The sequence below is a fragment of the Carya illinoinensis genome, chromosome 15, assembly GCF_018687715.1.
Source record: "Carya illinoinensis cultivar Pawnee chromosome 15, C.illinoinensisPawnee_v1, whole genome shotgun sequence".
NCBI classification, from domain to species: domain Eukaryota; kingdom Viridiplantae; phylum Streptophyta; class Magnoliopsida; order Fagales; family Juglandaceae; genus Carya; species Carya illinoinensis.
In genome coordinates, this window is record NC_056766.1 from 178,672 (window position 1) to 250,760 (window position 72,089).

At 36.3% G+C, this 72,089-nt stretch overlaps 3 protein-coding genes, 1 long non-coding RNA gene and 2 other non-coding genes across 8 annotated transcripts; 3 read left to right on the top strand and 3 right to left on the bottom strand.

Moving 5' to 3' along the window:
* The first annotated feature begins 1,391 nt into the window (after positions 1–1,391).
* LOC122295981 (protease 2) lies at positions 1,392–26,554 on the top strand. Of its 2 annotated transcripts, XR_006238344.1 has the most exons (11): positions 1,392–1,676; positions 1,778–2,256; positions 2,347–2,693; positions 3,852–4,143; positions 19,711–19,869; positions 20,525–20,890; positions 23,761–23,826; positions 23,981–24,029; positions 24,860–24,983; positions 26,198–26,368; positions 26,477–26,554. XR_006238344.1 is itself a non-coding variant. In XM_043105282.1 (10 exons), exons 1-10 carry the CDS (start codon positions 1,490–1,492, stop codon positions 26,286–26,288), a joined length of 2,160 nt encoding a protein of 719 aa, XP_042961216.1. In that variant the 5' UTR covers positions 1,392–1,489; the 3' UTR covers positions 26,289–26,554. The 2 variants fall into 2 exon arrangements, 1 of the variants encoding a protein (XP_042961216.1); XM_043105282.1 differs by having other exon boundaries at positions 26,198–26,554.
* On the bottom strand, positions 12,210–12,341 carry LOC122298047. The gene has a single exon (XR_006239103.1). It is a non-coding gene; the product is annotated as a small nucleolar RNA snoR111 (small nucleolar RNA).
* Positions 26,555–34,921: 8,367 nt separating the features above from the next.
* LOC122297240 lies at positions 34,922–36,620 on the top strand. The gene has a single exon (XM_043107233.1). The coding sequence runs from the start codon at positions 35,110–35,112 to the stop codon at positions 36,391–36,393; it is 1,284 nt and encodes a 427-aa protein (XP_042963167.1). The 5' UTR covers positions 34,922–35,109; the 3' UTR covers positions 36,394–36,620.
* Positions 36,621–40,983: 4,363 nt separating this feature from the next.
* On the bottom strand, positions 40,984–41,122 carry LOC122298039. The gene has a single exon (XR_006239097.1). It is a non-coding gene; the product is annotated as a small nucleolar RNA Z247 (small nucleolar RNA).
* Positions 41,123–53,814: 12,692 nt separating this feature from the next.
* On the top strand, positions 53,815–56,050 carry LOC122297575 (DNA damage-repair/toleration protein DRT100-like). The gene has a single exon (XM_043107684.1). The coding sequence runs from the start codon at positions 54,079–54,081 to the stop codon at positions 55,870–55,872; it is 1,794 nt and encodes a 597-aa protein (XP_042963618.1). The 5' UTR covers positions 53,815–54,078; the 3' UTR covers positions 55,873–56,050.
* A 177-nt stretch (positions 56,051–56,227) lies between these two features.
* Positions 56,228–57,799, bottom strand: LOC122297576. Of its 2 annotated transcripts, XR_006238836.1 has the most exons (4): positions 57,337–57,799; positions 57,168–57,224; positions 56,663–56,874; positions 56,228–56,575 (listed from the first exon to the last, which is right to left on the bottom strand). It is a non-coding gene; the product is annotated as an uncharacterized LOC122297576 (long non-coding RNA). The 2 variants fall into 2 exon arrangements; XR_006238835.1 differs by having other exon boundaries at positions 56,228–56,874.
* Positions 57,800–72,089: the final 14,290 nt, after the last annotated feature.

The window sequence follows — 72,089 nt, forward strand, 5'->3', positions numbered from 1 at the left end:
TAAATGCTCTCGAGCATACCTACTTGTTGAAACATCGTTCTGCCCTCTTCTTGTTGACAGCTGTTCTCACTTCTGCTTTAAGCCTGACCTCTTCCAACAAGTCAAGCTGCTCTTCTAGTCACTTATTATTGGAGTCTTGCTTGAAGTGCTGCACCCTATAGGTGTGAATATTGACTTCAACCTCGTCTCATGATTGTAAGTGGGCGTGAATGGAGTCTCTCGACATAGGAAAAAGATAAAAGAGTGAGTAGTTAAGATTGTAAATGAAAATAGGAGAAAAACATAATAAAGAAAGAATAGAGAAAAATTATTTTAATAGAATAGATACATTATAAAAAATGAGATGTAAGATGTTTTTAAAAAATTAGTAAAATTTAAGATAAAATTTGAATAATAGTATATTTTCACTCAAATTTAGGAAATTTTATTGGAATATGATACGATTGCTTAGAGCATCCTCATTGAATTATGCAAATATAAATCTAATGAGAAATTTAGCTAATAGAACTTGAAAATACTCTATATTGGATTATCTAATTTTAAAATTTTTTATTTTTAGCTACAGTAAAATTAAGGTTTACAACTAAATTTAATTGTTATTATTTCGCATTTAAATGAATAAAAATAATATCTTTACATATCTCTCTTCCTCTCTATTCTCTCTCTCCATTCTCATTCTTCCTCCTGCATTATTTCTCTATATTATTTAATAAAAAATAATAATATATTTCTATATAAGCTCTTAATTTAGAAAAACAATTAATAGAAAAAAACTTTTAAAAAATATTATTAAATTTATAATATTTTATTATTATTTTGATAAATAAATTGATAATTTAATGTAAAAATAAATATTAAATAGAATAATCAAATGTAAAATCATTTCATATTATATAAATTTTATTTTGCAATGCTCTTACTAGGGCTGAGCACTAACTTTTCGGAGTTAGTATTATCGTCCTCAGACTTCAACTCCCATCTTGATAGACTTCGCTTTGACTCCGACTTCAACTTGTCGAGCGGAGTCGGAATTAAGTTTTTTTATTGGACTTTTTTCTTTAATCTATTTGATATTTTAATTTTACAATTTTAGACTTTAATTGGATTGGCTTCCATATCAATATTTTTTTAAATATAATTTTTAATTCATAATTTCTAATTTGTAAAAAGAAATTATTCACATAAAGATCATTCATCATCATATCTTTTGAACTTAATACACATATTAAAATCTTAGATATTGTAAAATAAAATAAAATTCAAACTTACGAGAAGAAGTTTTTCAACTATAATACACACTACAAATATATAACCAAAATTACAAATTAAAATCATTTATACAAAATTAAAAATTAAAAATACATAACCAAAATTACAAATTAATTACCCATCATCATCGTTATTCAACCAACTCGGCAGTCTCCTTTACTGCCTCCCCGTCGTCCTCTCCTCCCCAACTCAACCTCAATTACACATCGCCCTCCGATCGATGCCCACGATGGGGACAACTCAAAGGCCTCAGCCTCCGGTGGCCAAGAAGGTGGAGCACCTCATGGAGATGTTCGGCGACGTGAGGGTTGACAACTTCTACTGGCTCCGCGATGACGCCCGCTCTGATCCCGACGTCCTCTCTTACCTTCAAAAGGAGAATGCCTATACTCATTCCCTCATGTCCGGTAAGAAGATATCATTTTCATTTTCACCCCTCTCTCTTTATTCCTTGTTTCTGATCGGTTAAAAAAAAGACTCCAATTTTCATCTTCTTTTTATATAAAAGGCACGCAAAATTTTCAAGATGAGCTCTACGCGGAGATAAGGGGCCGGATCAAGGAGGATGATGTGTCTGCGCCTGTGCGCAAAGGGGCTTACTACTACTACCGGAGGACTCTGGAGGGTAAGGAGTACGTTCAGCATTGTAGGTGTCTTGTACCCAATCCAGAGGTCCCACCTTCTGCAAACGACACGATGCCTACAGGACCTGATGCTCCTCCGGAGCATGTTATCTTGGATGAGAATGTTAAGGCTCAAGCTCACGATTATTATGTCATTGGTGCTTTCAAAGTTAGTCCGAACAACAAGCTCGTGGCCTATGCGGAGGATACAAAAGGGAACGAGATTTATACCGTTTATTTCATTGATGCCGATACTGGGGTTCCCTTGGGGAACCCTATAGTGGGTGTGTCTTCCTATCTCGAATGGGCAGGTGATGAGTCTTTAGTGTACATCACCATGGACGAGATTCTCCGCCCTGACAAGGTTATTCTACTTCCTTTTACCATGAAAAATAATGGCTCTTTTGTGGTTAGCTTGTTATCGTCATGCTCTATTTCTTTTCTTGCCCAATAGGCATGGTTACATAAATTGGGAACTGAACGATCAACGGATCGTTGTCTTTATCACGAAAAGGATGAGACGTTTTCTCTGGATCTTCAACCTTCTGAGAGCAAGAAGTTTTTGTTCGTTGCATCTGAAAGCAAAAATACAAGGTTCAACTTTTACCTCGATGTTTCAAGGCCTGAAGATGGGCTTAAAGTTCTTACACCTCGTCTGGATGGTATCGACACATCCGTCAGCCATCGTGGGGATCATTTCTTTATTAAGAGGAGAAGCGACCAGGTTTTCAATTCAGAGATAGCAGCTTGTCCGATGGACAATACATCTGCAACTAAGGTTCTTCTTCCGCACAGGGAAAGGTAATCGATTTCTACAGGCTTTTTTGTTTTTTTTTTCTTTTATGAGTAATATGAAATTTTATTGATATAAAGATAGGCGTAAGCCAGGTACACCGAAAGTATACATGTAAATACACCACTTTAAGGACTAGAAACTCTTACAAGGAAATCATAGAAGCTGAGACCATTAAAAGCTAAAGCAATAGCCCACATAAATAAAGTCTTCCATAAAAAACTCCTAAACTCTTCCACAGAGAGTTTCTGATCTTCAAAATATCTATCATTTCTATTGCTCCAAATACACCAAAGAATACAAATGGGAGTCATCTTCCACATAGCTGCAATCTGTGATGTCCCTGAGATCCCTCTACATGCTTGATTATGGCCTTTGCTATCCTTTTTGTTTGTTTGTGGGTGTCATCTTCTGAGTCATTTCTTGTGATGTATGTTAATTATGGTCTAAGTAATTGTATTGTTAACATTAGAGTGTAGATTTTATTGTGATTTACATTTCTCAAAAAATTAGACACCCTTCTGCTCGGATTTTGGTTTTTACTACAATGGGTTTGCGGTTCTAGTGAATCTGAATGCAGTAAGTTGTCTTTCAGTAGGCTCTGTCATTCGTCTCCAGTGTGTAAAATCTATGGAAGTGACTTGTGAATTCTTCTCTTTTGCATAGGGACCCTTGGATCGTGTCATAAAAAACAGTGCTTTTCTTAATTTTGATGCAATTTCAGAATAGCAGGTTCTAAATTGAAGAACTCAAAATGACCTAAGTCTTTCTTATTGCTTCTAAATTGAAGGATTCTCATATTTTCCGGAAATTACAAACTTCAATGTGTTTTTTTCTTATATAAAAAGGACATTGAAGTTTGTAATTTTTATGGGTTGACTACTTAATACTGGTGGTACAATTATGTTCAAATCATTTATCACCTGTTCGCGTTATTGCTGTAGTTGAATTGCTAACTGCTAATCTTTGTATGTACTTACAAATGAAAAATAGCTCGCTTTCAGAAATGTGTAATATTATGATGCAACAACCTGAATAATTGTGTGTACAATTGAAAAAGTTTGTGTAGAACATGTTATATCTTTTATAGTTACCATTCTCTCGATACCCTTTGAGTTCACGTGGTTCCCTAATCTAAAAGCTTATCATGTTTGGATTTTGTCCAGCATAAAAATTCAGGATATGCAACTCTTTAAGGATAATCTTGTTGTATATGAGCGTGAAGAGGGTCTACCAAGAGTAACTATCTATGGCCTTCCAAATGTTGGAGAACCGCTTAAGAGTCTTCAAGTTGGCCATAGAGTTGATTTTATTGATCCTATATACTCAGTGGAACCATCAGAGTCACAGTTTGTTTCCAGCATTTTACGCTTTGAGTATAGCTCAATGAAGACGCCACACTCGGTGTACGATTATGATATGAAAACAGGCATTTCTGTTTTGAAGAAGATTGAAGCAGTAAGTTTTATATGCAAATCCTTTTCGAATTATTGTGTTTTTCATTGACTTCTGATTTACAAGCTCAAAACAATAGGTATCGTAAAAAGGAAAAGATTTATGAGTTATTAAAATCCTTTTGATTGGTAGAATTATGAATTATGGTTTTTTAAAACAAGCAAGCATATAAACTATGAAGTCAAGTGTCACACCCACACAGAGCAGTTGGCTCGTTAACTCTGCAACCACGGGAAAGTGAAAAAAAATATAAGTTGGCAGAAATCATGCTCATTGATAAGATTGGATAAGATAATACTTGCTCAAACACTAATTAAGCCAAGAATCCTCACAATGGGAGGGATGGCAGAGAACAAATACCCAATCATTGAGGTTAGGCTTGAAAATGGTTATTTAACAGAGGATACAGGAACATTGCTGAATTGGTTTTATAGTTTGGGTTTTTGATATTGTGTAAAAAGATCTAGGCAACTTAGATTTATTAAAATCTTTTTGATGAATGAAAGTTCATCAAAATCTTTAATTATGACAAAATAAATTAAACTTTATGCATCTGATATTCACATATCTATCTATCTCAGAACAAGTTACAACATATGGATGAATAGATGTTTCAATATCTTTTTTCAAAGTATTATTTTAAAAAATTTCAAAGTATACTTCCTGCCCAAAACTAGCCAAATCTTTTGCAATGCCCTCGGTCCTCGCTTGTGGTTTGGCGGGTGGCCGCGACGTTGGGAGACATCCCTTACGTTCCGTGGAACATTGTGTGCTCGTATGCCCGACATACATGTTTAAAAATTTGTTTGATAAGTAAAAATATTATATATATCAAAAGGAGTAACCAAGTACATTAAATGTATATAAGAAAACACCTATCCCATATTAGAGAGCCCCTAATGACCCAAAAAAGCCCGTGAAAAACAACCCAAAATACCCAAAAAAGTACTGAACCTCAACCCCTTGTTTCCTGTAGAACTAACACCCAAGCCAAACCCCAACCCCAACCCCTTGTGTTTCCTATCTTCACACTGCCCTCCCTTTAGACTTCCCTCTACTTAGGGGTGGGCTCCGACTCCGACAGAGCCGGAATGGTCAACTCCGGAGAAAAATTTTCACTCCGACTTTGAACGGAGTCAGAGTTCGACTCCGAAATGATGTCGGAACTCCGATTGGAGTTCGGAACTCTGATCGGAGCATTGTTGGGCTTCGGCCCACCTCCAAATCCGAAGGCCCAGCTCCGAAGGCCCATGCGAAATTCAAGATCCAACAACCTAATTGACTTCTAATTTCAAAAAAATGATGTAAAAATAAATAAAAAAACTTAAATACAAATAACATTGATTAAATTCCATACAATCATACATTACAAAGCTAAAAAGTAGTAAATTAGTAATTGAACATTGATAAAGTCTTGATTCTTGAACATCAATAAAGGAACAAAGTCTTAATTCTTGGAGTTGAAGCCAGTAGCCACTACCATTCGGCCTTCGTTCTTATAAACTTTTATTTGCAAAATAATACATATGAAAATATTTTTAAAAAATATAGTATGAATTATGAAATGGTCAATAATTTTTTAAATGATTTAAAAATACTAATATAGTACCTGAATAGCATCACTACAATACATGAACACAACTCCTCATCCATGTAACTTGTAACTCATCCACAATTATCACTCATCCGCAACTATGCTAGGGTTCACAAGTATGTCTACAAAATCATAAAAATTAGAAGTTAATAATTAAAACATTACAAATATTTAAATTATCATTTAAAAGCATATAAACTATAAAGTTACTTGATTCAAGCCTATAACTCTCTGGATCAATGATATCTACTCCAATGGGCATTTCACATAGCCAGTTTTGTGTGCAAATGAGGGCCTCCACAATTGAAGCTGACAATGAACTCCGATAAGCATCCAACACACGACCTCCAGTGCTAAACGCCGACTCAGATGTAACCGTACTGATAGGAATAGCTAGCAGATCTCGGGCTATTTGGGAAAGAATAGGAAACTTGGTGGAATGAACCTTCCACCAAGTTAATAACTGAAATGCATCACTAGGTGCACCACTAACTAAAATGAACCTTCCTCTTGAACCACTCAATTGCAGTGTCATTGGCACTGGCATTGTCAACTGTGATACAAAGGACTTTTTTAATACCCCAGTCTTGAATACAATCATCCATCATTGCACCAATGGATGCACCCTTGTAATCAACAATCTCTTTAAATCCAATTATTCGTTTATGCAGTGTCCACTCACTGTCAATAAAGTGGGCTGTGATATACATGTAGCCCACATTTTGTATGGACGTCCATGTATCAGTTGTGAATGACACTCTCTGGCTAGTTCGACTAAACATCTCCTTCATTTCCGTCTTTTCCCTCACATGCCTCTTCATACAATCTCGCATAATCGTATACCGTGACGGCATGGGAAAACGTGGTTCAAGACAGCGCACAAATTTGTTGAAGCTTTTTTTGTCAACTGTGGTAAAAGGCATCTCATCAGTAATGATCATCTCTGCAAGTAATTCCCGCAACATCTTCTCACTATATTGAGGGATTATAAGCTTCTTAACATGTGAAGGGCGATTATTAGTTGCCATTTGAGTTTCATAACTGAGCTTTGTTTGATCAGTGCCAGTGGCCGCCAATCCCTTCGCGATCTTATACCGTTGGCAACCAGTAAGATGTGTTATTAATACACTGGTGTCTTGCTTCTTCGAATGGCAACCACAAAGTTACCCACAGTGGTTGCATCTTGCTTGAGGGTTCACATGATCACCAGGAATTTTAGTGAAATGTTCCCACGTCCACGATCGTTTTTTAGAAGGCTGTGGTGGTTGATCAGGCTCAATGGGCACATCTGCCATCTCCTCCTCTTCATTGAACATATCTTCATCTTCTCCTTTTATATCTACTGGGAGTCGACTACTTGTACAAGAAGTAGCTGCTCTAGATACTGCTCTAGATGCTGCCCTAGATGGGGCTCTAGGGGGGGAAGTATCTGCCGTCGTTGGGGTGGAAGCCCTCGCTAGTGTAGGAGGACTGGAATCGTCTCCACAATCTCTACTTCCGCTAGGTCTAGCATCCATACTATTTGAAATCAAAGAATCAGAAAAATTAAATTAAAAGTAGGGAGTTAATTGCTAAATAAAAAATTAGAAGTACTGTAAATAAAATAAAATTATAACAAAGCTGTAAATACAGTCGAATTTATTATTTAGAGAAACTTTTTCACATATTTACTTTCTCGTTTGTCTAGTTTCTTAATTTATCAAAAGAAGAGGCTCAATATATAATTCTCACAAATAGGGACAAATTAATGCTGTTTTGGCAGCATTGCATATATATACAATTCTCCATCTTTTACGTCTGGTAAAAGTTGGTAGAAAATAACAAGCAATATTAATTAAAAGCTGCTTTTTGTAAACCTGAATGAGGATCAAATTGATCAATGATATAGACATACATACATATATATATATATATATATAATCAGTTGGATAATATATAATAATATAATATAGTGATAATAATTTCAGCATTTATTCATGTCCGGACTTAGGGAAATCATAAAGAACCTACTTATACTTGGATGGAAAAAATGAATTAGCATCCCAAAGCATATTGGATGTAGCTTTTCTCGTGACTAAACTAAAGTGGCCTTTGTGTTTCAAAAAGGAGGGTGCACTTGTTTATCAATATGACATGGCCAGATATATACCAACATGTGTTTATTACATGCCATTATGAACCTAAATCCATATATATATATATTTAATATATGTATATAAAAGGATTATTTGAGTCTTTTATTATATACATAGAGAATTAATTTCAATCATGAACTGATCATTTTTTATCTGCATTGAGAGTCTTAAAGTTGAATTTAAAGCTAGATCCATACCTTGGCAATACACTATACAGTATGATTAGGATATAGAACTTCCTTGATTTGAATAAAAAAATAAAAGAGATCCAAATGTTGTTTTAAATACTTATGAGAGATGTTAGAAAAAATGATCTAATGTGTTGTTCACTTGTTCTCTTGTTCAGTGTTGCTACTTGATCTAATGATCTAATGTGATGTTAGATTTTTTTTAATTAAGTAAAAAAGATTAAACACTAGTAGGAGACTAGTGTTGTTCACTTGTTCTCATTCTTGATATTTCAAAAAACAAACTAATGGTTCACTGAGGCATTTTCACAAACAGTTTGCATGCAACCACATTTACATTCCTATAACAATGATTCTGTTACTGCATTTCCATCCTAATTACATACAAGGAACTAAATTCATAAACCAACAAATTAAATTACAGAAAAAGGAACCATTACATTACATTATTTGAAAAAAACTACAACCTAAAATTAGTAATTACCGATTGGGAACTGGGAACTGTAAGTGATGACCAGTCGGCACTCGGCAGTTGGCGGGATTCGTCTCAGGGACTCTCAGCTGTGAGCTGTGTATGGGCAAGACAAATGACGGCCGTCGTGTGAGGCTGAGGGCAGTCGTGTGACGGTGTGAGCCGTGAGGCTGTGCTGCTGTAAGCCTGTAAGGCTGTAAGTGTGAGGTCTCGGGGCGAGGAGGTGAGGCTGCACCGAGGGGGACTCAGGGAGGGCTAAATCAAGAAATGGCATTATGCAATGCCAACGGGCCATAGTGAACAACGCTGTTCCTATTTAAATGGAACGGCGTCGTTTAATAAAGAGGTTTATTTAAAAAAAATAAAAATAAAACAGATGCAAAACGAAGTCGTTTTGCATCTGTTTTAATTTTAAAAAATTCGGAAGTCGGAGTCGGAAATCGGAGCAACTCACCACTCCGACTCCGACTTCGACTTCCGAACATCAACTCGGAGCTACTCAGACTCCGATTCTGCTTTCCGAAAATTCCAATTGTGTTGGAGTGGGAATCGGAGTGGAATTCGGAAGGAATCGGAAATGTCGGAGTTTTGCACAGCCCTACCTCTACTTGAGCTACCACCCTTAGCGTCGTAGTTGATTGCCCAAGAAAGACCTTGTAACTTCTGTTTTTCTTGAAACTTTTGGTTTCAAGCGTGTGGCTTGCCTCGATCACGGTGGTTAGTTCTTTAAACTGGTTTTCGCATCCTTCATGTGAAATTCTCTCGAAATGCTGAATCTCGTTTACTTTAGGCAGAATCTAATCTGTTATCGGAGGAAGAGAGACCAGGGGAGTAACATTATCCCCAGACACATTAACCAACTGCATTCCTGATTCTAGACTTTTCTCCGCACAAGGCACCAACACGAAGTCTCGTACCTCCTCAACAACTCCATTGGTTCTTTCCAATTGTAGGGTCTCCATTAGAGGTTCTGGGACGATAGCAAGTCCCTTCACCTTTGGCGACCCTATATATGCAACTTCAGCAGATCCTATATCCTTCACCATTTTCCTTCAACTCCGACATGGGAGCCACAGTTTCTTCGGGCAAGGGTGTAGCACCGCCTATCGGTCTATCCTGTGTTACCTGAGGCGAATGACATTCCATTACCGAATTCTCTATGCCAACACCTGACGTAGAACCCACTTCAAATAACCTAGATTTCCTTTTGATCCACCACACTCTCTTGGATCTGGTTATCGGGACAAGGCTGAATCCAATTTTCTGTTTTCCTTTATTTGAATTTAAAGGATTTGGGCCTATCTTAGTCTTGTTTCTTACAACCCTGTTGCCTCCAACTGAAAGCGTGTCTATTTTCGTAGACAAGAAAGCTATCGTTGCCTTCAACTCGACAAGTTGGGTTTCCATATTCTTGAGAAAATTTTGCATCGTTTCAAGCTGGTTCTGAGCTTGCGTCATATGCAGACCACTTTCACTGTTCCCCTCACTCTGAGCCACCAAAGTATGACCCATCTTCAAGGCTGCCGCATATGATCACCTCGCCATCGTGGATGTGCTTGGGTCTTTATGATTCACCTCCAAATTGATGTTCTCATTCTTCTTTTGGTTTGACCCATCCTTAAAGAGCAAATCAGTGGCTCTGCGTAATTCCACAGCAAACTTCTCCCAACCCTAATCTTCATACCCTTCAGAAATTACTACAACACTCCGCCGGCCACCTTCACCATATTCGGTACCAGTTAGATACCAACCATGCTTGTTGGAGCATCGTTGAGCCATGAATGTTTTGTTACCTTAGTGCAAGTGTTTTGTGAAATCTGAATTTCTCCCCGCATTTAATACTGCTCCCATCATAGCTATTGGCCATTCTATACCACGACGACCCATCACTACAGATTTCCAAACCCTTATGCTCCTCTCCACTATTTTTAATGAAGACTTCTATGTTTCTGGCAAAAATTCAAAAGCCTTCTATTCCACCAAAAAACGCACCATCTGATCCATACTGATATTAACCTTCAACTTCAAATGCAAGGGCTTTCCACGCTGAATGGGTTCATTTTGTGGAGGCCTGATGGTTGCAGTAGATTTGGGCAGTGGTTGCGTCTATCACCATAGCCTTTTAGGATTCACAAAAAACACGAGCAGATTGTCGTTGGAGGGAATACTGTCGCCGGTGTGATCTTGAAGGGGATACTTGAAACCATCGTTTAAATCTGTGTTGGCCCCAACTTACAGATCTCAGAAAACACAAAAACCTAGAAAATGATATTGTTTGCTGGAGAGAATCGATGTCGGAGGGCCCTGGATGAGGACGTTGGCGCCTGTTGATCGTTTCTGTGTTGGTGTTGGAGCACATGAACAAACGGCTGATAAACCCCCGAGAAAGACAGTGCAGATCCTACGAAAACCTAGGTCGCCAGAGGGTGAACCTACGTTGCCCTTGGCGAGACCATTGAGGCCCGTCGACCTTGTTTGCGCTGGAGTGAGGTACCACTCGCCCGTTAGTGGCGGCTAAAGTCACTCGTCGACTTTGGTTCTCTCTCTCTCTCTCTCTGTAAGCACCCTTGAATCCTGTAATATTGTAATTACATGTTTAAAAATACTTGCAGCGGAAAGGAGTTAAGATACTTGTCATAACTAGAAACATGAGTACCAGAGAAATACATTTAGGCCTGGTTTGGATGGTGAGTTAAGATGATTTGTGAATAATATTGAAATGATTTGAGTTAAAATGTTTCATAGGGTTTTGGGTAAAAGAGAGAGTAAAAGTTGAAAAAATATTATAAAGTTAAAATATTGTTATAATATAATTTTTGTTTTGAAATTTGAAAAAGGTGATATTATTATTATTATTATTATTTTTTTTTTTTTTGTGTTTTGTTTGAAAGTTTGGAAAAATTGTAATAATTAGGTAATGATTAGATTAAAAAATTGAAAATTAGAAATTGAAAAATGTTTGTATTTGTGGTGTTTGGATATTGAGATGAGATGGAATAGGATGAGATGAGATGAGATGGAATAGGATGAGATGAGATGGGATGAGGTGGAAGTATCTCTCTATTCAAACCAAGCTTTAATTCTCCAAATGAAATATCCATAAGCGACATCAATACCACCATCATAGTTAAAATATTAAAACCGAAAAATTTGTTCATCCCCCACTTGAAATAATATCATTATAATACATAAATCAAAATCTTAAAAGGGGACAAACTCCCATGCTATTCCTCAGGTTGGGTAAGTTCTCACTTCTTATACTCGTCCTGATTGCCTAGATTTGCAACAAAGTCTATAGTTTTAAGGAGCAAAACTGTAGTGGGACTACCACAGTAAGATTTGGAGAAATCTCAGTAAGTAAGAACCACACGTATAGTTATAAAATTAAAGATGATAATAAATCATGCTGGAAAAATAATACTCAAGGGACTCTGGGCAACGAGACCTATTTATCGAGGAAAGGAAACAAGCATCTATTACTTTGCTTCGGGGAAAGCAACACCCCGAGTAGCAAAAAGAAATTTCACAATAAGGTGAGGAAACCGAATGATACTATTCACAAATTGTAAGCTTCAAGAACTTGAAAAGCAAGCATTGAATTTAATATCATCTTGAAAATTTCAAGCAATCTTAAGTAATATAGTTTTTTTGATAGGTAAAAGAAACAATGAAAGTAACAAATGTGGATAAACAACAATCAAATCGCTAGTAAAAAAGATGACGACTGAAACGATTTCTCAGCCATTGACTTTTTGCTATAATATAGTTTCAATGTAGTCAAGCCATCCGAGCATCCTGAGCTCAAACATAAATCCAAGTCCCATAAAATCTGAGAACCCTATTTTCTCTAGTCAACTGCAATTTCCTTGACCCCAGGCCCTTTTTACTCATCCATCATGAAAATAAACCTTTTTATGTATGCACCACGGTCTCTTCTATACTATTGTGCACACACATTGGCTCTCTTCGTCACATTGTTGGTAACAACCGCGCATGGGACTTTGTTACAAGCAATGCTTGGCTTCTTGTCCCAGTCCTTAACCACGTTGTTCTCTAGCATCCACCACCAAGAGGCAACGGCTATGGTACGAAAGTGCGAGAACATTACCATCCCATCCGAACCATGCGTCCAAGGGATGTCACTTCGTCATTACATGCTCCTAAGTGACCAGGGGAGCTCTACCAAGATAATGTCCCATCTTGACTTGGGGTCGTGAGGCACACACGCACTCACATGCACCTTAAACCAACAGAACAATCTACTTCTTGTAGAGAGTTAAACAAAATCACAAATACAACATTTTGGAGAAAATCCAAGTAAATAGCTTTCTCGTGGAAAATTATGAAAACACATAAATAGATCTTTGTATGAACGACACATGAATAGGATTGCATGCAAATAAGAGAGGTATGAGGGCTATCTAGGTAATGAGGACTCTTCTTAGCATACATGTAGGGCTTGCATACTATACTCATCAATTTTGTAACTATCGGTATGGTGAATACTTGTTTAGATTAACCTTTCCTAAGTTTGGTCGTTGTCAAGATGTCACAATCCTAGTGGTATCCGTCTAATGTCCAAGTGCATGCTTGATTTCCACTCTTTGGAAAATTAGGGCTCACTCATAGAGAGAGAGAGAGAGAGAGAGAGAGAGAGAGAGAGAGAGAGAGAGAGAGAGAGGTGATATCTATTGAGGAGAATAAAAAGGTAGGGAAATCTCTCACAAGTATGGTTGTGGGATTGGTCTGTTGGTTGGCGGTTCCCCAATTGTCTAGGTGTACGCCGGATTGGGATGGTAGCAGACTTCTGAAATGATTAGCTTTGCTGGAGTTCAGAAGCTCGGCCAGTGAGTGACCACTCACAGAGTCTTCTAATGGGGTTGGCCTCCCAGATTGCTGCAGGTGAATGTTATATGGCGATAAAGTCACTGCTCGTGGCCGGATGAATGTTGGATCCGTGACTCTTTCGCTACAATGTTGTTTAGATGGCATTGTGAGGGCTTCTAGTCGAGACGTCATTTTTGAGCACTCCCATGCTATTTCAGGGCACTTTAGTTCTCGGGGCCACTGACTAACCTCACACTGTGTTGTCTGGTGCTTGCCCTGAAACGCGTTTGTGCTACACTTTGCTTGCTCATTGTATTCCTTTTTGCCCATACCATAATACACTCGCCTATTCTTTGCTCGCTGGTGTCGCTGCTCACACAAAATGCAATATTGCTTATGTTTCCCACCTGCACAGCGCTTATTTCTCCTTTGTTCGCCCACACCCTTACTTGCCCAAATGACACATTAAATCTATTAGCCTAAGCCTATCCTCACCTCACACTATCTTTCCTTTACTTGTCCAAGGCTGTGCTTGCCTAAGGATTGTTTGCCAAAGGTTTTTGGTCGTCTTGACCGTTTGTCAGGGTTTTTCCTTTGCTCCCGAGATTTGTAAATGTTGGATTCAATCAGAATGTATTTTAGGAAATTTGTTGTAAATTTGTGAATATATTAGGAGAGTTCTTTAGGAGATTTATCTTTTCCTTTTTAGGAGTTATTTCTTTCCTTACCTATTTTTTTCCTTATCAATTGGTTATTTCTTTCCTTATCTATTTCAGTATTGTAATCTATAAATAAACCCTTGTAAATCTATTTTTTGTGTGAATGAGAAAAGTAAACTTCAGTTTTTTCTAGATGGTATCATAGCCGAACCTGGGTATCTCATTCTAATATATTTTACCCTCTAAACCTGCCAGCAGCCATAATTTTTAAACTCGTATTAATTTTTTTTCCACTTTGTTCACTTTCCTAATCCCTTTCTTTAATCATGTTTGATACATCCAAACCATTTTCCTTGATCAAGACAAACACTAATCACAAACCTACCCATACCGAGCCTTATTCTGTCCAGATTACAAATATTCGTCTCAATGAAGCCAATTACGTGCGGTGGTCACAGTCAGTGCGAATGTATATCCGTGGGAGGGGGAAAATTGGATACCTTACTAGTGAAATCAAGATGCCTGTCAAAACAGATGCGTCATATTCTACATGGGATGCTGAAAATTCTGTGATTATGTCATGGCTCGTGAACTCTATGGACGAAGAGATTAGTGCCAACTACATGTGCTACTCAACTGCTAAGGAACTCTGGGATAATGTTAGTTAGATGTATTCTGACATTAGAAATTATTCACAGATCTATGAGTTGCAGTAAAGAATTGGCAAGACCCAACAAGGGGACGATAGTATTACAAAATACTTTAATGTCCTTAAGCGGCTGTGGCAGGACTTAGATCTATTCAATGAGTATAATGGAAGAGCCCGGATGACTGCAACCATAACAAAAAAATGTGGAAAATGCAAGAATATTTAAATTCTTGGCTGGACTCAATGAGTTTGATGAAGTTCGAGGGAGAATTCTGAGCAGATAGCCTTTGCCTCCAATTGGAGAGGTATTTTCTAAAGTATGAGGTGAAGATTGTTGTCGGAATGTCATGCTAAAATGGAAGGGAACTGATGGAGTAGTGGAGAACTTGGCTTTGACTGCTACTAACTCCAATAATTTGAAAACGGTTGCTGCAGCTAATGCCTCTGCACAGGGGCCATGCTCTACTCAAAGGAAGTATGAACAAAAATCTCAAGTATAGTGTGATTATTGTAATAAGCTACGCCACACACGAGAAATTTGCAGGAAACTCCATGGAAAACCAGCAAATTGGAAGAGCAGCAAACCTGGAGGCAGTCACACCAACCCGAAAGCAAATGAAGCAAAGACCAACTTTCTCAGTTCAGATCAGGTGGATCATCTTCTTCAGCTGCTAAAATCTAATCCAATATCTGGTACTTCTATTGGTTCCTTGGCCCAAACAGGTAATCATCCTAGTGCTTATTCGACTTATTCAACTCCTGTACCATGGATAATTGATTCAGGTGCCTCTGATCATATGACTAGTCTTCCTCAATTATTTCTTTCTTATTGTCCTTTGTTGAGTAATAAACAAGTAAGCATTGCTGATGGAATTTTTTCACCCATAGCAGGCACAGGCTCTATTAAAATTTCCAAAAGAACAGATTTAAAAATCTGTTCTTCATGTTCCTAAGTTTACTTGCAATCTTTTGTCTGTCAGTAAATTATCCCGCGATTCTAACTGTCGAGTCATATTTTTTTATTCTCATTGTGAATTTCAGGACCAGAGCTCGGGAATGATGATTGGCAGTGCTAGGATGATTGATGGCCTTTATTATTTTGATGATACTCTATTCAACAATAAACAAGCTCATGGCCTGAGCTGTAGCTCTAGTTCTATTCCTATATGTGATCAAATAATGCTTTGGCATCTTAGACTAGGACACCCTAGTTTTCCTTATTTGAAAAATCTGTCTCCTAGTTTGTTTAAAGATTTGCATTGTAATTCCTTTCATTGTGAAACTTGTGTTTTAGCAAAAAGTCATCGAGTTTCCTATAAGTTGAAAGCATATCATGCATCGAAACCTTTTTATTTAATTCATAGTAATGTTTGGGGTCCTTCGAAGGTTACTACCTTGTCTGGAAAGAGATGGTTTATAACCTTTATAGATGACCACACTTGCCTTTGCTGGATATACCTACTGAGTGCAAAATCTGATGGTGCAAAATTATTAAAGGATTTTTATCATATGATTGAAAATCAATTTCAAACCAAAATAAGTATCCTTCGTACAGATAATGGTACTGAATACTTCAATCAATACTTGGGAATTTTTTTGAAAGAAAATGGTATTCAACATCAGTTTACTTGTCGGGATACGCCGCAACAAAATGGTATTGCATAAAGAAAAAACCGTCATTTACTTGAGGTTGCACGAGCTATAATGTTTTCGATGCATATTCAAAAATATTTGTAGGGAGATGCCATTTTAACTGCATGTTATCTGATTAATAGAATGCCTACCCACGTTTTAAAATTTGCTACACCTTTATCTTGCCTGAAAAATTCTTTTCCTGATACTAGAGTAGTCTCGGATCTACCCCTAAAAGTTTTTGGATGCACTGTTTTTGTTCATGTACCATCTCACCTTTGGTCTAAGCTTGACCCTCGGGCTGAAAAATGTGTTTTTCTTGGTTATGCACCTAATAAAAAAGGATACAAATGTTTGAATCCAAAAACAAACAAAATTCATATGAGTATGGATGTTGTTTTTGTTGAAACACAATCTTATTTTAACCCAACTGATCTTCGGGGGAGAAAGAGAGTGAAGATCATTTTTGGCAAACTTCCAGCCCTCTCCCTATTACATTTCTCGACATATCTCATCCATTAAATACTCAGGAAACTGAAATTTTAAGTAAAGAAAACTCAAGAGATTCTAATCTTCCTGTACAAAGTATAAGTGAATCACAAACAGGGGGAGAAAAGCTACAGAATGATCCTACTCCTTGAGCTCCGCATTTATACTAGAAGAAGGTATCATTACAATAATAAAGATCATCAGCCTACAATTCTAGAGCAAGGTCAATCATCATCTCCAAAGCATGGTCATCTGAAAGTCCAGCCTACCATTCCTGGTAATCCTTCTTCTACTATATCTCCTAGTGATAAACCTGCAGACTTTGATGAACCGATAGCCATTAGGAAAGGAATTAGAACATGTACCACACATCCTATTGCTAAATTTCTGTCCTATCATAGACTTTCTGATAATCATAAGGTCTTTACATCCAATATTTCTCACCTATTTGTTCCAAGGAGTATTCATGAAGCACTAGATTATCCAGATTGGAAATTAGCAGTCCTTGAAGAGATGAATGCACTCCGGAAGAATGGGACTTGGGAGATTGTTGATTTACCTAAGGAGAAGAAGTGTGTAGGATGTAAGTGGGTGTTCACTGTGAAATGCAAAGCTGATGGTAGTGTAGAAAGATACAAGGCGAGACTTGTAGCCAAGGGATTCACACAAATCTATGGAATTGACCACCAAGAAACTTTTGCTCCCGTGGCAAAGATAAACTCAATCTGAGTGTTATTATCTTTGGCTGTACATTTTAATTGGTCCTTACACCAGTTAGATGTAAAGAATGCCTTCTTAAATGGAGATCTAGAGGGGGAAATTTTTATGGAGTTACCACCAGGTTTTGAAGGTAAACTTGGTAGGGAAAAAGTGTGCAAATTGAAAAAGTCATTGTATGGACTCAAGCAATCCCCTAGAGCTTGGTTTGAACGCTTTGGGAGGGCTGTAAAGATTCACGGTTACATTCAAGGTCCAGCTGATCACACTATATTCTACAGGCACTCAAGTGAAGGGAAAGTTGCTGTTTTAATTGACTATGTTGATGACATTATTCTGACAGGAAATGACAGCAGTGAAATTGAAAGATTAAAGAAGGTGCTTGCTAATGACTTTGGGATCAAAGACTTGGGCAGCTTGAAGTATTTTTTTGGTATGGAATTTGCAAGGTCTAAGAGAGGTATTTTTGTTTCACAAAGGAAATACATACATACTTGACTTGCTTGGAGAAACAGGTTTATTAGAGTGTAAGGCTGCAGAGACATCCATAGAACTGAATCTCTATGGATCTAAAGTTACAACCTGCCAAGCCTGAAGAAGTCACTAATAAAGATCAGTTTCAAAGACTGGTTGGAAGACTGATTTATCTCTCACATACACGCCTTGACATAGCTTTTGCAGTAAGTATGGTAAGCCAATTTATGCACTCACCTGGAACTTACCACTCTGATGCAGTGTACAGAATTCTAAGTTACTTAAAGGGAACTCCGGGTAAAGGTTTATTGTTTGGAAACCATGGACATCTGCAAGTTGAGATATACACCGATGCGGATTGGGCTGGGAGTATAACAGACAGAAGATCAACATCTGGCTATTGTGCTTTTGTTGGAGGAAACCTGGTTACATGGCGCAGTAAAAAGCAGAATGTGGTGGCTAGGAGTAGTGCAGAAGCTGAATTTAGGGCTGTTGCCCATGGGATCTGTGAAGTGTTATGGATTAGAAGATTACTTGAAGAATTGAGGGTTGAAAATTCACTACCTATGAGATTATATTGTGATAATAAAGCTGCTATAGCCATTGCTCACAATCTGGTACTTCATGATAGAACAAAACATGTTGAGGTTGACAAACATTTCATAAAGGAGAAGATAGATAGTGGACTGATCTGTTTGCCTTATATTCCGACTATTGAACAAGTAGCCGATATATTTACCAAAGGATTGCCAAAGAAACAGTTTGAGAACTTGAACAGCAAGCTGGCCATTGAAGATATCTTCAATGGCCATTGAAGAACTTGAGGGGGAGCGTTGGATGATTCAATCAGAATGTATTTAGGAAATTTGTTGTAAATTTGTGAATATATTAGGAGAGTTCTTTAGGAGATTTATCTTTTCCTTTTTAGGAGCTATTTCTTTCCTTATCTATTTCTTTCCTTATCAATTAGTTATTTCTTGCCTTACCTATTTCAGCATTGTAATCTATAAATAAACCCTTGTAAATCTATTTTCTGTATGAATGAGAAAAGTAAACTTCAGTTTTTTCTTGAGTAAATCTGTTACTCAGTCTTGCTTAGCCCTATCCAGGGGGAGTTCCTTCAAAGGGCACAGTCCTCACATCTTTCTCATGGGTTTTCTCATTGTAATGGAGTGAAGAAACTTGGAGACTGAGACACAAGTCTAATTGATATCATCTTATGGGTCTTTGCAATTCAACTAAAAGTGATAGAGACATCCTTTTGCTTTGGATTCAAAGGCATATCCCTGTTTTTCTTTTGCTGATTTCTTTATTTTTGAGGTTTATGCAATTTAAGTTTAGGTAGATCTAGACTGAAACTTCATAAAGCTCACTTCATCTTCATCTTACATTGGTTTAAAAAGAGCATGCATTGTAAGTACATACCATTTACGTTTTCGAAATAGTAGTCTGATAAAATTATCTTGGACTTATGTCCTGTATTTGTAAATCCATTAATATTGAAACAATTGATGATGTCAATGAAGACTGGTAACATTACTATTTTCTATTACACATATGTAATATTTTTTTTTTCTCGTGCAATAGAGTTAAAAGAAGGAAATATCTAATTTTGTTACAGATATTTCGGCTATTCATTATTAATTCCATCTTCTGTGTGCTATTTTCTCATTGTTAGTCTAATTATGCTAAAATTTGAATGTCATAATTCAGTATCTTCCTCCACTATCATAGGTGTTCGGGGGTTTTGATGCTCTAAATTATGTCACTGAAAGGAAATGGGCAAATGCTCCTGATGGCACTCGGATTCCTTTATCAATTGTTTATCACAAGCATCGAGTGAAGCTTGATGGGTCGGACCCATTGCTACTTTATGGCTATGGTTCTTATGAGGTAATAAAAGTAACCCTGGATTAAATTGTAGATGCTTGCGCAAACAGTGATTCATAGGCTTTTGGTACCATATTGATGATGGTAAAAAGGCTACTGGTTTTCTTGAATTATATTTTGTAATGGTATGACTTTCGAAGATAAAATCTTCTTGTTGTAGACATTGTTTTGATATATTATTATTCTCTGTTGGCAGAATTTTGTACCCTGCTTTCTCATCCATAATTCTCTTGCACTTGTAACAATAATGCTGTACAACTCATTCAAGTTTGTCTCAATGGATTTATCCCTTCATTTCTTGAAAGCCTCCTCAGAAACTTCAGGGCTCTAATTGGAGGCCACTTTTCCTTGTTCCATTTATCTGGTCTAAGAAGTTGCTGTTGGCCAATCATGCAAATAATGCAACAGTCAATTGAAATGTTGCTAAGATGTTTAGGTTATGTAATTGAGCATTTTCTGTCATTGATCATATTATTCCTCAATTGGTTTTGCAATTGCAAATTGGTGTTTTTCACTTGCACTTGTTTTTTTTTTAAGTCAATCGACAATCCCAGTTTTCACTTGCAAATTGGTTTTTCTCTTGCTTCTTGTTATTCACTTGCACTTGATTGTTTCTTTTGAAGTCACTCAACAATCCAGAATCTCTTGTTCTGAATAGGTATGCATAGATCCCAGTTTCAAGCCATCAAGGCTATCTTTACTAGATCGAGGTTTTGTTTATGCAATAGCTCACATCCGAGGAGGTGGTGAAATGGGGAGGAAGTGGTATGAGGATGGGAAATTTCTTAAGAAAAAAAATACTTTCACGGATTTTATTGCTTGCGCTGAGTATTTAATAGAAAACAAATACTGTTCAATGGAAAAATTGTGCATGGATGGAAGAAGTGCCGGAGGATTGCTCATTGGTGCTGTTCTTAATATGAGGCCTGACTTGTTCAAGGCTGCTATTGCTGGAGTACCTTTTGTTGATGTTTTGACGACAATGCTGGATCCAACTATTCCCCTTACTACTTCAGAGTGGGAGGTATGCTTCTTTCCCTCGTGAGACAATTATTTTATTGCTATATCAACCTTCAAAAGGTTTACATATTGGGTGGTGGTACACAGATGGTGACCAGTGAATTAGGTCTTGAACTCTATTTTCTGTTATGCAGGGTAGTATAAACATATCCCTCGAGAGTACATTTCTGTACTAACATACTGTTTTATGAGACTATACCTGCAGCTATGCCGTTCAAATGCCAAATCTCTAGTTTAGTGGCCCATGTCTTGTTAAACCTGATTACATCACTAAGACATAAGATTCCCCAAACTTTGAGGTCCTGCATTTTCATACTTACTCCATACTGGTATCTTTTATTGAATTTTTTTTTGCTCAATTGGTTCTTTACATTGTTTGTGGTGCTAGAGATCTATTTTTTTCCCATCTTGTCTGTCTTTGAGATTTTAATTGACCCACTGGGAGCAGCATCTAGGTCTGCTGCAATTTTATTTTGGGGAAACATACACTTTGCGCCTCCAACTACAATTCAAGTTATACTTTGTGCCCCCACACTACCAAAATTAGCACATCCTACTCGAACTACTAAACACTAACAAATAGCACCTTCGGCCAATTTTGGCTGCTAAGATGGGCCGTGCACATTATAACTTTTTGGTGGTTAGAGGATGCAATGTATCAGTGTTAATAGTTTGATGTGCAGAGTGTAAAATTTTGCTAGTTGGAGGGTGCAATGTGTGATTTCGCCTTACTTTTAAGTGTTGTTTTGGATGATTATCTAAAACATGATCCTTTGGTGTCCGTCAAAGAAGGGAAAATTAAGTGTTCATTCATTCTACAAGTCCCTCCTCATCATACAAAATACAAGTCCATTCCCTTGGTAGAACATATGGAAGACTAAAGCCTCGTTTGGTTGTTCAGATGACGCACAAAAAATGTGAGATGCTTTCGTACGGCCAAACACCCTTAGGTATCCAAACGTGTTAAGATACACCCAGATATCTCATCCCATGCATTCTCTACTTTTCTCATCTCTATTCATTGAGAAGACCTATTACTGACAGTACAGTGAGCTGCCCCCAAGGCTGAGCCCGAAATTCATCCCGTGTTGCCCTTCCTCCTCCATTCCACAACACTGACAAACTCATCACCAAGAAACCCATTCCCTGGTTGATTTGGTGTACCTTACTAAATGAAGAAGTTCTGGGCATCAGCTTTGAAAACCAAAGAATTTTAGAGGGAAGAAAAGACTCCCAAATGAAATGCCCACACCACAGGAAACAGATGTTTTTCTTTTGGCTAACATCTCTCCTCAAGAAACCCCTTGAACTAAATCCAATGACTCCACGAGAGGAAGAGATAGAAAAAAAAAATATCCAAAATTGAAGGAAAAAATAAAGATCACAGGGAAAACTGTGAGTGAGATTGTATCAGCAAAATTACTGGTTGTATCCACCAAGAAAAAAGCAGTTGATCACGGTCGTGAGCCATGAACTGTTTTGCAGAACGACATCTATTGTGCTTCAGGTTTGGATGTCTTGAAGATCTGGTAGCTTGCTTTTATTGAGATTAGCGTGATGGGATAAGAAGGAAGAAAGAAGGAAAGGGGGAAAGGGGAAAAAACAAGAACAGAGAGAAAGTAAAAGGAGAAAAACACACACATAAATTCAGAAAATGAAAAGATGTATTGCTAAAATTATATTGTATTGCTGCTGAAAATGTTACACACACTATTGTATTGCTAAAATAGAATGCTAAAGAAGCACTACAAATATAACTTTTTTTTATGATTTATTTTTAATTTTATTTGAAAATGATGACAACAGTATAAAATTTAAATTTCAAATGAAAAATCTAATATATTTGATAAAATGATATTTTCTCGTTAATTAATTATAAAATAGATTGTAAATTAATTATATGCCAGTTTCATTATTTTATAGTAAATCTGGATGTTATTCTGGCATTATTTCATTATTTTATACCAGTTCCAAATTAAATAAATTTGGGGAAAAATAAACTTGGGAATTTTCCATTTAAATATGTTTGGGGGGTTTTTCATTTAATAATTGATAATTGGTAATAGAAAATATATTCATCAATATTAATCAATCATTAAAAGTACTTTACAATCATTGATGGGACCCACCATTTCTTCAAATCCTATAAAAAGTTAAAACCATCTTATCTTATTTTATACATCCAAGCATATCTTACAATGGGACCTACACAGTTTTACAAAACCTAAAAAGTTAAAACCGTCTTATCTTATTTTATTCATCCAAACATATCTTACAATGGGACCTACACAGTTTTACTAAACCAACTCAAACATCTTAACTGAAACCATCTCTCAAAAATTCTCACAATTTCTATCTCATCTCATTACCTAAGCATGCCCTAAGGCTCCTCTAAAAGCTCCATTGGAAGAACTTATTATTGCATTGTGAAGTGGCCATGAGCTTCTGGGATGATATCTTCACTAGAGTGGGGTTACTTTGGGTGATGCCGAGAAGGGGGGTGGATTTTCTAGCAAGTTGTAGAGGCATCCAAAGCTAATCCTCAAATTGTAGCTATATGGAAGATGGCCCCGATTTGCCTTTGGTGGTGCATATGGATGGAGAGAAATGAAAGGAGTTTCAATGATCGCAAATGGACAACAGACGATCTTAGAATGTTTTTTCTTAATACTTTATTCCATTGGTCGATTGTAATATACCTTGATGGCATGATTTCCTTGTATCTTTAGACAATCACACATAGGTGTTGCTCTTGTGAATGACGAGTACATGGGCTATTCTCATTAATAAAGTTCCTTTTTTACTGACCAAAACAAAATTATCTTTTAGTTGATTTTTTTTTTTTTTTTAAATTTTTTTTGTCCCCTACTGCAGGAATGGGGTGACCCGCGAAAGGAGGAGTTTTACTTCTACATGAAGTCATATTCCCCTGTTGATAATGTGAGAAGCTCGTCTTGTAAATTTGACCAGTATTCTCTGAACTGTGAAGCTACACAATTCATCATTCACCATTTGAACATGATACTAGTTTGGTTTTTTTACTAGATTCTTGATATCCTTCTTTATGATCTGACCTTTAACCTTATGCAAATAGGTTAAGGCACAAAATTATCCAGACATTCTTGTGACAGCTGGTTTAAATGGTGAGTCAAACATTTTTCCTATGGATTTCAATTTCTTCATCGTCAGCAGACGTAGTTTTTCCATGACTGCTATAACCAGCTTCTTCTCGTTAGTGTATATACGGGCAATCACCATGACAGCATGCACAAAGTTTCAAGTAGATTCAGTTCAATCGATATTCAAGTAGTCAGATGTTCAAGATGTTGGGTCACCAAGCTGGTTAAATACTCAAACAAGGGAGCCTGAATGGCACTTTTTTTTTTTTTTTTTTTTTTTTATCATACTTTATTACTCTGGGCTTCTTCTATTGTACTGAATGGCACTTCCTTCAATGATCTATACTCTGCTTTCCACAGCTCTTAGCTTTTATCTAAGCTCTTTTGTATACTCCCTGTGTACTTGGGCCTTGCCTATTTCCGATTTAATATATTTCTTCTTACTTATCAATAAAAAAAAATGTTTATCGGGATGGTAATATCCACGGGTCACATTTCCCAACCTAGGGTAGCCCAAGTGGTAAGGACGAACTTGTGTGCTGTGCCCCATGTCACAGGTTTGATTCTCCCTGGGATCAAACTGCAATTTAAGTGGGTGGCCTTGGCGGTGGGTTGCTGTGCTAGTCTTCCAGGGGTTTAGTTTCATGGGTGAGTCCTAAGGGCTCTGCCGTAGGGTGGTTCCCCGTCATCAAAAAAAGAAAAAAAATCCATGGGTCACATTGGACGCTTATTGCTGATCCACCAATGTGGCTCACTCGCATAGTTGACCAATGTAGGATTGATATTGTAATTTTGGATATGATGAATATGTTCCTTCTCCTGACATTGAATTGGAACCTCGTACACTATGACAGATCCACGTGTTATGTATTCGGAACCTGCTAAGTTTGTAGCAAAACTGAGGGATCTGAAGACTGATGATAACCTGCTGTTATTCAAGTGTGAATTTGGTGCTGGTCATTCTTCAAAGTCAGGAAGGTAATCTTTTTTCTATGTATTTTACCTACAACTTTTTTGATATCATACAACTATTTAAGTTTGTAGGTTTAGGTCTTCTTTTCTAACGTTTTTCCTTTTCTTTCTACTCTGTGTTTTTGTTATCTGCATTCTTCACTTTGATTCCATTTTTTCGATTTATCACAGTAGTTGTCCCTTGAGTTGGCCCACCTCCAAATAGAATAACCCCCCCACCCTCAATCCCCAAGACTTGAACGCCACAGAAAATGTGGCAATTTTGCCATAGCCATTGACCTCCTCCAAGTACCTAATTTGTATTTACTGTCTTTACATTTGCCATTTCACGTTGTTTTAGCAGTGACCTCTTTTTCTTGCGGTAGCATGACCTCCTGTCAATTTATTTTGCTACCTCCTGTTACATTTTGTTTCTTTTTCTTCTAGACTTCTGCCTCTCCTTTTTCAACTGTAACTACCTTTTTCATTCTAAAATTATATAATTCTAATTGAAACTCAGTTTTTCATCTGATCTTCTTTTATATTTGACCAATTTTTTAGAAAAATGGTTCTGACGGGTAAAATTTTGAAAGTTCAAGGGAAAAATACTTAGACAAATGCAGTATATAAATTTACTTAAATTTCTCATTTCAAAGCATATTTTAAACAAAAAAGAAGACATGTAAATATTTTCCAAAAAATTACATATTTATTTTATTTGTTTTATGTGCATTTTTGCTTAAATTTGATACAATTTTTTGTCCTTCTGAATTTTGGTGAACTATCTATTTTTTTATAATACCTATTTTACAATTAAACCTTTTTACTCATTTTGTTTCGGAGCAACTTAATTCAACCCAAAAAAATTCAGAAGCCCAATATTATAATCCTGGCTTAGTCCCTGGATAAAACTGATCTGTGATTCAAGTTTGGATCTTTGCTATGTTTATGTGAAGTTATTTTCTCAAATGCTAATGGGCATGAGATTCAAATTATATCCATCATGCTAACCAATACGTGAGGTGGTCCTTCTTGCTCCGGCTGGCTCCACCTCCATTGGTCATAAAAGCTTTCTGATGTGGGCTTGCATGAACTTGTACTTCTGACTTAACAGAATCCTTATAGTGGTCCTTCATTCCTTTATAGAAGTCCAAAGCATTAGGGTGCCTTCTTTCTTCAACCACCTTATTATTTTATTATTATATCATCATCATTATCATCATTATTCTTTTTGGATGCAGATTTGAGAAGCTTCAAGAAGATGCATTCATGCATACTTTTGTAATGAAGGCTTTAAATATGATTCCTGACCATGGATCTGGACAGAACTGATGGATTGCTGCCGCCTTAGGAGATGAAAGAATCCTCAGTGCCTCACTAATCGCTCAACAGTATCAGCAACATCTTGCATGGTAATTTTGTGAAGGATGATTATCAACGTTCTGAATGTTTTAATGTTGTATTACCTTCCCAAGGGAAGAAAAATGAATAATTTACAAAATCATGCCGATTCATTTCAGGTGGTTTAAGATAAAATAGTATGGAAAACAGTAGTACGCTAAGGGATACAAGATGCCAGATATCCTGCGTTTCTGGACTGTTCTCGTCCATAACATCTGTTCTGCTTGGTTATTGAGATTTTTTAAATGAGAATTTTGAGATTTAAGATTAAATATTAAAATATTATATTTTAATATTATTATTGTATTAAGATTTAAAAAAGTTAAGAAAAAATTAAATTATTTATTATATTTTATATATAAATTTAAAAAAATTATAATAATAAGATAAAAATTTTATATTTGAAATGAAAAATCTAAACAGCCAAAACCCCCGAACGTATATATTATGGAGGACACTAGCGGCTACCATTTTGGTGTTTCGCCCTGTTGCGACAAGCGGAGTTGGCGTGAGAAGAAACGCTCTAAAGATGCGAAAAGGCAGCCTGTGATCTTCTCTGAACCTTTTTTAATAATATCTTACTTGAGTGCAGACTTGTCTTTTTGTGTAGTTAAGAGAGAGCTTAGTTAGGTCAATCATTGGCCAAGTCTAAGCAAATCTGGATCAGGGGATCAAAGCTTCGGTAACAATATATAGGTGTCTATGAGCTACCTCCCATGCATGTTAGATTCAGCTCTACACTAATCACCAATCAAATCAATGGAATTATTAATCATTAATTGATTTGATGGATGGTCTTTAGGCCCAAGCTGTCACCTTTGCATATTTGCGGAAATGTTACAAAGATTAAAAATAAAAAACGAGTCGTAAGAGGTCTGCCTCTTCCATCTGTTCAATAATACTTCATGGAGTCCATCCCTATCATGAGCGGCTCTTCTCGCTAATAGCATTTCTAATAATTTATCTATTATATTTTTTAAAATATATTTTTAAAATATATTTTTTAATTTTATATATTAATTTTTATAATATATCATATATCAATTTATCTATTTTTTTCATGTCATTTAAATATTATACTTTTTATTTATTTTTATTCATTTCAAATATTTTCTCTAACTATCAATGATATCTTCATATCTTTTGATATTTATAATATCTCCTCATATATAACATCATATAATTATATTCTATTTTAAATTAATCCAAATTTACAAGTTAAATTAAAATATAAATTAATTCAAAAATAAAAAGAATAGATTATATAATAAAAATATTCCAAAACATATTTTGAGAAAATCCATTCTTGATAATTGTAAAAGAATATTCTTAAGATGTTTAGAATATTGAATGAGGGGAAAGAAAAATGAATTAAAAATGTTTAGATTAATGTACAATATCCTTTGCATGTGGAGAGATCATTGTAGCAAAATGTAAAGTAATTTTAAAATACAAAATCCAATGGAGTAATATTTTAAGAGCATTTTTTTAAATTTTGAAGGAAAATATATTTTAGAAGAGCCATTGGGAGTGCTCTAAATGACTTTTTCACACCCCTGCAACCAAATAAGAGAAAAAGTCTAGAGTGTATAGAAACACTTCCAATGTTTAAGTTATACGAGTTGAGTGATATTTCCTATAGAAGAAGGGAGCATAGTTTTTCATATCATAGGAAGTAACCATTGATGGATATCTATAGAGCGGAATGATTCCCCTATGAGCCTTGTAATCACCTGATCTTTTATTTGAAATTGAGTTAGGGCTTATTATTTAAATTTCTCTCATTGTTTACAGTTTATCTTATCTTAGGGAAGTAGTTTGGATCCCTTAGCCGCTAAGAGTTTGTTGAGTCCTTTATCCTATGTATGACAGAGGTTGTTATTGTGGTTTGCGGTCTTCACGAGGAGTCCGTCCAATGCTTACTCGTCCGGACTTGGCATTTGGGTTGCACGATAGGCCCATTTGGCATGTTAGGAAAAATTCAGCCCTTTCAGTTGTCTTGCGAAGTCTCATCACGTGCAACGTGATGGGACTCATACTTATGGTGCTACCTCATGATTTGGGCTTTTACCCCTTTGAATTCCTTGTGTCAGAGACGTCGTTCCATTGGTGCTACTTCATGATTGGGGCTTTTGCCCCTTCAAATTCCGTGTGTTAGGGACATCGTTATACTTTCGCGCCTCTTCACTCCCTTATTTTTTATTTTCAACAAGTTTCCTTCTTTTGAGTCGTACCCTTTCATGTTATATAGTCCTTCTTTAACAAGTACTCATTTCCACTCCAACTCTTTTGGTTATTTTTCTTCTTCTCTAGGTTGCCCCTTTCTCATTGCATTCTCTTCCTCTTATTACCTTTGTCTAGCTCTCTTTTGCTCTCACTATGGCGTTTTCAAAATCTTTTCACCCAATTGCTTCGCCGAGAAGGGGGGTAGATCTTCATGACCCCATGATTCTCCCCCCATAACTGAGGAGGCTGGTGCCAGTCGATGTCATGTTTTCGATGGCCAGCCACCACCACATGCTCTAACTTGGATTTCGTGAGGAGTCCTGGGCTTTCTTGAACCTCATCAAAGGCCGATTAACGTTGGTGGGTTGGTTGTTTTTGTGGTTTATTTTTTGTAATTTTCATGATGGGACTTCGTTTACCCTTTTGCAGTCCTATGCGTGACATGCTGGATTTCTTAGGACTTGCCCCCTGCTCAACTTGTGCCTAATGTGTGGAGGATATTGATGACTTGTTGGTCCTAGAGGGGAATCTTTGTAGCCTTCGAGCTCACTCTAGCAATTGAGTGGCTCAACTAGAGCGTAGTTATTCTCATGCCAATTGTAACAGCCCGTTAAAAATTTAATGATGAAATTTCTATTGGTTTTAGGAATCTTGTGAAGACCCTATAAGTTTTCACGAATCTATTAATCGTATAGGTTTTAGTCTAATTACATATTTAGTGTTATTACTCACTATGGTATCAGAAGTGTGTTTTTTATTATTAGAGATAGTTAGAAAAGTTTTAATTGGACACATGGAAAGATCTTAACCACCTCACTCTTCCAAGTCTACTCTCCACCTTTAGAAAATATCTTGAACTGATTTTCATAAATATTATTGGGTAAAAATATCTTGAACTGATTTTTTTAAATATTATTAGATAAAAATATCTTGAGTTAATTTTTTGTAGATATTATTGGATAAAAATATCTTGAACTGATTTTTTTGTAGATATTATTGGGTAAGAGAGACCTACACTCAACCCTCATTCTAGCCTTATCCTCTCCCATATCTTGTGCATAAATATCTCTAGCCCACTCTCCATGAAATCATCTTCCTTTACACTTTTTATGGAAAGAATACCAAACACTCTCTCGGATAGGTGTTCTTTTGCACACCTATTTCGAAGTTTTTGTAAGTGTTTTATCATAAAGTCTCCTTCATACAAGTTGTTTCTTTTTTAATCTAGTTTACGTGGATAGCTTATTTGTTCTATTTGAAAATCATTTGGTCGGTAAAATATTATTTAAACTCTAGAAAGGTCATTCTGAGAGATAAACTAGAGAATATGTTAAATTTTGAAATTTTTGACCAAGCTAATGGATAGATATTGGTCTGAAATTTTTATGAAGTATTGTTAACATGTGTATATGATTATTGGTTGAGAATTGTTGCATGATTAAAGGTTTTGATGAAAGATTTTCTTAGATCTAGAAATAGAAGAGGAAAAATAGTTTCTGTTTTGAGAAAGTTTAAATTTTTGGTAGTCTAAACCTATTTCAATGGCCTTGATAATTTTATTAGAGGATCCTAAGCCTCTTATATACATGTTATAATAATATTTTGAAGATATTTGATACTAGTTTCAAAGATATGAAATTTTATGTAAAGAAATATTCGGAAAGGCCAAAGTGTGGATGTTATTGGCTAAATTTATGTTTTGGTTAATTTTTAACCATGTGATCTTGAATTAGAAGCTTATATATGTTTTAGGACATCTTTTTAAATCATGTGATGGTTCGGTTTCAAGATCACATCTTTATAAGTCATAAATCAAAAGGTTGATAAAAACAAATTAGAAACAAAAATCAAAGGCAATAGCATATGAGAATTTCGGTTTTATGGAGTTTTAATAGTTGTGATTAGTTTTAAATTTTTCTAAATTGATATTTAAGTTTAGGATAAAATTTACATAAGGCATGTAAATTTTAGTGACTTTTAGAGTTAGCATGCAAAACTTTTAAGTTAGGGGTAAAATGATCATTTTCTCACATGTAGAGAGTAAAATAGAAATTTTACTCTTAAGTTAGCATTTTTTCATATTTCAAATTATTAGTGATTTAGTTCTAACTTTTAGAATTACCAATTACAGTTCCTCGTAATCGCGCTTGAGTTTTTATAAAAAACGTGGAGATCAAGGTAAGTTAGCTTTTAACTTACTAGCAGTCTCCTGTGTATGTATGCTAAGTAAAAGAACTACAATATATGTATGTGTGTTATCATATATACCACGTCATGTTAAGTTATCACATATTTGTCTGTTACACAGAATTTATTCTGTCATGAGTTTCATCTATTACACAAGATATTTTGTCATATATTGCAAGTACATAATGTTAAATATGTCATCTATTATATGTATGTCATGTCATGTTCACTGTTGCAATTATGTCAGGTTAATTATATTTCTGTTACATGTAATATCATGTTATGAAATATTATTTGTTACATGTTTAAGTCATGTTACGATAAAACCTTATCTCAAGTTGGTCATATCTTTCAAATTATATTCAAGTCACGTTATGTTACGTCAGGGCTTTTGTCATTTCGTATTTTAATCACGTTTCATCTTGAGTTACATTTAGTTTCATGGGATCCACAACAACTGTGGCACACAAAGTATGGGGTCACAGCAATTGTGACGCATACACTACGTGAGACACAGCAATTGTGACACGCAGAATACATGGAGCCACAACAACTATGGAGTATGTATTGAACTGCATTGTGACACGTAGAATACATGAGGCCACAACAACTATGGAGTATGTATTTAAGCAGTTAAAGTCAAGTTTCAGAGCAAGTTCATGTTAAGTCAAGTTTCAGATCAAGTTCATGTCAAGTCAAGTTCAGTTCATGTTTCAATTTAAGTTATATCAGTTATGCTATGTTGTACGTCAAGTTATGATTTAATTACTTATGAATTTGGTTATGCATTCATACTTTTACTGTCATCCATGCATCATTAGCCTGTATGCAAGTTTTTTGTTAACTTACTGAGATTTGTAATCAAATCTCATTGTGGTAGTCCCAACTACCATTTCCCCCGAATGTTAAATCTTGTTACAGGACCTAAAGGAGAATCAGGAGCTGATTAACTAGACACAGTTAACTGAGCAACGATGCGACGTCTTGTTAATATAGTAGTTAACGTAAATTACTACTTGTACGATAAAGTTGCATCTCCATATTTTTTGGATCATAAGTATTTTGGACTAGTGTTGTGATCTTAGTTGTTCAATGGATCTTTATATATGAAGTATGTTTTAAGCATTTAGGATATTTTCAATTTAGTGCATAGTATTGTTAAAGAAAAAAAAAATTTATCCGCTGCAAATATTGCATAATATTAGATGCATGTTAGGAATATTGCATCTTATATGTCATGAACGGGGGTAGGTAACCTTGTGTTGTATGTCTCGACGTTTCAAGTGTCCGTTCGATCCCAAACAAAATTTAGGGGCGTCATACCAATGATTGGCAACGAAAGTTTTTCTTTAGCTTAAGTGATGGTTGGGAGTTCATACCTAGTGAAGCCAATTGCCTTGGAGGACAGATGGTTAGAGTCGTGTTCCTGATGACTGAGGTTTCAAAATTATCTTGTCCAATCATGAGGAGGATCACCTTCATCTAGTGCAAGCTTGGGCAGAGGAGAACAACAATTCTACTTGGACGGACATCCTTATAACTCGTGCCAACATCAATAGGTTTGTGGTTTCACCTAGTAGGGCACATGTGTCTGGCCATTAGTTCTTGGGTACTTGGGTGCCCCTTCCCTATCTTGTGGTAGAAAAAGGGGATCGTCATCGACAACGGAGGGCAAGAAAGCAAAGTAGACCCATCAAGAAATGCCCATTGCATATGCTAGGGTCAATCCTTCATATTAGTCTAGTTCCATGCAATGGGGCCCCCTTCCTCCTCCCTTGACGGGCAGTGAAGAAGATTTATCTTGTCCCCAAGCTACTTTGGTTGATTCCCTTGATGCTACTATGGCGCAAACTGAGGTTGACTTGGATACCGTGCTGGAGGCCAAGTTTTCCAGGTAGCCTGATAGTGAAGTCGTTCCCCCAATTCTCCTCTTTTATGGACTCGAGTTAAAGTTGTTGGCTCGGATGAGGACGACGTAGTTGTGTCCCTGGCTTTGGGTGGCGATGCCCTGATAAAGGGAGCTACATTCGCCACTTTGAGCTCATTTGTTGCCTCAACAATTTTAGGGGGTGACCCCTGAAACTCTTGAAATTCCTTTTCTTTCCCAGGTGTTCTCACTCGAGACCTTCAAGGAATGATGGTAGCAGGGGCAAGGTGTCAATTCCCTTGTCGCCATTCAGTACTTCTCTGGTGGGAGATAGTGTACCTTTGCCCACTTTTCCTATCAAGGCTCTTTCGCTAAGGCCCCTCGAGCTTCGTCTGACTGAGTGGGCATCTATAATCTTGGGGTTTATCGGGCCTCGGCTGATCGGGCAGAACTAGTTACTCCTAATGTTTCTCTATCTTTGCCTGGTGTTTCTGTCTCTCCTCCTCCTCCTCCTCCTCTACGTTGTCGAGGTGATGGAGGTGAGATGAGTGGCTTCATGCCCTTTGCTAGTAGACGTTTCAATTTCTTAGGCCTTCATGGCTCCTCGAGTGCTCAGCCAAAGGTTTCACCTTAATCGGTGAGCGGCTGTAGAGAAGAAGCTGTCCAGGCCACTATACATAAGCTTTGAGGCATTCTCTCCCAAGTAAGTTTGTTGTTCACACCTTTCTTTCTTTTGCCTCATTTCCTTTTGCTTCCTTTTTTTTTTTTACTCGTTCGTATTCTCAGGGCGTGGATCATTTGGTTGCCATCTTGGTTGATGATCAACTTGACATGGAGGAGGAAAATCATTCAATGCGTTATTTCATCGGACAGGATCATGGTGCTATTCTTGCTACTCGTGCCAAAAGGCAAGAGATGGCTGAGAATTTGTCTCGAGTTGAGTCTTACTCCCATTCTCTTGAAGACCAAGTTGTCTCCCTTCGTGAGCAGGTTGATGGGCTTAGGTTGGATTTGCCATGATCTCCGTGCTATATGGCAAGTTTGTACTGGTGAATAGTTGGTCTATTGAAGAAGATGCCCCTATCTTTCGTGCCATCTCCTTGTATTTGTCTATGAGGCTCCATAAGTCATGATACTTTTTCTTCACCTTCCCATCCTCATGGGGCGCCCTGCCTGTGCTTTGCAACTCTGCCTCAACCCTATCAACATGGCTGGGACCAACATCCTCTACCAATGCTTTGTTCCTCCTTCTAAGGATCTCATTTTCGCGCTGCACGTTTTCCAGTTCCAATGTCACTATTTTCAACTTGTCCTCCAACTTTGCTGGCATGTTCTCCATGTTCGTAATTGATGCCTCCTGGTCCTTGGTTGCCTAGGATCGTGTATTGGTGTGCATGTGAAAGGCACATTAGTTTGTAGGAAATGAGATCTCACATTTGGCACTAATTTTTAATGACATGTTTCACACACTTACTCACCAGTAACATGCAACCAAAGGAGAGAAAAAACCTAGTGTATAGAAACACTTTTGATGCTTAAGTCAGATGAATTAGGTGATATTTCTTATAGAATAAGGAAGGAAAGTTTTTCATACCTTACGAAGTGGCCATTGATAGATATTTATAGAGCGGAAGGATTCTTCCTTGTGCTTACGGATTATCAGATTGCTTCGAAGTCTGAAGCCACTGTTAGTCTCATGGTATACACTAATTTTTAATATTTTTACACAGCTATTAATTGAATTAATGAAAGGAGTATGGAGACTTGAGAGTGAGCCGTGATTCAATTGATTTGCTACTCAGCAAACTTGAGACCTGGATGAGATCCAGTCTGAAGCCAAGTGGTGGCCACGAGCACATTGCGGCACAAAGGGTGCCCGCATTTTGTTTTGTCAAGAAAAAGAGAGATGAAAAAATGCTTTACCTTACAAAAAGATATTTATAGTTGTAAATTGTGTAACTGTTATATAATTATTTTAAAAATAAATAAATAAAATATCAGAGTTATATAAAAAAATTAAATTTTTAATAATAAATTTTATTATTTTTTAAAACAATTATGCTATGATTATACTCTTCACAATTCAATGTAAACAAACTTCCTCGGCAGTAAATTCGATTCCTCAGCGACGTTAGCGTAAAAGAGATCATGATAACCGACTGATACCGAGAACGAACCTCGTTCGCACGAATTTTCGTGGAGGTAAAGACAAAAAAATAAAAATAAAAAATTCAATTTTTTTTTTAAAAAAAAAAAAAAGGGGGAATCGGTATCTTCTCCTACCCTACGACTGACTAGTTCCAAAACAGATCAGCTTTTGTGCATCATATAGACCTCCCAACCAAATTAGCATCAAACTTTCTCACGTCTCTTCCATATCTTGAGAACCAAACTCACTTTGATCCATCGTCTTCAACATTTAACAACCCTAGGCTCTCTCCACCTTGGTCAAGCTCGCGCACACGCCACACCATGCCCTCTTCCTTTTCTACCCCACCAACGACCCAAAACCACTACCTCCAGTGCCTTCTTGACTCTGCCCGCCCCTTTCTCCGTGGCGAGCTTGAATCAGTCGACAAGAATTTACCTTCGCTCGTCGCTGTCTTGCGCTCCGTTGGGGCCGGTGAGTGCTGGCACAAGCATGGCAGCTTCCTTGATCACCTCGTTGACATATACCGCATCCTCAAGATTTGGAAAGCACCGGACTCCGTGTGCCTTTGCGGCCTCTTCCACTCAGCTTACTCCAATTCTTACGTCAACCTCGCTATATTTGATCCCTCCACTGGCCGTGACGTGGTTCGTGGCCACGTTGGAGAGGCTGCGGAGAGGTTGATCCACTTGTTTTGTGTAGTCCCAAGACAGCCTATCATTCACGATGATCTTTTATTCCGGTACTCGGATTCCGAACTCGTCGAACACCTCAGGCTTTCCGCGATATCTATGAGGAACGCCAAGGAGAAGGGGTTGTTCGATGAAGATGAGGGATGGAGGAAAAAGCTGCAGGCTCTTCTTCCGGCCGATGGGATTACTGTGAAGCACATCAAGACCGGGGAAGATGTTTTGCTTTCAAGAAGGGTGGTCGCAGTTTTCCTTTTGATGACCATGGCGGATTTCGGTGATCAAATTTTTGGCTTTCAAGATTCGCTATTTGATAACTTCGACGGTCGCCTCAATTTCTCAGGAAACAATTATTTGGCTTTGTGGCCTGGCAATGGCAAGCCAGGGCTATGGCTGAATTCTGTATCGAGGATGGGAGCAATATACAATTTGATAGTGAGAGAGGAAGAGATTTTGAAGGAAAAGAGGAAAAAGGACGGTGACGCTGGTGTTGAGACTGATAGAGACGAGGATATTGGGCTTGTGGTGCCACCAGTTTTTGACAACTGTAGCAAGGTTTTGGATGCGGAGGAGCAAGTAGCCGCAATGGACTTGTATTGGGAAGTTGTTTGTGGCGTGTCTAAGAGTGGGTTAGAGAGGGCTGAGGAGTTGTTGTTGAGGTGTGTCCAAAAGAACCCTTTCGTTGGGGAGCCACATGTGGTGTTGGGTCAGGTTTATTTGACCAAAGGAAGGTTTGAGGAGGCTGAGAGAGAGGCTGAGAGAGGGCTGACCCTTATGCTGGAGTGGGGGCATCCATGGGATAAGAGGATGTCCTGGGAAGGATGGATTGCTTGGGCTAGAGTTTTGTTGATGAAGGCAAAGGAGAAGTCATGGCCACAGACTTCATGGGGCATTCTCAACTTGGGTCTTGTGAAGTGAAGTGCTTCTTCAGTGTGTGCTGCAGCCTTAAAAGATTTGGATTTGCCCGTCCAATAAATGAACTTCTGTTTACAGCCTTTTGTGTCTTCGAAGAAAGTGCCTCTGCAGTCAGCCTGCAAGCAACCATAAAATCTACTAGCTTCTGCTTTCCTGAAGTAATAAAAACAGTGTGCTTTGTAAACCATTTCGTATATAAAATTTCATGGTTTCCCTTCTTGTGTTTTAAACGTTATCTTCTTAAGTTCAGCTGAGTTTAGTTAACACTCTTGTCTATGTCCCAGCAATTAATGGTGGCACCACCAAACAACTTGCCAACAACAACAACACAAAGAACTTCCCAATACATTAGTGTACTTTTCAAAATCCCGGAAAAATTAGTGTACTTGTCCCGGGTTAAAAAAATTAGAATTATTCAAAAAGCAGAAATGTTCGAACACTACCAAGAAGATAATCAATATGTGGTTGCAACATACGTCGCGGCAGAATAAAAAATGTAGGCAGAACTGTGAAATTGATATTTTACACTTTCCGCCTCAAGAAATGGGTGACAGATCTTATTAAGAAAACCAAGAAAATTTGATTGAAATCTGACTAAGAATTGTGAAAATAAAAAGCGTTAATGCTGTTTCTCCAGAACCTCCCAAGTCGAAACCCCTCGCCCCCGAGCTCTACCATGGTTTATCTATCTACTTTTTGTGTCCCACCCTTCTTGGAGTTCAATGTAATTTATCCCTCCTACAATGTGGGATTGGTAATGTTTAGGTGGTGGCATTAGGAAATGAAACGAAGTATGATGAAGTGTATATTTCATTCACTTTTGAGAGATTGTACATAGCGGTGAAATATATACATGAAAGGGAATATAATGTAATCTCATGAATTGTAGGATATGAGATCATTGTACAGCAGCAAAGGAATAAACTGCTTGATCTACTATGGTTGAATATCTTTATTACAGATTGCTTGGCCATGATTTTCTTAGTAGTGATTCTCAGCTTGAGCAATGGTATGCTGACATTCCCCTTCAAGCTAAACAGGGGTGAGCACACGGTAAGCTTGTGACAAAGTGTGGAAATTTTGGTGCAACAAGTGGCTTAGTAAGAACATCAGTCATTGATCCTTACCAAAAATGAAATGAATCACAAGTTGTCGATGAGTAACATGTTCAAGCACAAAGTGGAAATCAATAGCAACGTGTTTGGTGTGGACATGAAAGATGGGATTGACAGAGAGGTAGGTTGCACCAATGTTATCATACCAAAGAATGGGAGGCTTGGGAAGAAAAATTTGGAGTTCCTTTAGGAGAGCTTGTAAATAAATTAGTTTCGCAATGGAGTTCGCAAGAGCTCGATACCCAGCTTTAGTGCTCGAACGAGCCACTGTTTGTTGTTTCTTAGACCTCTATGATATGAGATTGGTGCCAAAATAAATTAGATATCTGCTAGTAGAACGGCAATTATTAAGACACCCAGCCTAATCAGCTTCAGAAAATGCTTGTAAAATGGGAGTAGAATCAGGTCAAATGTGAAGGCCATGAGAGGATGTCAAATGAATATATCGAAGAATTTGCTTGACAGCCTTCCAATGATTGACCGTAAGATGCTGTATGTATTGAAAAACTCGATTTATAGCGTAAGAAATATCAGGTCAGGTTAATATAACATATTGCAAGGCACCAATTGTGCTGCGATATAAAGTTGGATCTGAGAAGGCTTCACTATCAAACAAATAGAGTGGTTGAGCAAAGGACATAAGGGTGGGAACAGGCTTTGCATTGTGTCTGTTTGTTCTTTGTAAAATGTTCATAATATAATGAGAATGAGATAGAAAAGTCCCATCAGAGTGATGATGAGTTTCAAGACCTAGAAATACACTCAAAGTATCCCAAATCCTTGATAGGAAGATCACAATGCAGCTATGCAAGGAAAGTCGTGATTGGCAACTGAGAAGAATTAGTGATAAGTATGTCGTCAACATAGATTAAGAGAAAAGGTTCCACATTGTTGTAATGATATAGAAATAGAGAGGGATCGGCCTTGGAAGCATGAAAACCCAACTCAAGGCATCGTTGGCTCAATCTAGAGAACCAAGCAAGAGGTGCTTGCTTAAGACCGTAAATGGCTCGATTCAATTTACAGACGTGATAGGGGTATTGAGTATGAATGAAGCCTTACGGCTGAGCCATGAAAACAGACTCCAAGAGCTCACCATGCAAGAAGGCGTTCCATACATCCAACTACAGATGGGCCATCGACTTGAGTCAACTATGGAGAGAACCAACTAAATGGTTTAAGGCTTGATGATTGGGCTATAGGTCTCTGTATAGTAAGACGAGGTTGCTGAGTGTAGCCTTTAGCGACGAGATGTGCCTTGTGGTGCTCAATGGTGCCATCAGTTTGTCATTTGAGTTGAAAAACCCATTTGGAATCGACCACATTCATGGACAGATGATAAGGAACCAAACTCCAGGTGTGATCTGCATGAGAGCATCAAATTCAAAATTCATAGCTTGGTGCCAAGAAGTGTCTTTGAAGGCAGTAGTGAAGGAAGTGGGTTCCAAAATAGGGGATAAATCGGTAGCAGCAACCATTGTGAGAGGTGGATAAGCGATATTGCCATCAGAGAAGATCTATAGCTTGATGATTTTGTTCTTGAGTCGAGTGCACATGGAATGAGTTGCATGAGCAGGTGGTGGAGGTGGAGTGCAGACTGTTGATGCTTGTTGAGTGTAATGAGCTGGAGATGTCAAATGTGCAGGAAAAGTTGGTTGAAGAGAGAAGCGTGCATGTGGGGAAGAAGATGATGTAGGCACGTGACTATGATGAGTTGAATTTTGAACAAGCCGTGGCCTTGTGGACTGTGAAGGCCGAGACCCAAAATTTGAAACAATAGATTGTACTTGCAAAAGAGAAGAAAGTAAAACAAAAGATTGGTCCGTAGTGGCACCACCAGTTAGTTTTGACGGGTTCTCTTTGAAAGGAAACTGTAACTCATCAAATTGGACATCTTTGGAGATGTAAAGTTGACTACTAGTCTAATGAAAACACTTGTAGCCTTTATGAGAAGGGTTGTAGTCAAGAAAAATGCACATTTTGGATCTAAAGTCCAATTTGTGAGAATTATATGGGTGCAAGTAAGGCCAATAGGCACATCCAAAAGTATTGAAAATTTGTATTTGGGACTAGTGGGAGACATGTAAAAAAGAGGAGACTAATTTTTAAGAATAGGAGACGAAAGATGATTAATGAGGAAGTAGGCAGTTTGAAAAGCATCAGTCCAATATTTTCGAGGAACACTTGCATGGGCCTTGAGGGAAAGACTGGTCTCAACAATATGACGATATTTACGTTCGACGGAGCCATTTTGTTCATGGGTATGAAGACAAGTCAATCGGTGAAAAATACCTATTGATCGAAAATAAGTGTTGAGACGACAATATTCCCTTCCCCAATCAATTTGAATCATTTTAATTTTGTGGTCAAATTGACACTCAAGAAGCATTTGAAAATTGTAAAAAGTGCGCTCAACATTAAATTTATGAATCCAAGGAAAAAACTAAGTGAATTTATTAAAATCATCAACCAATATCACATAACAGTGGTATCCATCCACAGAAGGAAAATGGGAGGGTCCCCAAACATCTGAGAAAATGAGATCTAGAACATGAGAGGACTTAGATGAAGATAAATAAAAAAGGAATTTTGTGACTTTTTGCTTGTTGGCGTGAGTCACAAATAGAATCAACTTTATTATTAGAAATAGAGAGTTTATTAGAAAATAAAATATGACAAACTAAATGGAAAGAGAGATGGTCAAGTCTGCAGTGCCAAGTTTCAAGAGATGATCTCTCCCCAAGAAAAGCAACTTTAGAGGAAAGTGATGACGACTGTGGAGACAGAAGATACAGCCCATCTTTAGTTGGTCCGTGAAGCAGGACATTCCCCATTCTGAGATCCTTGACATAGAAAAAAATGAGAGTGAAACTTAAAAAAGGCATTAATATCGAAAGTAAACTTACTTATAGAGATTATATTTTTTTGAATGGAATGGACATGTAAGAGTTGGTGTAAAAAGAAGGATTCAGGACAGGAAGAAATATGAAAAACACTCATGTGATGAATATTCAAACCTACTCCATTGCCCATATGAATCTGATCAGATCCAGTATATTCATCAACTTGAAGATTTAGATTGGACAACTCAAAAGTATGATAATGAGTAGCAGCAGTATCAGGGTACCTAGCCTGATCAGTGGAACATTTGTTGGTAGTATACAAATGCTTGATATTGGTTAGATTGTTCGATTTCATAAGCATGGCCAAAGCGATGATAACATTGCAATGCAGTGTGTCCAGACCGATTGCACATTTAGTAGGTGGGGCAGCTTCCATTGGGGGTGGAATTATATCTACCACATCCACGACCTCTAGAACGAGCATTATTTTGATTGGAGTTCCTCGAGTTAGAATCTAAAACTTCAGAAGAAGGAAATGAGTTACGACCACGACCACGATTATTGTGGTTACGAGAAATTGTATTGGCTGAAGCAGTGGCCAAATCAAGAGTTGCATGGTTGTTTTTTCAGATGAAGCTCATAATTAAGAAGATGGACGTAGACTTCTTGGAAAGACATTAAATCAATTCGTGTGGTGAGGGACGTGATTAATGGATCATATTTAGGACCTAAACTTGCAAGTAAATAACTAACCAATTCATAGTCAATAAGAGGTTGGCCAATGGCAGCCATAGTATCTCCATAGCTTTTCATTTTTTGAAAATAGGCTGGGATAAAAATAGTTCATGTCTTAGATGAATCAAGACTAAGTCCTGAGCTCATGAGTCCTGAGTTCATGACATTGGCTCAAGACTGGAGAGAAAAAAGCTTGCTCCAAAGCAACCAAGACTTCATGAGATGTGTGTAGGCCAACATCTTGGGTGAGCACTTCTTCAAAAATGGATGAAATAAAGGTAGAGAGCAAGAAATTATCTTGCTGGTACCATGCAATATAGTCGGGATTTGGGGTTAAAATGGGAGAGGTACTGTCAAGTGTGGAAGTATAAATCATTCGTGGAGGTGGGATCCGAGAGCCATCAACAAAGGAAAATAATTGTTGCCTATTGAGATAAGGAAGAATTTGGGCTCGCCACAATAGATAATTGGTATGGGTGAGTTTTATGGAGATAAGATGAGAGATGTTGTTAAGAGGAAGAGTGGGTGAAGAAGTATGGTTACTTGAAGATGAAGCCATGGTGAAGGAAAAAAAAAAAAGGAGTGGGTTTGTTATAGATGTGATACCATGAAACAGAATATGATGAAGGGTATTTTCATTCACTTTTGAGAGATTGTACATATCGGTGAAATATATACATGAAAAGGAATATAATGTAATATTGTGAATTGTGAGATGAGATCATTGTAAAGCAACAAAGGAAATAAACTACTTGGTCTACGATGGTTGAATATCTTTAGTGCAGATTGCTTGGCCATGATTTTCTTTGAAGTGATTCTCAACTTAAGCAATGGGTATCCTGACAGGAAAGATGTGCTGCCATTGGTCGATCTGCGTGGAACTCTTATGGGATAAGAATTTAGATGCCATCCAATCTCTCTCATTATCTAAATAGAGATTAACCAAGTTGAGTTTAGCAAAACCAATCAAGAGTTTTTTGAATTCCAAAAAAGGTGCAGGTTGCTGCTTTGATTGGATAAAGCAAAGTATTCCAAATACGCTGCATGTGAATGAGTTTTGCATTTTGCTAAGGTTTAAGTTTATTATATCAAGCACTGAATGATTTAAGAAATTTCTTCAAAGTGGACATGATAGAGTTGCAAAGTTTTTTTTGCTTCAATTGAAGCCTAGAAATCATACAAACTGGGCTTCAATTGCATCAAACTGGTGATGGTGCTTTGAATTATTGGTTGCTAGAATAAGTTGTCAGTTTCTAAATTTCTCTCATAACCTGACTCAATTACCACATCAATTCTAATGCCACCAACAAATATTTTGGAAGATAATGACATAGACTTTCTACCTTTATGCCTAAATTAATTTCTCCACAACAAAGGTGAAGTGAGATTAATGTGGAGAAATTAATTTATGAAAGTATAGGTTTTTTTTTTTAAAATTTTATTTTTACAACGACATTAATTTTATTAAAAGCTCTCACTTATCGTAGAGGAATATTGTAATTACATTTTAACACTTTAGAGTTAGATCCAAAACCGAGGTATAATGAAATTATGAATATCTTTGACACATGAGTTAACTCATAGACTAAGTAGGAAAGTCAGGGAAAATAATGTTAATTTGAATGTTGATATAGTCATGGCATTTGATTGGGTAACTTGGAACTATCTCACTGTTGTCTTGTGCTCCTTTGATTTTAGCACAACTTTTATTAATTTTCTCCTACATTGTTATATAGCTCTGAAATTCTTATAAGTCTAATTGGTAGTCTAATTGGTATTATTGCTAGATTTTTTTAATTATGTCATGGCTTATAACAAGAAAATCTCTATGTCACCATTCCTCTTCATTCTAAGTGAGCAGTTACTTAGCATTAGATTAATAAAGCTTGGTACTATAACCATAGTTTTACTTTATAAGCAATGCCTAGCAGTTATATTTCAATCACTCATATCTTATTTGTAGATAATTTTTAGATATTTCCTATTGAATTAAAAAGAAGCTTAACTGCTCTTATGGCTTTTATATCAAAATATAAATAAGCATCGGGCCAGAAGATAAATTATTACAAGAGTACTTTTAGTTCAGAAATATCTCTCAGGTTGGAAAGCACACAATAGCTTTAACCACTAGCTTTGTAGAAGATTCATTTCCAACAACCTATTTAGGGCTCCTTTATCTTATATTAAATTACCTAACAATTGTTATGAGCCTTTTATTTCTAAGATTCACAAAAAGGTTGTTGGATGGAAAAGTATATTACTTTCAGAATGAAAGCTAACTCTAATTTAATCAATTTTGTCCTCAGTATTAGTGCATATTTTATCAATTTTAGCTCCTCCAAAATAGGTTATTGAGATTATTCGTTAAAATTTTTTAGATTGTTTTTTGAGATGATTATGAAGGCCATGTGAAAAAAAAAAATAGATTTGTTGGAAGAGAATAGCTAGACCTATTTGGAACGGTGGTGCTTATATTCATAACCTATTTGACAGTTTGAAGGCACTCCAATGTGAACAAGTATGGAAAGTTATTGTTGGTGACTCCCCTTTGGCAAATTATACGAGACAAACATGCTTATCAAAAGTTTTTATAGTTGAAAATGTGGTGTCAAAGCCTTTAGACTTTCTTAGCTAGAAATCACTCCTTTTTTGTCTTTGTTCAAGAAAGCCAATGGTCGAAAAAAGATTGGTCAATTAACTTTTGGTATGAAAGTTGGCTAGGAGCAGGTTCGCTAGCAAATAAGTATTTATTGTTTTTCCCCTTTGCAAAAAATTAAGGATATATGTTTAAGCTCGGGCATGGATGTTACAAGGTCACTTCATTGGTGAATGTTCCTATTATATGAAATTATAAAATATCTTGTCAAGGTTAATCTTGGACATAACAGTAGTAGGGGTATTGGGCGGGTAACCACACCCAACCTGCCCGATACCCCTGCTTGGGAGCGACATTGAATTGGTGGATGGTTCAAAAGAACAAAATATGCAAGCGGGTGTCAGGTGTGGACCCCATCCTCTTAGGATACACCTAGTGACCCTACATATATCCAAACCCTAAACTAGATTAGGGTTTCAATCCAAGTCCTAACATAAATTGGGATTTCAGATTGAAACCCTAATATAGTTTAGGATTTCAAATTGAAGCCATAAACATGATTAGAGTTTCATATTGAAACCCTAAACTAGATTGAGGTAAAAGATTTTGTCTCACTATTAAATTGAAACCATACTATAAGAACTTGGAACCTATGTTTAACATTCTTTCTTGTCACACGGTGGTAAAGAATTGTATTGAAATATATGAGTTTGAGAATGATTTGTTAAAAAAATTTATTGGAGGGTCAATGAATTTATCTCATTACTAATACATAGATATCAGTCCAAGAATTAAGCTATATTCGTCTAATTCCTTATGTTGTAGAAATGATTAGAAGTTGCACAAAAATATTATTAATTTTTTTTTAAAATTTTTCAATCACAAAGATGATACTATTGGCAAGGCGATGAAGTACTGAATAAACAATTATGGTGGATGGTACCTGTTCTAATGATGTCGTAGTTAAGAATTTGAAGGATAAGGTTAGAAAGGAAAATATGCCCATATTGGATAATGAGTTTTCCCATGTTCAATGTTGTACACATATCCTTAACATTGTTATGACTAAGGTTTGAGAGATATTCATGAATTTGTAGCAAAAATAAAAAATGTAGAGAGGTTTGTGAGATATTCACTAGCTAGGCTTGAGGAAGTCAAGATTTTTGTTTATGTTGTAGGTCTTGAATGTAAGAAGATGTTGTGTCTTGATGTTCCTACAAGATAAGACTTAATCCTTTTTTATGTTAGAAAAGACCGAACATTATAGAAAGGCCTTTGACACATGAAAGATGAGGAAAAACATGTAATATGTCAGTCAACTTGACGAGGAAGAAAGGAGTGGGAGATTGAGGCAATCCAAAGATGTGAATTGAGAAAAATTTTGTGCCTTTGTTGACTTCTTGAGGCTTTTTTATTATGTCATATGAACTATTTCTAGTTTTTTGTATGTAATATCAAATAATTATTGTCTACAAGTTTGTCAAATAAATGAGCAATTAGATAAAATATGTGAAAGCGTGGATCTTGCTTTACATATTATGGAATTAAGCATAAGGTTCAAGCATGAGAAATATTGGAGAGATTTACGTAGGATCAGCATTTGGCTATATACTACTATTGTTCTTGACGCGCGATACCAAATAGAGGGAATGATGTATGAGTCAGAAAATGCTAGTGGGAATGGATAGGCAGAGACCAACTTGTATTTAGGATTAAGACACTTTCGATAGATTGCATGATGAGGATCAATGTTTTGCTATATGTTACTATTGTTTTTTATCCGTTATACAAAATATATGGAATGATGTACAGGTTAGAAAACATTAGCCATAAGGGATGGGCAGATCAACTTGTGTTATGGACCAAGGACATTTCGATAGGTTGTATAACGAGTCCGCTGCATTCAAATGGATTGATACCGAAGCTCTATCATCCATCGCATCGCCTCCTACCGAAGTTGGTAAGTCGAAAAAACGTAAATAAAGTTTGAGGCTTAGCGACATCCATGAGCTAAATAAGAGTTCAGATGGCTAATCAGACTTAAAAAGATACTTGTCAATTGAGGTACACTCATATGTGGAAGAATTTAATATTTTAGGTTTATGGAAGGTAAATGTCGTCAAATATCCTATCCTCAAAGAGATCTCTCATAGTATTTTGCACATTCTTATTTCTACCGTGGCCTCAAAATCCGCATTTAACCCTAGGCGACGTATACTGGATCCATTTAGGAGTTCGTTGTCTCCTAGCACCATGGAGACTTTGATTTGCACTTAGAATTTGATTAAAGATAAGTAAATTCAAGTTCGAAAGTGGTGGGATTTGTGGAGAGCTACAAAGAGGAGGAAGTTAATCACACTGGAAGCGGTAATTGCTCTTAATTCATTTCTTGTTCTGCATTTTTTTTTATTTTTCTAATAAAATTTAATTTTGATTGCAGTTCTTGTAGGTATAAAATGAGGAAAATAGGCCCAATCTACTTCGATCACACATTGATAGTTTAATATACCAATGATTTGTTAATTCATTTTTTGTATTTTGTACTTATATAATTCGTTTTTTCTAATTGAAGTTCTTTTCTTTTTGAGACTCGGTGTAGTTGTAAAAAGGGTGTTGAAAGTGAAGTACTTTTGCTTTACTATTATCATCTTGCTAATAACTTTTGGGCTTATTCCTCTAACTGTTTTCGAGTCTCTTTTCTTTTATCTAACTCATAGAAGGAAGAATGTTCATGCTGGTGATCTTTTTTAAGGGGATCAGATTGTGTTCATGTCATTGTGTTTTTTTTTTTTTTTTGGTGTTCATTCTCTTATATTATAGGAGATCTAGTTAGCTTGAAATGCTGCCGAATATGAAGCCTCTCCAATGACTACTACACAACTGTGTACAAAGGTTAAAATGTGATTGTAGGAATTAAATCATTTCGTTAGGCCAATGAAGCCTATGCCAAAGTTAGCAAATGTGCTATTGGATCTCTTCCATATGACTAGACTTCCCACAAGGATCCTTAAACCTTTGTTAGTTAAATATATCTTGCACTGTAACTAAATTTAAGTTGAACATTGATGAGACTTCAAAGAGGAATCCTAACATTGTAAGTTGTGAGAGCATGATTAGAAATCATGATGGCAAGGTTGTTTATGGTTTTTCTTGCCATCTAGGTAATGAGACAAAACATACTTGCTGAAATTTCTACTTTGAAATATGATTTATTATTATGTTATCAGTTGTTGGTTTTAAAATTAGTTATGGATACAGATTATTTACTTGCTTTGAATTGGTTTAACAAAAAAAAAGAAAAAGAACCACCTGGGAAATATTTTGAAATGTGGATTAACAGACTTAGCATCTATTCTTTATTTCCTTTTAGGTTAATTCATATCTACGAGAAAAAAATAGCTTGGGTGATGCTTTAGCTAATTTGAGAGTTGTTGATATAGTTTTTCACTTACCAAAACATTTATGCAGTATATATGTCTTTGATAAAGTAGAACTTCCTCACTTTAGATACTAGTGTTTTTGCAAGGGTTTTAATTTTGAGATTTATATAAGTTCTCTCTTTCCCCATTTGTAAAAGGTATTTCTCTACCATAAGAGAGAGCAATTAATTTGGGGATATCTTCCCTCTTTAATTATGATAGCCATAGGCTTGAGCTTAATTACTTGAGAAAAAAGAACTAAGAGTGTGGCAGTATGTCCGTCTAAATGCAGCCTTTTTTGAGGCACTCAAGCCTACATTAAATATATGACTTCAAGTTCTCTAGCTCTATTCCTCTTAAAGATCAAACTTTGCTCAATCCATCCCCCTTTCCTTTCTACAATTACTGTTTTGTTTCATTTCACAAGAGTCCAAGTGCTCTAGCTCAGGTTTTGATTTTCAGCATTAACGTGTGAGAGGCCGAAAATGGTATTCCCTAGAAAGGAACAAATAAATTCAACTATTCCTGATCTTCATGTGTGGTGGTGGCGACATGTCTGCATGCCATCATACTGAACAGAGAAAACTACACATAATTTTGTAAAAAATGTTAATGGATAAGGGAAATGATGAGAGAGCCCGCCCTTGCTAGCTAGTAACTAGTAAGTAATATATAAGCCATGCAGTGATCTAATTAGGCATAGCCCGTGTACTGTCCACTTGATTACCTTCCTCCTCTTCTAAATATATAATGTGTTAATTAATTTAATTCAAACTACCTCCCTTGAAGGCCTAATATATAATCAGGTTGTGAAGAATGTTTTAAGAGGTTGGTTCATGCATATATCACTAGCTGCCTCTAACATTATTTAAATTTTATCTCTAACAAATATGGTGGGTAAAAATTCCGCTGGCTCCGCTTCTAGCTGATGTAGCCTATATTGGTCGACCACCACGACCTAATAAGAGAAGGTCGTGAACATGGGGCTAATTCACCAAAATTCCTAATAATCGTGAGTACCCACAAGCAAGATGCCACCATTGTGAGCAAAGCTTTGATTGTCATTCTAAGAATTAAGGCACATTTGTCTTGATTGCACATCTTACGAATTGTCAGCAGTATAAGATATATAAGGGTTTGGTGGTCAAAGATCGAACGCATTTAAGTTATGCTGATGGTGGCAAAGTAAAAAAATATTAGTCCCTCATTACAATGAGTTACTTGCAACTATGATTATAATAAATGAGTTGTCATTTCTAAACGAGAAGAGACAAGGGTTTTAAAATTTTTTGCAATTTCTTGAGCCTTGATTTCCCATTCCTTCACACCATACAACCATGAGAGACTGTTTGAAGATGCATGCCAAGGAGAATGCCAAAACAAAGGAGAATTTTATCAGCGCAAGGTAGAAAGTTTCGTTTATAACTAATAGGTAAACGTCAATCAAGAACCTTAGTTACACGTGTATCACAGTTCACTTCATTGATAGAGAATAGACATTACATAAGCAAATCTTGGGGTTCAAGAAAATTCAAGATCACAATGGTTCATCCATTGAAAAGGAGTTGGATGATTGTATGACCAATTGGGAGATTAAAAAATTTCGGACCATCACAATTGACAATGTGAGTATCAATGACAATGCAATTGATTTGTTTAAGCGAAATTGCACTGTAAAGGAAGATTCAATTTTTGACAACAAATTTATACATATTAGATATTGTGCTCATATTATAAAATTTATGCTCAGGGAGGGTTTAAAGAAAGTTGATGAGTCAATACTCAAAGTCCACAATATTAATATTGTGAAATATGTGAAGGGTTCCCCCAAAAAGTTTCAAGAGTTTAGGTCTATAGTCAAGCAACTAAAAGTCCTACATTCAAGTATATTGACCTTGGACTTTTTAACTCAGTGGAACTTCACATTCACGATGTTGGAGGTAGCGCAAAAGTATCACAAAGCCTTTGTAATGACTCGGCCCAATAATTCTAACATTGAAATATTGATAATTTTTACTGGGCCTGAATTATATTTAATTGGCCCTATTGGATAAGCCCACAAGCAATAAATTATTGAGGTTATGGGCTGTTTTAATAACTAGGTTAAATCTCATTTATTATTTATTAAACGAGTTATACTGTTTTTAGAATTTAAAGATTGATCATTAGAAAATTATTTCAATTTAAAATCAACACTGATTGAAGTCTCTTACGCAATCTCAGTCACTTTCAATTCTACATTGAATGAACTACTAGATCATGTTTTTAAATTCAAACTATCTTATTAAATGATTGCAATCGAATCTAACTTGAAATCGAACTCAAACTCGTCGGCACCCTCTCACAAATCTCCCTATAAATATTTCCATTTCTTGTGTTATTTTGCAAAAAATCATAAATCTTTAAAAGTACAGTGGCCGAACCAAAGATACCCAGTCCAACACGGTGCATGCCTGCCAATAGCAAACTATCTCATTTCTCTCACAGCATCCCTCACATTTTCTCTCTCTTTTTAGTTCACATGATCGATTTCATGTTGAAAATATTAGATTAACACTGTGAAGTAAGTAGCTTGATCATAAATTAGGATTAGCATATATTAGTTAATTATATATATTATTATTAAAGTTAGTTCTTTGGAAGCCAGTGTTTACGTACTACACATGTCATGATATTTGCAATTGCATCATTCATCATGTTTCATCTGCATATTATAGTTATGTATGTATTATACATCTTATATAGTTCACGTTGCATAAAACACATAAGCTTTTATAAAATCAAGTATAAGATAAGCTTAGAGCAATTAATCAGATGGTCATTTAGATATATGATATCGACGCAATTTATGGGTGGACGATTGGTAGCGTGGTCCACCATAATATGTTATAATACTATTAACGACTCTCTTTGCAGCCGCAGGATATGGGGCCGGTGCACAACCTTGCACACTGGAAAGTGTGTGGGCCAGTATGATAAGTAAAATAAGTCAATAAGCCAAGATAAGTCATGCATGTCATAAACATATGTATGAATGATCATGATTTTAATTCTCAAAGTGAAATATTTGATGAAAAATTTTATGTTAAGTATGTTTATATTATATGATGGGTTTCTTACTGAGTCATCAACTCATTTTAATTTGTTTTATGTTTTAAACCACCTCAAGTCAGAATATTTATGAATGTAGAGCCACGAGATGAGACTTAGTTCAAGAAAACGTGATTGTGGCCTAGATCATGTATAGAGATTTTTAAGTTATGATTTTTTTTTTTTTTTGCACAAACTTTGAGAAGTTTTAAAATGCTTACACAGACTCTCTTTTATGATTTCACTATTTTTAATAAAAAATGATTGTATTATAAGGAATCTTTGGAGATTGTATTATAAGGAATTTTTGTACTTGACACTTCCTTTAAAATAAAAGAAAATATATTATTAAGTCAAAGTTCAGTAGTAGCAAACCTTTTTCCCTCAATTTCAAAAAAAATGATGTTGTTCTTAACTATAGAAAAACGGGGTGTTATAGTTGGTATTAGAGATTAGATTGAAGATTATGTAGAATTTTCTTAAAACAAATAAAAAAATCTAGGCCAAAATCTACTCAAGGCATGTCCTGTTCTACAATAAGTATCTTGAACTATTACTGTTTTGTTGTTATAATTAAGTTTCAAAGATATTTTTAGATGCATGCACCTACTACGTAAAAGAGTTGTCGATTATGAGATATGAAAGTTTCTAAATGTGAGGTTAGGAACCTTTTGCTTTTAAGATTGATAATGCTTCTTGTTCACGAGGAAATAGTCTTATATTTTGTAGAGTTTTATTTGAAAAAATTAGAGATAAATTTAGTGTGTTTTGAAGTTGTAGCATAGATTTATGTGTGGTGTATGGTATTTCATGATGATTGGTGGTATTTTTATATTCTCATCTCATCTCAATATCCAAACATCATAAATATTTTTTAAATTTAAATTTGTAACTTTTTCATTTAATCATTATAATTTTTCCAAACTTTCAATTAAAACACAAAAAAAAATTCAACTGTTTTAAATTTCAAAATAAAAATAATATTAAAAAGTTATATTCTAACAATATTGTAACTTCATAATATTTTTATTGAACTTTTTTTCTTTCTTTTCCTAAAAATTCCATAAAATATCACAATTCAAACCATTTCAATATTATTTTACAGATCATTTCATATCATCTCACTATCCAAACCAAGACTTATTCTATTCTTTATTAGATCTCTCAGGTTTTGTAACCTAATTTTTACTCACATGCACCTAAGTGAGAAGTAAAATGATATAGCTTTTCTGTTATTTTTCTAAAATAAGAAATAAAAAGAAGAATAAGATGAAGAAAGTCACAATTATCATCATGCAACTTCGTACATAATATATATATATATATATATATGTGTGTGTGTGTGTGTGTATATATTTAAGATTCTTTGAGCATAACTAAGAATCATTAATGTTCTTATAAGGAAGTGTAGGACCCCTTAAGATCAACTGCCAATTTGGACATTTATCCTGCCTTTAGGAATTTGGGACCATACCTTAAATCTCGAACTTTAAAAGACTCCAAAATCCAAATATATATATGCAGTTCAGGAAAAAAAAGGAGTACTCTAGTCAACATTGTCGATCCACTTGGGCCAACGACCTGTTTTGCGCAATCAACGCAACCTAATCCATTCAATCAAATCTTGAATCGCGAATAAAACCTATAACAGATACACAAACATCCCATCATTGTCTTATTTTTGCAAACAGGACGAGTACAGTTCATATTCCACTCAAACCTTTCATGCCTCCATGCAACGACTTAATAGATGATTTTCAATCAAAAGTACCATGTATAAATTCTATATTCATCACTGTTCATTTACACCACAAAGAAAAGTTCAACTCATTGTGGTCAAGTTGTGCCATGTAAGAGGAGACAATAGCGCTGCTCAGCAAGAGTGAATTTTGAAAGACACCCAGTGTTGAGGAATAAAAAAAAACAACTCCCAACCCAAGCTCACAGCGAGATTTTCTTTCCTGGACATTTTCTAATATTATATATAAGGTAATTCTATATATAATTATGGATTATGCAAGTGTCGTTTATTTTTATTAAAAAATAGTAAAATTTATTATAAAATATTAATTTTTTATATATATTTATTTATTTTTTATTTTTAAAAAAGTATACAGTATTTTATATTTTATAATTGTAAATATCATTTCTTTTATTTAATTATTTTCTTTAATGGCAAGGTCCTACAGTACCACCGGTCCTCAGGCCCACATTAATCGGCAGGCCCAGCACAGTTTGCCAGTTTCTCCAATGTAGTGATGGGAGAGGTGAGACTGATTGAAAGAAAGAATAAGACAGTTTTATATTATCATTAAGAAGTCATTAGGGAAGATTGGAGAAGGGAATTAATAGCGCATTAGTGCTACAAATAACCACCAATTAATTCTTCGTCTCTCACCATCAAATTTACTGACCCACTTGGACGGTACTTTAAACATTTTCTTTTTCCCTCTGTAACAATACGTACGTTACTAACCCATCATCATGTCTCTTAACAAATAGAAGTTTCTACTCAAGATTATCTGTTAACCAATTTTTAATTCAGGAGAAAAATCCAGATGCCTTGTATGAATGTTATAATGTCAGTTCCCAGAATTTAATCCTAAACAGAACTAAAATCTGAATAGACATTTGAGATTTGGAAAAGAGCCATGTAAGTCAAGATTCAAGAATGATAGTCTCACAAAATGTCTGGCAAAAATTCAACAATTTTGACTAATAGAGCATATTCCAAAGTCCAAACTGAATTATCTTTGAAAAAGGGCGAATATGCAAAGAACCATACAGCAGGCTTGCATGTCCAGAATTATATTTGTGAGGTTGTTTTTTTTTTTTTTTTTTTTTTTAAAATGTATTACGAGTGTCGTGTGTGGTTGTTCGATATGCAATCCCATTCTCAAGAATATCTGTGCATTGCTTCGTTTACTATAGCACTGAGAAAAAGCAACGATTCAAGACAATCTCAGAGTTTAATTACAAACTAATCCCTCTTTAACCACTGAGAAAAGCAAACAGCTAGCCTCCCCTCCCCTCCCCTCCATGTCAGGAAAAAGCCCATAATCATATATTCCTTCTACGTGCTTTAAGCGGAAACGTAAAGGTTGGTGGTAGTTTTGCTCGGCTGTACCCCAAAAGCATTACTTTCGTCATCACAATATTGATTGATTTCCACGCAAATTTCCGGAGCTTAGCTCTGCTACTGGCCCCTACCACAATACAATTTATGCTCCGTCATCCCTCCCGAGGTTAAATAAATTTATAAACTCACTTAAATTACACATACATATTTCACTTAAATTACATATCACATCAAATTATAATATTTATTTATTTTTATTAAATCTCTTCATAAAATTAGCACGCCTCTAAACATATTTGCTTCACTCTCGGCCAAATTTTAGGACAACGTTTAAAAAGCATGATGGTTAATAGCAGCAAAATATGGTTGATTTTTTTAAAAAGGAAGTAGAATTTGAATCTAGTGCGCTCCAACGTTCAAATGTAATTAGGATCCTCGTGAGCCGTCAAACGGTCACATATGTCCATGTGAATGTCTTTAAAACGATTTTTCTTTTCAAGTTTTCATAAAACAAAAAACAAGACAAATCAATTACTTTTGGTTCCTATAAATAATAGGGGACATTGTTCAGACTCTTTACAGACCTCCAACCAGATTATAGTTGTCAGTCAGACTTCCATGATTACAGCCTCCTTTCTACGTGAAGGAATAGAATAAACTCGTCTCTCCTCTGCAACTTTTACCACTTCTTTTTCGTAGTAGAATGTATTTTTTTCCCCATTCAGTGTCTTCCCGTCAGATCCCAAGTTACTGAGAACTTTCCTTGCATTTTTCAGCAATTTTCCTGACCTAATAAGACCCACCTTCCAAAATGCAAAACCTGAGATGTGTTTTCAGTATCTCTCTGATATTTACATTCTTCTTTATGTTGTCGGAGTCGCTACCTCGAACAACCACACAAGCCCCAGTTTGCTCGGTAGCAGATAGAGCTGCTCTTCTCAGCTTCAAAGCCAGAATCGTGAAGGACACCACCGATTTTCTCTCTTCCTGGACAGGAAACGATTGCTGTGACGGAGGCTGGGAGGGCGTGCAGTGTAATATGGCTACAGGGAGGGTTACTGGATTGATACTGCAAAGACCGGATAGGGACAGTAGCCGTTACATGAAGGGCACTCTCTCCCCTTCTCTGGGCAGTTTGCGCTTCTTGGAGGTAATGTCTATAACTGGGATGCAACATATTAGAGGTTCGATTCCTGAGAGCTTCTCAAATCTACCCCACCTCACCCAATTGGTCCTAGAAGACAATTACCTTGAAGGTAACATTCCTTCAGGTTTGGGCCGTTTGTCCTTACTCCAGACCCTCTCACTTAGTGGAAACCATTTGAGGGGGCAGATTCCTCCAAGCCTAGGGAATCTCAGCAATCTTCAATATATAAATTTAGCAAGAAATTTTCTAAGTGGTCCAATCCCAGCCAATTTCAAAAATTTCCATTCTCTGCAGTCCCTGGACCTTGGCTTCAATTTGTTGTCTGGGCTAATCCCAGATTTTGTTGGGCAATTCCGGAATCTCACCTTTCTCGACCTGTCCAATAACCAATTATCAGGGCAGCTACCCATTTCCTTGTTCAACTTGAACAATCTATTGGACTTGTCCTTGAGCAATAACCAACTCACAGGAAAAATCCCAGACCAGATAGGGGAGCTAAAATCCCTTTCTAGTCTTTCATTGAATGCTAATCGGTTTACAGGTCATATTCCAATAACCATTTCAAGACTACAGAACCTTTGGAACCTTAATTTATCACGAAATGTACTCTCAGATCCTCTGCCAGAATCCTTTGGTAGGGGCATTCCTTCTTTGTTGTCGATAGACCTGTCCTACAACAATCTCAGTTTAGGAGCAGTTCCTGATTGGATCAGAAGCAGACAACTTTCAGCTGTCCATCTAGCCGGATGTAAACTGAGAGGAGCCCTTCCACGGTTTACAAAACCTGATTCCCTGAGCTCTGTAGACCTATCCGATAACTATTTTATGGATGGGCTTTCTAATTTCTTTGCAAATATGTCCAATTTGCAAAAAGTCAAGCTCTCAAACAACCAATTGAGCTCAGATCTTTCAGAAATAAGATTGCCAGGTGGGCTCTCTTCTATCGATCTTCACTCAAATCAGCTTACTGGCACTCTTTCAAGGATCTTGAATAACAAAACGAGCCACTTTTTGGAGGTTATAGATGTATCGGGCAATCAAATTAGTGGAATGCTTCCTGAATTTAGTGGAGGCTTGAACTTAAAAGTGCTCAATGTAGCAAGCAACAGGATTGCAAGCCACATTCCCAGTTCAATTTCAAACCTGATTGAACTTGAAAGGTTAGATGTTTCGAGGAACCACATTAACGGCACCATCCCTACAAGTTTAGGCCTATTGCTGAAACTTCAATGGCTTGATCTGTCCATAAATGGGCTCACAGGAAAAATCCCAAGTAGCTTGCTGGGGATCGAAGGTCTAAGACATGCAAACTTCAGAGCAAACAGACTCTGTGGAGAGATACCACAAGGGAGGCCGTATAATATCTTCCCGGCTGCTGCCTACGCCTACAATCTGTGCTTGTGTGGCAAACCCCTGCCACCTTGTAGGAAATGGAAACAAGGGAAAATGGGCCAGTAAGATGCTGACTCCATTCTCCAATGGGAGATGCTCACGACATAAGAGCATTATCATACAGGAGAGAAGAGGGAATAGTTTCGGCTTTCTGCACCAGTTGGTCTATTATTCTAGCATTCATCTTCTTTCAGCTTATTGTCAGTTTCACTTGGTAGAAATCATAATTTATTACTACTTTCTACTCCTTGCCCAAAAATAGAGAGAACTCCAAAGCAATACCACTAAGTGCAAGCGCATCCATCCCAAAGAATCTCTGCTTCAGAAGCATTGATGCAAAGCAAATCAATGTGAATCATAACCAAGATAAGCTCCTAGAATGTCACAACAATTGATAAGGAGGAGGAGGAAGAAAACGAAGAAGAAGAAACAGCCACCCAGGACAACCATAATACGATATATCAAGGAAATGAGTTAAGCCACATGCTTGGCAAGTTAACCAACAAGTATTACATTCTAAGATGAAATACATATGATACCCCAAACCAACCAAAAATATAACCCTTAAGAAAACCCTTAATATCTACCCTCGAAACTACTAGACTAAACCAAATCTAAATTTACAAGACACAAGAACTAATCATCAGACATGAAAAATCAACATGCAATCTGTCCTGCTCTACTTCAGATGCTCCTTCCCTGAACCTCATCAGCCTCCGAAGGTAAGAAAAGGAAGCCGCTTGTTCAAAACGAAACCAATATAAATAGCCTAAATGACCAAAATTAGAAACTACACACTAGGAAAAAAAAAATATCATAGTTCAAGTAAAATGAGCTCAGAATCAAAAGTACTAACTTTGCGATATCTAAAACTGATGACCTACATCTTCATCTTCAGCATCGTAACTCTCCTAGAGGCCCGGTCATACTCCGCCTTAAGCTCGGAAGCTTTATTCTGGTAAACCTTGTTTTCATAGAATTTGGCATTCAACTTTGAAGGAACCAAAATAATTGAAAACTCACCTCGTCAGTCAAGGATTTCCACTTCTCAACACCATCAATTGCAACCTAAGATTCATGAGTTTTGCTACATACAAGCACAGTTGCGCACTAATCTGTGTATCAACACTGATTTATTCATACTTAAAATTTAAATTAATACTGTTTTCAATAAAATCTACTTTTTGACCAATCACATCACATTGGTACACAGATTAGTACACAATTGTGCTTGCAACTATACTTTTCCAAGATTCATTATCCCAAAAACCGAAAAAAATAAATAAATAAAAGGAAAGCAACAGAAATTGAAACTCCTTACAAAAAAGTAAAATTGAGAGCAACAGTAGAAAGAATTATACCGTTTTAAATCCTTTGAACCAGAATGAGCTTCCGTATAGACCTTCCTAAAGTTATCACTGGATCATTAAAAAAAAGCTATGCCTTCAGCAGATATACCGCACAAAGAATCATTCCTTGCATTACAACAAACAAAAACGAAATTGAGACCAATCGAAACATTAATCTAACCGTGCGAGAGAGAATGAGAGCGTCTCTTCTGCAGGCTTCTTCTTGGGGTCATAGCCAGCAAGAAGCAAATCTATGAAGAAATTGAAAACCTTGTGTTTGTGAAAATAATTCATACACAGTGAGAGTGTTTGAGAGTCTTTTTATTCATATATATCTATATATGTATATATTCATGCTACAAGAGGTATACACGGATTAGAAAGCATATTACTGTTAAGAGTGTTTGTATGTACAAGGAAATAATTACAAGAGTAATTAGAGATTTATGCTATCCGTTGGCGTGAATATATGGGACGTAGCAGAATTCTCGGTTGTAGCCGTTGCTGTGCATATACGGGAAGTCTGCTCTCGCTTTACCCCATGATTGTGCTTAATAATTTAAACTCCGACAATTACTCTCAAAGTCATGCAATTGATACAAACAGAAATCCATGAAAACCATATAAGGGTACGATATAGTAAAAATGAGGACCCCCCCCCCCCCCCCCCCCCCCCCCCGCGGCCGGGTTATGGCTAAAATTAAGTAATTAAAGACAAACAAAACTAAGCTAAAACAGCAATAGAGCAGTGTCCTACAGAGTCAAGTAATAAAAAGAAAATATATTTTAAGCATAATCGTTCAAGTTTCATTAGAAGCCTTACAAACTCTTTTCAATTACACACACAAATTGTCGCAATACAAACAGGGTACCATCTGGCAAAAGCACTGGAATCTTTGGCAGGAAGGGAAAAAAGTGGTAATCTGGGCCTCCGATAACGCTTCAACTCTCTTCCTCCCGTCTACTCCAACACCTGTCATTTTATACATAACGTATTCAAAAAATAATATGAGTGAAACGACCCTGTCGTTTTGAGATGAGATCGTCTTCTTTCCCTTCCCTCTTCTTCTCTAATTTAGTCTTTCTCATTCTCTCTCCTTTGGAACACTCTCTCTCAGATGAACCTCGACGCTAGGGAGACTAAGAACCGCCATAGAACTACCAGAGTCGATACGGCCGATATTTCTCCTCCCCATTAATCGGTATGGTTGGTTGTTCCATGCTTTTCTCTTCTGTCGGTCAGCGTTAGTTTTGGCCAAAAACCACGCTGAAAGGTCGGTTTCCACCACTATATATGCTATATCTTCGCATGTTTGGGAATATAAGGCCTTCTTTGGATAATATCATCTTATCATTATAAATTTTTCGAACTTTCAAATAAAATATAATAAACAATTTAACTTTTTCAAATCTCAAAACAAAAATAATATTACTAAAATATACTTTAATAATATTTTTCAACTTTTAATTCTAATTTTATCTCAACTCAACTCAATATCCAAACATTCCCTAAATCATCTTATCTCATCTCATCTTATTTAAGAACTTTTCATAATGTTATTTCTAAACATCACTAAAATACAAACACTTTCACTTTTAAATTTTTAACTTTTTCATCTAATTATTACTTAATAATTATAATTTTTTCAAACTTCTAAACAAAACACAAAAAACAATACTATTTTTTTCAATTCCAAAATATTTTACCGATTTCTCTTTGTATTCATGTCAGCTTTTGGGCTGAGGAGGCCTCTTAGCTCCATTGGGACAAGTAGCCATGGTAGATAGTCAAATGTAAGAAATAATATAACTACTTCCCTTTAGGACTCGACATTCACTTTTTGACTCAATCTAGTTGTAAGCTGTGTTGGAAGGGAGTTACTGTAACTCCTGAATAGAAATTGAAAGGGGATATAACTCTAGTCCCTTTAGAAATAGTAACATCTTTGGCAAAAGAGAAATTCAATTGAACTCATATATACGGAATGAGGATGGCCCGTGAAAATACATCGGTTTCTTACTTGTGCAAAGGAACTATTTCTTGGCAACTTGGACAACTTATAATGAAAGAATCAGAGTTAACCTTGTAGCTTGAGCATGAGTTTATTAAAAGCCGAAAAGAGGAAAACTGGGGCCCTATACAAAAAAGAATATAGTACATGTGAAGGGGACGAATACTAGGAGTTAGAGCAGCATAGTGCTAATACTTAAAGCGACGAACCAGATACCTACTATAGGTTTGAAAATTCGAGTGGCTGAAGCAGCTACTTTCAAAGTAACAAAAACTGATCCAATTCGGAGTTGTTGATGTTTATACCGATCAATCATAGAAGAAAAGTCCTTATTCACGATAGCTCAATCTTTAATTTCCTTTCTTGACTTGGCTTTTGCTCGCTCCTCCCCTATCAACCTAGGCAACATATCGCTTGCCCACTAGCATTGCGGTGACGATATTGTAGGGGAGGTCCTGCGATTGTCCCCTTATGGTTGAGAAAATCATTTTGTATGGTTGAAAAGATCCCCTTATGTTTATTCCTTCGAATGACCTTATTTTTTGTCTAGGTTAGCCAAAAGATGGCTATCAGTTTAAGGACGCAAGGTGCTCCTAGTTTTTCCTTTGCCGAGAATGTGAGCAAATATATCATGTTGATTGACCAAATGTAATTTCCATTTTGATGTTGATTGTGATATTGCATTGCTGTGTTAGAAGAATCATAGATGTACTAATTCGGTATACTCTAAACAAAATAATATTAAAAAATTATTTTCCAACGGTATTTTAAATTTATAACATTTTTATTCAATTTTTCTTCTCTGCTTTTCCCAAACCTAATAAAACATATTAACTTAAATCATCTCACTATTGAAGAGGATAAAAGTAGCAAGTCCAGATATACCAAGTCCAACCCATCGAAGGACTTTCATTAGGAAGCAAGTAGGAAAATGAAAGAATGTCAATATTAAAGGGGATAAAAGTAGCAGGTCCAAATATACTAAGTTTAGCCCATCAAAGGGCGGGCCATTATTAGGAGGCAAGTGGGAAAATGAAGAAAGGGGGCAAGATGAAAAGGAAAAGCATAGTGTCAAAGAAAAAGATATAAGTAGTGGGAAAAGGAAGAAATGAGAGGAAAGCAAGTGAGAGATGCAAAGAAGGAAGTGACATAAAACTAAACTTCTGACTAGCCACTTAAGGGATTTGATAGGATCAAGAAATGGATCATCATCTTCCATCTCATGATGAGAGCTCTAGAGAAATTATCTTCTCCAAACAAATGGGTTCTATTGTATAAAGAAAAAAAGATCATGAGAGACTGTAAAATACTTATATTATAGTGAATTTGCCCTCCAAATGACCCATGGACATAGACACTATGTTAAATCACGTAAATTTGTATGTCTCTATTTCTATTTACTTTTTTAGTATTATTTTTTTATTTATTGTTATGGATGCACATACAGATGCTGTATCAACATCCCAAACCACCACCATGGGCTTCAACCCACTTCATCAAGGCCTAGACCACCTTTGTGGGCCTAGAATGACTATTTCTCCCATTTTAGTCTGTCGTGCGATTTTTGGCATTAACAACTACTGTTGATAGAATTCTCATATGACCTCATTCTCCAAAATTTTGTGAATAGTGATGAAACAGTTTAAGTGAAGATATTTATTAGATTTTAAGAAATTGGAGAAAAAAGTTAAATAAAAGTATTAAAAAATTAAAAAAAATTGCTTGAATATAATTTCTTAATATTATTTTTATTTTGAAGTTTGTGAAAGTTGTATTGATTTTTGTATTTTATTTTTGAAATTTGTAAAAGGTATATTGATTTTTTATTTGAATAATGATTAAATGAAAAAGTTAAAAATTTGAAATTAAAAAGTGTTTTGTATTTGAAAGATGTTTGGTAATAAAATTCCGAGAAGTTTTTAGAATTATGAGAATTCTCAGTGTCCAAACATGCCCAAAATCTTTGTGTTGTCTATTTTATTTTGTTAACTATCTCTCTTCCTCTTTTGAACCCTATTTTATTGATTTTTTGATGAGATTTCATTCAAATTCTCTTCCTTTCTGCTTTGATTTTGTTTCTCTTATCTTCCAATGGGGTCTGTTTTAGTTTCTAAGTGTGTTTATTGTTTCTTAGATCCTCAAGTAGAATCTTATTCTCATCTCTTTTGTCTATGGTGAGCTTGCTTCCATGGTTTTGAGTCATTTTACTCTTGTTTTTGGTCTAGGGAAGGCACTTCACGTTGAGTGGAAAGATGGACTCTTTGTTTAGTGGGGTTAGAGCAAAATTGGTGATCAAGTCGTGAACCTTTATTAATTCTTTAGGAGATATGACTTTACAAGAACTGCTATATTTTTTAAAGGAATCATGATAAATTCTAATGTTGTTATTCTCAAAATTACACGTTCGCTTATTAAAGGAATCAAAGTTTTGTTGCAATGCTTCTCAAGCTGGTTAGTTCAACATGTTGGACGTGATGTAAACTTTTTTTGTTTTTTGAAATAAAACCTCCCATTTGTATTCACGTTCAACTGATACAAAGTTTATACTGTATAACAAAACTAAGCATATCCACATGACCACTTTCTATCCATATACATTCTTCATTTACATTGAGTGAGTGCCTAGCTAAATTATGTGCTACCTTGTTACGTCCCCTATAAGTATGTTCTACTACCTAATTGGGTTTGTTTTGCAAAATCAATTTTATGTCTTCTATCATCTGTGCATGCCATTTCCAATTTGCTTCACTACAATTAACAGCTTTTATAACTCCCAAAGCATCACCTTGAAACACTACTTTTACAAAGTTCAACTCAACACACAATCTCAATGCTCTCCATAGCGCATGGAGCTCTGCAATAGCTGGATTTGTAACCCATTTCTTTGAGCTGCATAGTGAAGCCAACACCTCACCCTGATCATCTCTAATAACCACACCCATACCCATCTTTCCTTCCCTTTCATTGAGAGCTACATCCCAATTTGCTTTGACTGAATTGATTGTAAGTTTCTTCCAAACTCTCTACAACACTTCTTCCTTGCTCCCTTTCTGGAATCTCTTGTGCTTGTTGGAATTCTAATAAGCTGTCTTTTGTATGTTTGAAGAGAACTCTAGGATTAGTAAAAGTATTCTTGAAAACAAAACTATTTCTCCTCAGCCATATTCTTCTCATGACTGTAACCACCAGCTCTAGTTCCTTCCTAGACAACCTCCCTACAAACTTTTCCCAAACCTCATAACGTTTCCCCTTCACTGCTGGACCATTTCTGCACTGGACTTGCCTCCTCAGCCCACACACCTCTTGCACTAACACATCTCCCTATGGCATGAGCAATGGACTCCTCTTCCATTTCACATATTGGATAGCAAGTCTTTTCTACTATATTCCTTCTAGCAAGGTTCTTTCTTGCAAGTAAACTATCATTTAGAACCTTCCACATAAACATTTTTACCACTCTTGGAACCTTTAAACTTCACAGCATCTTCCATCCTTCAGCTACCTTCCTTGAATAGTCTCCTTTGATTTTCTTTTTCCTGCTGATGTCCAGGTGGTATGCACTTTTAACATTAAGGATCCCATTTTTTGTTGGAGCCCAGATTTGGTTGTCTTGCAAGCCCGTTTGGCTTATAGGAATCCTGTACACCAACTTCGCTTCATCTTCATTCATGATGGCTCTAACCAACTCTTCTCTCCATATCCCACCTTCAACATCAATCAGATCCTTCACTTTAGCTACAACACCCAACTCTTTAATTGGAGAATGAATACAAAAGGATGAGAGTCTAGTGATCCATTTATCTCCCCCTATCCTTATGTTGTGTCCGTTTCCCACTCTCCACACAAGTCCTTCCCTTAATAAATCTAAGAGCCCCATAAACTCCTCCATATCAGTGAAGGTCTTTGGCCCAATTTTTCATTGAGAATATCATTTTGCCTAAAATATTTTTCTTTTAACACCACAGTTGCAATAGAACTTGACATTGTCATTACTCTCTAGCACTGTTTGGCTAGCAAAGCATTATTAAAACTTTCAAGTTCTTTGAATCCCAGTCCCCCTTATACTTTTAACCTCCCCATCTTACTTCAGATACAACATTGAATTTTCTTGTCATTTTGATTCTGTCCCCACCAGAACTTGGTTATTATTGCTGCCATATCTTTGCACAATCTCTTAAGCAATTTAAATACATTCATGTGGTAGTTTGGGATAGCTTGAGCTATTGCTTTCAACAAAATTTCCTTACTCGAGGGGGATAAAAAACTGGTTTTTCCAGTTATTTACCTTCTACCATATTATGTCTTTAATACTCCTAAAGGTATTGTATCTTGATCTCCCTACCATGATAGGTAAGCCTAAATATTTCTCACAATTAGACTGAACTCTAGCCCACATCTCCTGAATTATTATGTTCTTAACTGTCTCATTTGCATGGTATTGTAAAACATGAAAGTTTTCGGTTTATTTAGACTCAAACTAGAAGCCCTTTCATAGAGATCAGGAATTCCACAAATCTTCTTCCATTTAACCCAGTTGGCATTCCCAAATATTATGCAATCATCAGCAAATAGAAGATGGGTGATTTTTGTTCCACCTCTCGCAATGGATACACTTTTAAATTAGCTTTATCAATAGTCTCATTGATTATTGTACTTAAACCTTCTGCACAAAGAAGAAATAAGTAAGGGGACAAGGGATCTCCTTGTCTTAACCTCATTGTTGGGAGAATTATCTCCCACAAGTTGACCATTAATCATTATTGCATATGAAACTGATGTTACACAAGGCTTTATCAAGTTGACTCACCTATCTCCAAAACCTAACTTCTCCATTAATGCTTTCAGAAAAAATCATTCCACCCTATTATATGCTTTTGATGTATCTAGTTTCAAGGCCATAGTACCCACTTTACCCTTTGGCCTTGTTTTCATTGAGTCAAGAATTTCGTAGCCAGTAATTATATTATCAGATATGAGTCTCCCAGGGATAAAAGCACTTTGGCCTTTTGAAATGACTTCATTAAGCTCCACTTTTAATTTATTAGCCAAAGTTTTTGCAATGATCTTGTACATCACATTGCACAAACTTCTTGGCCTATAATCACTAATTGTTTTGGGATTTTTTATCTTGGGAATTAAGACCACAAAAGTATGGTTAAGAGATTGCGACATACCTCCACCATTGAGGAATTTAAGAGCTACCTCATACACATCATCTCCCACAGTACTCCAGAGATTTTGAAAAAAATGGCCCCGAATCCATCCGGTCCTAGAGACTTCAGAAGGCCAATCATTTTTAATGCCATCTCCATTTCCCCTCTTGAGAATTCCCTCTACAACATCCCATTCATTGAATCAGTCACCCTATTCTTCATAGCTTCCAAGCAAGTATCAATCTCCTCTTTTTTTGGTTCTGCTATCTTAAAGACTTTAGAATAGCTATTCTTCAAAGCCATTGCAATTTCTTCTTGCTCAAGCTTCACTGTTTAACCATAGCACCCAAGATCAAACAAATTATTTCCCACAAGAGCCTCACAAAACTTATTGATTTGTGATTCATCCCTTTGTCTTCCCTCTACATTCTCTTCTTGACACATAACCTCATTGAAATCCCCTTTCTATGCACTAAGCTGATTGATCCTTGGTTTCAAACTAGCCAATAATTCCCAAGAGAGGTTCATCTTCCCAGTTTCAAGATGTCCATAAAACCCTATAAAAAAACCATTCACTTCTAGTTCATTCTTTCCTTATTAAGGCATTAATATGCCATTGAGAGTAGTTCAACACTTCCACCTTCTCTTCCTTCTTCCAAAACAAAGCCAAACCCCATTCTTCTCACTTGATCTACCACAAAACACCCTTCCATTCTTAGTCTTTTTTTTAGACCCTCTAATTTTCTCACCTTCACCATTGTTTCAATTACAAACACCATTGTTGGCTGATTTTCCTTCACTATAAGGTAAAGATCAACTATCTGAGGGTTTCCAAGCTTTTGGCAATTCCAGCTTATGAGATTCATAATACCTGGTGGGGCTATCTAGCAGCATCCGCCTCAATCATTTCCACATTGATCTCCCCCTTCTCCTTTCTTCTTACTTTTTTCTCACCACTCTTCACATTGCTCTTTTCTTCCTTCTCAACATAGTTACATTTAGTCACCAGGGCAACTGGTAATGTTTCACCACTATTATTTATTCCCCTTACCCTTCTGCTCCAACTACTCTTCTTACCTACCTTTATAGTTATCTAGTCACTATTTTTCATACTTACATACTCACCTTTCAGCACATCACCAAATTTAGTATATTGTAGCTACAGACTACTCATCTCCTTTAGGCACTGAGTGGCATTTAAACAAACACCTGGACTACTTAACTCTTTACTCTCTTCTTCTCTCACTACCCCCATTGAATCCCCCAATTTCCCTTGTTCCCTCCACTCCCCCTTATGCCCCCCTCCCTTCTCGTCCCCATTATTTTGTCCCTCACCACTTCTACACCACTCTTCCCCTTCACTCCCGCTTGTTCCCCTGAATTCTCCACTAACTCCACATTAGAGTCCAAATGATTATAACTATTCTCAGCACTATTATTCTGTATTTTATTCCCCTTCCTTCATGATCTTCTTCGGTTGTCAACTATTGCTCTCAGCCATGGTCCATATTGTTTCTCCCCCTCAGAGTTTTGTACACTACTAGAGACTTCAGTCGTGCATCCTTGGAGGTCATGCACTATTTTCCCACGTCTGAAGCAAATCCTTGGTAACTTTTCATATTGAAATGGTATCCAGATCCGATCCCCTTCCACAGTCACTGTTCTTCCCGTTTCTAATGGTTTTTTGAGCTCATATACAATCTTCACTCTAAAAACCTGCCCTAAGCAAAACCATCAACTTGTACATCGACATCCACCACCTTCCCTATCGTACCTCCAAATTGTTTACCCATCCCCTGATTCATAAAACCCAGAGGCAAATTATGCATTTTGACCTAGAAGCATTCTTGATCAAAGTCCAGTCGGTTCGTTTGAGTGTTCCCATCAAAATTTTTCAATACAAACAGGTAATTATCAAAGAGCCACAGGCACCCTTTCCATCATTTTGTTTTTATCACTAGACTTGGCAAAAGTGATAACAAAGCAGTTCACTCCAATCTCCCAAAATTCCATCGGCTTTCCCACCTTTCATTTTTTGTCCATTGTCATCTTCACTATCTCCCTCCCAATCTTTCGCTCAGAACATATCTTTCCCACAACACTTCTTCCCCCATTTTTCCTTCAATTGATCCTACTCCCCTCTTTCCACCACTATCAGAAAGTTTTCTTCCTTTAACTTCATGCGTGCACATCTCTCATCCACCTCCTCCATACATCCACTCTACCCACCTCAGTGAATAGATACTCCACCCTCCTCCTCTATCAAAATAGAAAGGACTTACCAACTCCTCCTCAACCACTTTCAAGAAAATGATTGAGAGCAGACTCTATCTTTGGTGTGATGGAAGCTATGCTACTCATAATCTTGCTAAAGATGCTTTTAAGCTTTTTGAAGGCGTCATGGAAGTTAAGGAAAATTCCAAACTGTATTCATGATATTGTGTTACGTGAGATGATGTAACCATTTTATGAGCAATAAAGGTTTTCCTTTAAAAAAAAAAAAAAGATTTCTAAGGCTAGTTAAGAACCTAGTATTTTGGTTCTCTTAAAACTATCTAAGGCTATAAAGTTCTAGATTTTATCAATTGGAGTTCAAAAGCCATTTAGGATCAATTGGAAGCCTCATGGTATTAACTCTTACATGTTCAACATATTGCATTCAATATGTTCAAAAATATTTTCCCACTTTGCCCTTTTTCACTCATGAGGATAGGTTCCTCCCTTGCCCTCACCTTTGTCACTTGTAATCCTAATATCCCTTGTTGTTGTCGTGAAAAGCTCTCTCTTCTCTTTGATAAAACTTCCCTCTCTCTCTCTCTCTCTCTCTCTCTCTCTCTCTCTCTCTCCAAAATTATTAAGCCCATTTTTCCATTCTCTCATGGAAACCCCTCTCCCCTCTAACCATAATCTATCCAAGCCTTATAAAATCAAAGAGACTGGTTCACCTTCTCCGAAGTTGTACGCTGCCATTGTTGGGACTTCAAACAGGTTAGAGCTCTCTTCTATCCCCATTTGTGATATTGAACTTCCACTTAAATAAGTCCAAATTAAGCATGGGAAGCTAGCAATTTTCTTCACTCCTTTGGAAGTCCAATGATCTGAGACGTCATTACAATATGCATTGGTTGCAAAATTTTCTAAAAGGCGGCCCCAAATGGATTCAATCTAAAGCCACATCATGAACGAATATAACCTATCACATCCTCAGATTATTAGTCTGATTGGTCCATGACACGTCTCGATAAAGTTCCAAGTTGTTAATCACCTAACTAAGGCCTGGACAATAAGACACACTCGATGAAAGGACTTAGTCAAGGGATTTCAGCGCCAAAGAATAATCACCTATTGCACCTATTTGAGTAAGGTTGCCTTGATTACCTCTAAATTTCTATGTGAAACCTTACTTGCAAACCATTGTTAATCCTTTGGGTAAGGATTGGACCATAGATACACACTTAATGCAAGGAGCTGGTTAAGGGATTTCAGTTAAACCTGCTCATGAGGCTATCCCTTGACTTAAACATATTCCTAATCTTGTGACTTGGGATGATAATGCTTTACTTCTCAAATCCCCCAACCTTGATGAGATTAAGAATGTGGCCTAAAGCATCACTATGGACTCTACTCACGACCCTGACAATTTCTCATCTTCGTTCTATATTTTTTTCTAGTCTATTATCTATAATGGCCCTCTTAAGGCAGTTATTAAGTTTTGTCAATGATGTCTCTTACCTCCCTCCTACGAGCACATTTTTGTTACTTTAATTCCAAGAATTGATAGGCCTACTACATTCTCTAATTTTGATCAATAATTTTTTGCCAAGTCTCCTATAAAATTGTCTACAAAAAGCATGGCTACCCCCTTATCTACTATTATGCCCAAAATCAAATCCAATCATCATGGTGTTTTTGTTGACATGGTCAAAGCTTTTGATAGGGTAATTGGGTCTATCTTTCTTGGTTGTTGTCTGCTTTTGGTTTTAGTGCACCTGTGGTCTCTCTTCTCCAGATTTTCTTCTTGGATCCTACTTTTTCCATATACCTTAATGGTAATGTTAGCTATTTCACCACTAGTAGAGGTCTTCAACAAGGAGACCCTCAATTTCATTTTCTTTTCATCATTAGTGAAAAGATGCTAATTAGAGGTCTGTATCAACTGATGATGGATGACCATACTACTCCCTATGTTATCCCTTGTGCTTGCAACCCTATTAGCTACATTCCCTTTGCCAATGATATTGGGGTATTCATCAGTGGTTCCAAAAAAGGCTTTCAAGCCTTCAACTTCTTCAATACTTTTTATGAAAATATCTCAAGGCATAAAGTCAATTATTCTAAAAGTATTTTTCTAATATATATAAAAGTGTCTCTAGCACTAGAAAGAATATTTTATGTACCACCACAGGTTTTAATGAAGGTAAATTTCCTATTGTTTATCTTGGTTCCTCCTCTCCCTAGAAGCTTCCCATTTCTGCTAGGTAGAAAGGCCGCATTTTATCCATGGAAGGTAAGCTTACTTTGATTAAACTTGTCCTCAGCTATGTCGCTATCCATATCCTCTCTATGCTCAATGCTCCCAAAAAAATTATTGATTTCTATTCATAAATCTTTTGCCACTTTCTTATGGGATAAGGTTGATGGTCACAAAAAAAAAAAAAAAAGGAAGAAAAAAAGACTAGATATCCTGGCATTGTGTTGCCCATTGCTCCCTTGAGGGAGGCTTGGGTATTGGATACTTGCATGATGTCTTGCAAGCCCTTCTCACTACAAACTAATTTGGCATTTTCTCACTTCTACTTCTCCTTGGGCTATCTTTCTCCCCCAAAAAGATATGTGAAATACTCTCTCCCTTGACACTATAGCGGCCAAAAATTATCACTCCAACTCTTCGAAGATTATTAGTCGCTACCTCCCTATCATTTACCAGGAAATTTAGTGGAATATTAGGGAGGGTGCCTTAATTTCTTGTATGATAACTGGGTCAAGAATGGTTTTTTTGCTCAGAAGGGCTTTCATATCACCAATCTCCATCTTCAAGTAAAAGAGGTTTGTACATTCACTAGTTGGAATATGTCAATGCTCTCTTCTTTGAATGACACCTTTTGGGTTCAAGAGTTTATTCAACATTGTATCATGCTCAAACCAAGTGGTGATGTTATGATCTGAAACACTCTCATGATGGCAAGTTCTCTTCTAAATTCGCTTGGAATTTTCTTAAGGATCACCTCCCTCACACCAACACCTTGAGTTTTGTTAAGAATCAAACTTTTCCTATCAAGATTTTGGTTTTCGTTTAGAAGCTTCAGCATAATGGTATCACTCTGGATGATAAAACCCAACGATGTGGTATCCCTATGGCGTCTAAGTGTTCTTCTTATCTTGGAGGATCTTGTCAAACTACAAATCATGCCTTCTCAGAATGCTCTCTTGCAAAGACCATTTGGTACTATTTCGCTACAGCTCTTGGTTAATGCCCTTTTAGACAATAGCTATTGAAAGGACATTGTTATCCATTGGTGGTCCTTGTTTAAAGGTCCTGATCAATCCAATCTCCTTGCTTATTTACTGCCTTTGCTCCTCTTGTGAAATTATGGCTAGCTTGCAATAAATTTAAATTTGAGGGCCCCGACACCTCAACTATTACTACTATTGTTAAGATCAAGAAGTGGCTGGCTCAACTCTTTTCTAAAACCAAAAGCTCTCACTCGTAATAACAATACTGAGGTTCTCAACTTTTTACACATCCTTCAGTTAACTATTTGATCAAACGCCCTATATTTTTAGTCAAATGGGCTCCTCCTCTGTAAGCACTCTTAAGTTGACCATTAACGATGCTTTGAAAGATAAACTTGGGAATGCTGGTTGTGATGGTGCTTTTACGTTCCCATAATTGCTCTATCATTACAAGTTTCTCTTGTTTTTTAGGTACATGTACCAACGCTTTTGCTAAATTTTCAACTGTAAGAATTGGTTTAACTTTATGCTATGAATCAAGTATTTTTTATATGATTGTTGAGATTGATTATCTTATTGTTGTTAATTGGCTTAATAAAGACTCTTCCCCTTGGAATTACTCTAATATTTAGGATGATATTTTACATTTCAAGATCTATTTTCCTTTTAGTATCAATCTTGTATACAGAGAAGGTAATAAGTTTGCTGACAACCTAGCCAATTATGGCACAATGGGACACACGATAAGCTTTTATTCTCTTATTCAACTCCTGAAACATATGATTGCTTTGGTCGCTCTGGATCATCCGTAACTTTCATTTATTTAGTATTATTTACTTTCCCTTTATGTTTTTCTTTTCCTTTTAGGAACTTGGTTTTTTGGGCTTTATTTTTCTATCATTGCAACTCTCAAGTTTCTTCTTTATGTAAAATGTATTTTTCCACCATAAGTAAGAGTAATCAATAAAATTGAGATATTGTATTTTCTTAGGGAAAAAAAATGAAATTCAACATATTGGTTCTTTTGTTATGGTTTTTGGTGGTTTCAATAAGATTTGGACTATGGAGCGGAGGTTTTGGTTGATAGGGTCCAAGACATTTCTCTTTATCCATTTTGGATCTTGATCCGATCCAACCCACTAATTACAGTTTACTTATATATTATACTAAACCCATGTACAACCATCACATTGTATTTTGGTTATCAAATAAAAAAAAAATCTTTCAACTCCCTAAATTAGTCACATTATCAAACCATATAAAACTTGTGTCTTATATGTGATCAATTTTTTTTTTTTTTAAGTCCTGAAATCATTCCTCACACAACATAAGTGGCTTGGCTCATCTAAAAAGAGAAAAGAAAAGAAAATTGACTCAGCTCACCTTTTGAAAATGCAGGCTATGCAAATTGTGGTGGTTTTCTTTCTTTCTGACTATTCACTTGGGTTAGATAGTTTTACTGGTTGGACAATGTCGGGTTACTTCTAACACACTAAATGTAAATACTAATAGAAATGAATTTTCTTTTTTTAACAATTTTTTAAGGAAAAAAATAGAAATTTACTAATAGTCACTTTTTTAATTATTAAATAAAAATAAAATAAAATAAAAATATATGAATAGAAATATTTAATGAGTATATTTAATAGTCATATTGTTATTTTCTTTTAAATAAATATTGCATATTTAATTATCATAACTGATACTACTTTGTTGGTTTCTTGGATCCGAATGTCTCTCTCCAACTTGGGGATATTATGGATTTTGTGAGGAGATTCTTTCACTTTATCTATAGCTCTTCACGTGTCTCTTCTTTTAGATATGGAAATCTTGTTGCAGATTTCCTTGGTAACCATGGTGATGCAAGCTACACAAAAATTTTAGTCGTTACCTTATGAAATGCCTCTAAAAATTTATGGAGAGTTGCACAAGGATATAAGAGCCTTACTCAGATCAAGTAGACAAGTGATTACAAAGTTTGTTATCAATGATTATGTAAATGTTGCACACTTCTTTTAAAAAATAGTGGAGTTTAATATTAAAAAATTAATTTTTTCATATAAATCATATATTTACCCACTCTTTTCACTCTATGATGAATATCATTTCTATTCCTAAGCTTTTCTTTGTTAAAAGTATTCCTACATCAAAGAATTCATAATTTTTAAGAAAAATTTTATTCATCATCCATATAATAACACATGATTTTTTTTCCCCGTACCAAATGTATGGTATATGGATGATGAGTAGGATAATTCATTTAATTTAGTAAGAATAAAACAAAAAATAAAATAAAAAATCAAATATGATGTGTG

Bases quoted from the DNA above. Each gene is read 5' to 3' on its own strand.
- LOC122295981 (XM_043105282.1), top strand. From the start codon at position 1,490: ATGCCCACGATGGGGACAACTCAAAGGCCTCAGCCTCCGGTGGCCAAG. The intron at 19,870-20,524 runs GTAATAAAAGTA...TGTTCTGAATAG, and splicing joins ATGGCTATGGTTCTTATGAG to GTATGCATAGATCCCAGTTT. The intron at 24,984-26,197 runs GTAATCTTTTTT...TTTTGGATGCAG, and splicing joins CATTCTTCAAAGTCAGGAAG to ATTTGAGAAGCTTCAAGAAG.
- LOC122297575 (XM_043107684.1), top strand. From the start codon at position 54,079: ATGCAAAACCTGAGATGTGTTTTCAGTATCTCTCTGATATTTACATTC.
- LOC122297240 (XM_043107233.1), top strand. From the start codon at position 35,110: ATGCCCTCTTCCTTTTCTACCCCACCAACGACCCAAAACCACTACCTC.